The 72,089-nt window shown below is 37.7% G+C and overlaps 1 protein-coding gene, 2 long non-coding RNA genes and 1 pseudogene across 4 annotated transcripts; all 4 read left to right on the top strand.

Annotated features, from left to right (window-relative positions):
• The first annotated feature begins 5,689 nt into the window (after window positions 1-5,689).
• Window positions 5,690-6,563, top strand: LOC131646680 (uncharacterized). The gene is made up of 4 exons (XR_009297580.1): window positions 5,690-5,893; window positions 6,052-6,141; window positions 6,260-6,361; window positions 6,529-6,563. It is a non-coding gene; the product is annotated as an uncharacterized LOC131646680 (long non-coding RNA).
• A 20,168-nt stretch (window positions 6,564-26,731) lies between these two features.
• Window positions 26,732-48,886, top strand: LOC131651891 (uncharacterized). 2 transcript variants are annotated; one of them, XR_009298505.1, is made up of 3 exons: window positions 26,732-29,472; window positions 30,795-31,034; window positions 47,503-48,886. It is a non-coding gene; the product is annotated as an uncharacterized LOC131651891 (long non-coding RNA). The 2 variants fall into 2 exon arrangements; XR_009298506.1 differs by lacking the exon at window positions 47,503-48,886 and adding an exon at window positions 43,914-45,136.
• LOC131651890 (probable LRR receptor-like serine/threonine-protein kinase At3g47570) lies at window positions 35,369-43,465 on the top strand (annotated as a pseudogene).
• A 217-nt stretch (window positions 48,887-49,103) lies between the features above and the next one.
• On the top strand, window positions 49,104-55,514 carry LOC131651892 (bystin-like). Its single transcript, XM_058921616.1, has 11 exons — window positions 49,104-49,628; window positions 50,299-50,425; window positions 50,547-50,598; window positions 50,731-51,058; window positions 52,203-52,282; window positions 52,752-52,799; window positions 53,234-53,380; window positions 54,238-54,310; window positions 54,389-54,464; window positions 54,824-54,911; window positions 55,140-55,514. The coding sequence occupies exons 1-10, from the start codon at window positions 49,281-49,283 to the stop codon at window positions 54,901-54,903; spliced, it is 1,359 nt and encodes a 452-aa protein (XP_058777599.1). The 5' UTR covers window positions 49,104-49,280; the 3' UTR covers window positions 54,904-54,911; window positions 55,140-55,514.
• The last annotated feature ends 16,575 nt before the right edge of the window (window positions 55,515-72,089 follow it).

Consider the following 72,089-nt stretch of genomic DNA (forward strand, 5'->3'; position numbering starts at 1 on the left):
AGCTCAATATTCTCTTGTTCAGAGTGTTCCATTACTCTTCTTCTGCTTGAACGAGTATTGTATCTGTGATCTGATTGCGAGCGCGGTCGAGAAACTTTGAGACGCGACAACTTGACGATCTAATGGAGAAAGATCCAAAAGATGAGACTCTATACAACAGACTCGATATGCAGAATGATGTATGCAAAAAGAAATTTATGATTTTTCCAATTATTTTAAAGATTATTTCCTTGCAAACATTGGAACACAAACAATTCTTTTATTCATTCATTTCATTTTTTTTTTGCAATAATGGGAAATGTTACAACATTGGAGCGTAGCTCCTTACAAAAGCAAATGATAAATGAAAATCTAAACAAATCCTAAACATCTTCATCAGATGAAGAACCAAATGCATTGTGCAGCTTGAGCTTCATGATTTCTTTCCCATAGTAAGCTTTCAACTCGGCCTTTTCAGCTCTCAGTTTGTCGACAACATTCTTCCAATCATCAGGAGTCGGAGCGTTGCTTGTCGAGGCTTCAAGATTCTTCTTGCTTTCTTTGATGTATCTTCTGATTGCGGCATCTTTCCGACGAATCTTCTCATCTTTGCTCATGAGCCATCCATCTTGATAATAGAGAGTTTCTTCGTGATCTTTCACTCTTTTCTTCAACTTTCTATTTTCCTCATCAGTTTTACGAAACTTTTCTTCCCAAGCGTCTTTTTCTAACCTCATCTTGGCTAAAATCTCTTGGTATTCTTCCGTAGTGTCAATGGGAATGTTGGGTAGTTGAGACACCACAGGGAACATGGGTTTTTCATAATCATAAGGCATTTGAAACTCCTTTGCTCTTTTCTTTACCCAGCAGGTATAGGCGTTTGTAGCAATGCAGTTTCTTTCCCCACCTTTTTCTTTTCTTCGGACGTCGTACCAAGCTCTTACCATTCTTGTCTTCAACCTTTGAGGATCCTCCCCTTCTCGGTAAAAGTAGCATTCCACTGCGAGACCAATGGGTTTAGCTGAATTTGCATACCCGAGTTGTCGTCGGGCTAGGACCGGATTATAGTTAATTCCTCCTTGTGTGCCAATGAGAGGTACGTTGGCGAACTCTCCACAACTATCAATGGTTTCTGTACCACAGCGAGCCAAGGTATACCAATGAATATCATTATTAGCAAGAGACATAAGTCTTCGAGGCCAACGTAAGCCTTCTCGGTTTTCCGTGAAAATAGGGGACTTAGGTAAGTGTGAAACAATCCATTTGTACAAAAGAGGTGCACAACATATAATGATTCCACCACCTTGGCGATTCCTATGATGGATAGAGAAATACGTGTCACCAAGCAAAGTCGGAACAGGATTTCCAATCAGAAAGATCTTTATGGCATTGATATCAACAAAGTCGTTGACGTTGGGAAACAGAACCAACCCATAAATGAGCAAGGCTAATACAGCTTCAAAAGCTATCATGCTACCAGTGTCAATGAAATCAAAGGCTTTCTTTATTAGAAACTGCGAAGTCAAACCCGGAAAATTTCCTTTGGTAGTCCAATTACTTTCTATTTCAGATTTCTTCGAGTGGATACTTGCTGCAATGACTGGTGACTTAGGAATGGCTTCCAAACCATTGAAAGGTATTTTGTCAGACACAGGAATACCCAAAAGATCGGCGTATTCTTCCAAGGTTGGTACCAACTGATAGTCTGGAAAGGTAAAACACCGGTAGACGGGATCATAAAACTGAACCAGAGTTTTGAGAAGTCCTTCATCAACATGAGTGTTCAAGATAGGCAAAAGCTTTCCATGGCTTTTCCTAAAATCAGAAGGATTTTGTACAGAAGATGCTAACTCTTTCAGCCTTTCCACATTAGGCATTTTGAAATCATACTTTTTGGTATGCCTTTTTACCCACTCCATAACTTAATCCTATAATGTTTGCAAAGAAAATTCTCTAAATTTTTTTTTGGAAAAATCATGTTTTTATGGAAAAAGATGGGTTTTTTAATGAATGTATGAATGCATGGATGCATGGATGCCACATATTCAAACATGGTAAAGCAAACATGGTAGTTCAAACATGGTAACGCAAACATGGTACTACAAACATGGTAATTCAAACATAGTACACATAGGTTCAAAGGTCCAGCGTCACGAGCATGAGGTCAGAGAACCAAACATGGGATAGTACTAGGGTTTATCACCTGCAAAACATGTTCTACTGATACGTCAGAGTCTACATTTTTCTTTCGGATATTACCGGCTTGCACAACTGAACTTGTGAGCTAGAAATATTCTCAAGAAAAACTCGTCTGAGTGTGGTTCTCCGCATGACAACTATCCAAGTCTTCACCTGGATCGTTTCTGCACCACGTCCTAATAAGGCCAGGATGGGTTGGAGTTCTACAGCCAACTCAGCTTCTACAGTTCAATGAAAGCAATAATGTCTTTGCAACTGAACTTGCTAAACATATACTACCAACAAGGAACCTCCACTGAGCGGAAGGATTCTCATGTTGACTTTTTAAGGACTGAACTCCTTGTATGCCATACATGACTATACCCTCCACCTAATTCTTATGTGTACTTAATCCGGGTTAGGATTTGTCCATAATGTATCACTTGTAACAGAATCACACAAGTAACAGGACCAAGGAACCACACATGTAAATAAAAACAAAACAAATAGAAATAACCCTTTCTTTGGAAACAACAAAAAGTTTACTCCCCAGTGAAGTCGCCATTTTTCTGTCGCGGGCGAAAAATCGTTTTGTTCCTCTTTTTTGTGGATGAGACACCTGATGCCTTCTTTGGGCTCGAGTGCTCAAAAAAATGATTTTTCTTTGTTTCGAACAAACTTTTTATTATTTCCAAAGTAGGAAAAGGAAAAAAGCTGCAATAACCTAAAAGTGGGGGAGAGATCTTTGGGTAAGAGGGTTGGTTATACGAAGGGAAGGTATTAGCACCCAACGTATCTATAGTACTCTATAGGTTTCTTTGTTTTGTTTATTCCATTCTTGTTATGGTGGAGGTTCTTGTGAGAAAGAGGTGGGACCTAAGGTGTTTGTTTGATTATGCTCGCAAAGATCATCGCGATCCTCTGCATACATATCCCCTAGAGGGAATCAGAGCATCTGTAGCTCGGGGTCTACGGGTGCTAAGGTTTGAGTGGTTTGAGAGAGAAGTTTTGCTCGCCAAGGATACGACCTTGTGCCTACGTATTCTCAAAGGGATGTTGAGAAAGTCAGAGCAATCGTAGTTCCCACTTATGCTAGTGGAAGCAAAGGATAAGAGACAAATGTCATCTAAATGTTCGATGTATTTAATCTATATCATCACATACATCTGTTTGTTTTTGTTTGAAAATCTTTTCATTATAAGCCCTGGGCCATGCCACTTATGGCGCTTAGAATGATAAAGATGTTTTTTTGTTTGTTTAACCAGCCTTGTGGCAAAAACTTTCAATGAAGTCAGCCTTGTGACAAAAAGTTTTGATTAATCAGCCAGCCTTGTGGCAAAAGTTTCAATGAAGTCAGCCTTGTGACAAAAACTTTGATTAATCAGCCAGTATGGTGGCAAAACGGTTTGATTAATTAGCCAGCCTTGTGGCAAAAAGAAGTTTGATTAATTAGCCAGCCTTGTGGCAAAAAAGTTTGATTGATTTATTGTTTGTGATGATATAGAAGAGATACTCCTATCATAGAGATGAAAAATGTCTAATCTCCTAGGGTATTTTGATTTGGATATTGGGGATGCTTATAAGAAGCCCGTGGGTCCTTGTACGAAGCCCAAGAGGAGGCTATCCGAGGGTCCTTGCATTGTAAGCCCAAGAGGAGGCTATGGGAGGGACAATCCAGGGTCCTTGCATTGTAAGCCCAAGAGGAGGCTATGGGAGGGTCACTCGTTTGTACAAAGCCCAAGGGGAGGCATGGTATAGTTGGTTTGAGCTCTTAGAGCGATTTCACCGGGAAACCATACTCTATGTCCTAACCTAAACTAGTGGAGATTCTTTGCACGAAGCCCAATAGGAGGCTATGGGGAACCTAGTGTTGTACTAAGTTGAACAAGCACACATATCACACATATGAACAAACATGAACAAGTATGAACAAACATGAACAGGTATGAACAATTATATATATGACAAAGTGTGTGTATATAATGGAGTTTATGAAGGAAATATACCTGTAAGCATGATCCATTTGTATACACGGGGGCTCGGGACTTATACTCGAGGAGAGGTCCTTTTGAGTTTATTCAAAGCTATGTAAACAGGTATTTACAAGGGCTCGGGACTTATACCTACATGGAGGCCCATGGTATATTTTTGGGAAGATTTAAAGAAACCTTCGTTTTTGGTTTGTTATTCAAAGTTTAAAAACGCATTGATTGAGATATGTACAAAAGGCGCACAATGAAATACCTAATTTCATGTACTGGAATGGGTATGTACAAAAGGGGCTTGGGACTTATACCTACATGGAGGCCCATGGTATATTTTGAAAAGTTTTGAATAATTTGAAGTTTTGTTGTTTTGAAAATGATTTGAAAATTATTTGAAAAGGTTTTGTTTTGAAGAAATTTTATTGTTTTGAAAACTGTACAAAAAGAAAAGAAATGGGACTTACACTCTCTAATATTCGAGAGGCCCCACTGTTTTGAAAAACAATGAGTTGCATGATTTGAAAGTGAATTGATTACTGTTGTGAAAACAGTTGATTGAGTTTTAGGCTTACCTCGAAGAATGAGAAAATTGGATTTCTGAGTTTGAGGTGTTACCTTGATCTTTAGATGTTAGGCATCCACACCAGCAGAAAAGAACGTTGAATAAGCTCACAACTTTCAGCATTCCATGATCATCCAGTAATTGTTTATGGATTTCTACAGCAAATGGAAGACCAAACAAAACAGACAAATCCAAAAGACAACAGAGAAATAATCTCGAAGTCTTGGATGAAGTGAGAAAATTCAAGTAAAATGTGCAACAGTAATCAAATATAAATTCAAATGATTAACTACACAAAATTATATGAAAATATCAAATTCAAACAAAATTAATCTAAGAAAAAGATATTTTTTTGTGGTTTTTTCATGAAAAGAGAAAATAATTAGAAACATAAATATAAACATGTATCTAATATATATTTTTTTGTTGTTTTAATAAGAATAAATAAAAAAAAATACTTATAAACATATGAAAATATAAAAAACATATTTTTGTCATTTTTAATAAGGATTAGAAAATCAAAACTAAATCCTATATTTAAATTAAAATACTAATTCTTTTATAAAATCCTTTTAAAGAAAATCAAAGAGATAAAAAAAAAACTAGTAATGGGCCAAGGAGATGCTGAAATCAAATTGGGGGGTGCAGGTCCAACTAACTTGAGCTGGATAGTAAAAAAAAAAACAACTGGACCGGACCGGGTCGGGTCAGAAATGACCCGGATCCGCCCATGTTTTAGTTAAACAAACGGGTTGGAAAACCCTAAACAGCAAAAGAAAGAGGCAGCGCCTCTCTTCCACACTCTCACTTGTTTTACGAGTTTTTTTCTTTCTGGGAAAAGACAGAGACAACAAACTCATCTTCCCCCTCAGCTCTCTCACTCGATTTCACTTGCTCTCTCCATTGAAACAAAAAAACAACAGCGGCAAACCCTCTCTGCTCAGGTCGTGAACAAATGAAGCTTTCGGTCTCACTCTCACTCGCGAATCTCTCTCGGTTTCGCTCTCACTGAGTTACTCTTTCAAACTCGTTCTCTGCTTGCGATTGAACAGCAACAATTCGGTTTCTCTCCCTGCGAAACAAAACCAGTGGCAACCTGTGTGGCTCTCAATTCTCTTTCTCGGAGTAACAACAACAGTAACAATTTCTCATCAAAAATTTCACGGTGGCTTATGGAGGAACAAACCAGGTTTGTTATGTTCTCCTCTTATCTCTCACGGAACCAAGATTTTACCAGTTAAAATTTCAAACTTATTGTTATCACAGTTCAAGTTCAGGTTAAAACACACAAGAAATCTAGAGCTTAGCAAATATAATGATTCTGGGCGTTTTTTTTTGTTTTTACAGGAAGAATAAGGTTCACAGCAATATCATTGAGAGAGTAAGCGCGGAATCAATTTACCTGCGGCAATGAGGTGTTTGCCGGATTTTGTTGAGGTGAGTATCAATTCTGTTTTCTGGAAATAGCTATGATTGCTGCGTTTTGAACTTTAAAACACGTCGCTGCTACTGCTTTGGATTTCCATTGAAAATTGTTATAATTGTTCCAAAATAGTGTTGCGGTTATGCTTTGATTTTGCTGAATTTTTCTGCTGTTGCTTCGGAGTTGTTGAAGATGATGCGTGAATGATGTGTAAGCACAGGGCTGCAACCAGAGGTATGGTTTTGAATCTCTTTTCTTTTTTTCTGGAAATTTGGGTGGTGTTATTGAAGAACACCCTCGAATTGTTATTGAACCGGTTATGAACTTTTGAACTTGTTGCAAATTGTTTGAAACAACTTTGAATTGTTGTTACTAACAATTTTTTGGAATTGTTGTTGTAGGCTCTTTGATGAAGGTGATGCCACAACACCTCTTTTTGGATTGTGGGAGACTTGAAGATGATCTTCAAGTGGTAACCTTCCACCAAGGTATGAACAACTTCTTCACTCCTTTTCAAACTATGGAACTAAGAAACTTGAAAATTATGAGAGAAGTGAGAAAGCAAGTAGTTAAGGTTGCTTTGGTGTGATTTGCAATGAAGTGAACACTTCTATTTATAGGAAAAACTTAGGATGTGTTTGGCAATTAATAATCTTGATTGGCAAGTTTCAATCATTGCAAGATAAGAAAAAGAATATATTCTTCATCATTGCAAGAATAAAAAATAAGAATAAGAATATTCTTATGCAAAGATATTTTTCATGATATAAGCCATGTGTGTAAATTTTTATGTCATTTTATGATATCTCTAAGTTGCATAATTTTATGACATAAAAATCTCTCTTTGGCTTTCTTTGACTTTTGCTAATTTCACCCCTCTTTTTGTTTCTTTTTTTTCATGTTGCATGAGGACCTTGAAGAAAAGCATGAAGAAATTTGATCTTGAAGAATGAAGACTTGAAGAATTCAAGAATTGCATTTGAAGTTTTATCTTTTTCTTTTCCTTGTAATTCCAACTTTGTATGAATGAAACTTTGTATTCTTGAAAATGAATGGAATTTTGTAATTCTTGAATTTTGGATAAAGCCTCTATTGTAATTCATTTGAAATTTGGAACTTTGTAAGGAATGAACTTCAATTTTGAATGCTTGAATTTCCTTTAAAATCTTTGAATGAAGTTGTATGAACCATGAATGTGGGATATTCTTGAATGAAAAGTCCTTGAAGTAATGTGAAAAGTGTTCTTGCACCAATGAACTTTTAATTCTTGAATTTATGGTTTTAAACCATACTTGAAATAATCTTTCAACAAATGGACTAAAAGATATTTCTTGCAATTTCAGTGAAATTTCCATGAATTGTTTCAAACTTGTACCAACTTTCAAATAATCCATATGAATCAATTCTTCACCATGATGAATCCATAAGCCAAGAGTCGCGAAATAAATTCCAAACAAATCTCTTGAATCACACAAATGGCAATGGCGCATAAAAAGTGGAAAACCGCCATGAACACAAAATTATCTTGCAAAGAATGAGTGAATGAATGAACAATCCTAATTTGGTCGATTCAAAGCTTTTGAGCTTGTCGAAGTGAATCTTTGAGGACCAAATGTTGATTATTGATGAAGATGATTCATTTGAGATGAAGGGAGAACAAAACCCGAATTGAGTGTTATTTGCACTGATGAGTGATTTCCTGATTAAATCCTGCTGAGTCACAAGTAGCAAACACAAGCTATGCAATTTGTTAGAGATGCAAATGATGCATATGCAAATGATATGAGGTGGTATCTTAGGTCAAAAATTGGGGTATGACAGAAGGAGAAGAAGAAAAGCGCAAACAGAATAGAAGAAATAGAAGAAGAAGTTTCAAAAAAACAATAAGCGCAGGGGAGACGAAATCGGAGAAAGAGAGAACTCACCAAAATCTCCATCGATCTCTCCATCATTCGGCAAGAATCATCACGAATACCTTCAATCGTCATAAGCCTTAAGAGGTCACCATCCACGCTTCAACATCGTCAAAAATCTACAAGGAATTCACAACATCTTCGCATTAGCTTCAACGGAGCGAACACAATGAGGACGAATCTACGATTGCCTTGAATTGGTGTTCTTCGATTGGGATCGAGGGAGATCGGAGAGAACAAATCAGAGACGAGAGAGATGAGAAAACCGAGCGGGAGAGACGAGAGTGTCAGGTCCGACGATGGAATGCGTTGGTTTACGGCATCGAGTGAAGCTTCACCGGAGAAGAGACGCCATGGCCGCCGTTCATGCGTCTGAGTCGAGAGAGAACTCCATCAGCCACCAACAAGTAACCCTAGATTCCCAATTTCTTTTATTGATTTCTCTTTTACTTTAATCTTTTTTCATTTTTATTGATTATTGTGGATTGATTGAAAATGATAATAAAACTATATGGATCAAACAAAAAACTCTCCCGGGCCTGATTTCTTTCACCCCCTGGCCCATTGTCTTCATTTTTTGCATAAAAGAAAACTCTACAAAACACCCTTGGGCTGGGCCATGCGCCTAATTGCTCCTTACACCAATAATTGCAATTTGCACCCCCTGTTCATGTTAGATTCAAGTTTTAATTAGTTTTTTTTTCTTTTCTTTTTAGGTAACAAAAACATTAATCTCCACTATCATTTTTAGACTTCATTACTGATTTTTGCCATATAAAAAATGCACATAAAAATATTAGTTAGGCTAATTCTCTTTGCTTAATTAGAATTCTTTTTCTTCATAAAACCATAAAAATAAATAGTTTTTCTTGATGATTCAAAATTACCCTCCCATGTAAATAAAAATAGAATTGCTCATGAATATCTTTGTGAATAATGTGAATTTTAATTCTTTTCTTTTGTGAATATTTTCTATATTGTGAAATGCTTAATTGTTTTTTCTCTTCCCCATCTTTCTTTTAGAATAATCAATAACATAGATGTAGAAATTAGGATTAGTTCCCTTTTTGCATTCTTTTCAACCCTAAAACATCTAATAAATACTTGAATAAACTCCCATTAAAAAATACCAAGAAAACGCATAAAAAATGACTAATAAATACTTTGACTAATAAAAAGGGAATGATAGCTTGTAACTTCTCTTGCTTAAGGGATGTTCGAGTGCTTGGAGCTCCCTTGCTTAAGGGTTCCATTCAGGCGTGAGTTCCCAACCTTTAAAAAATACAAACCAAAGAGTAACTCGAGTTTCCCTTGCTTAAGGGATTTCCTCGAAACACTCAAACTCTTTCTCTCTCCTCTCGCTTTCTTAAGGGCACCGTTATCTCCGCTCCATTGCATCCTAGGCTGTCCCCTTGTGCAAGAGCGCGAGCGTTAACTCCGCCCAACTAAAAAACACAAAAACAAACAAAACTATGGAGCCGAACTACGGCGCTCTGATTCCTGAAAAGGATACGTAGGCATCAAGTCGCGGGGCTTGAACGAGCACACTTGTAAATATTTCCATCTTTTCCCCGTATTTCTTTTGCATGCATTCACATACAGACATAGACATAATACACACCCTTTAGATAGAACCAAACATAGGTGGATACCATCGAGTACGATGGGCGTGAGGGGTGCTAATACCTTCCCCTCGCGTAACCGACTCCCGTACCTTGATTCTCTGGTCGCAAGACCCTGTTCCTTCCTTTGTTAGGTTTTCTGATATTCCTTTCCCTTATGGGATAAATATATTGGTGGCGACTCTGTTCATTTTTCGCGAGCGTGCGACAGCTGGCGACTCTGCTGGGGACATCCTAAGCAAGTCGATCCTAGCCTTTGTTTGTTTCTTTTATTGGGTGTTTATTTGTTTTTTATGTCTATATCTTGTATATATGTTTGCATGTTTTATTTTCTGCTTGCATATCATGTTTATTTCTGCTTCACATCATGCATATGGATTATATTTTGTGTTCCTTGGGGTCTTCTGTTCTGTTTTGCAGGTGGGGGGTTTGTGTGAGGTAAAAGGCCCACTACCCAGGCCAGTGACACATAGGATTAGCGTGGATGCTCATGTTGACTACCGTAGCGCTTGCTATGGATGAGTTCAATATGGGGTACCACAGCTGGGCGAGGTTCTTTCATGGAACACTGTGTCTGGCACGCTTGTTGCCTCAAACACTTTGTACCCCATGGGAACTGTAGACCCTAGTGACCATTAGGGACCACTTGTCCGTGTCTAGACTTCATACCCGTGAGATTGGGGTGGGACAGGAAACCTTGGCTCCTACATACCATTGCTTCTTCATATTTGAGGTCGGACCTTTATTTGGTCTGTTCTCATGGCTCTTGATATCTTGGTATTTCAAAAAGGCGTCGAACCTTTGATCCTGTGACATTTGGCCTGTACAGAGGTTTCATATCAGTTATTCAGAGGATTGTACAGTGGTTACTAAGATTATATGGACCTTGATCCCATGCCTTTGCATTGCATACCATCATTGTTTCATCCACTTCATTTGTGAGGGATCCTAAAGTCTATTTCCGAAAAAGAAAAGCAAAAAAAAAAAAAAGAAAAGAAAAGATATTCTATACAAAAAAAACAAAAAACAAAAAAGCTTTGATTCCAAAAGAGAACAAAAAAGTGTGAAAAGACTTTAGGATCTCTCATAAACGAAACATGCATTCATACTATCATGCATTTCATGGTTTTCTCAGAGACTTATGGGACCCTTCTCTATTCAGATTGCAAGATCAACAACAAATTTGACTTCTCACCGTCACGAACTCCAAAATCAACTATGGAACAACTCCGTGAGGAAATGGATGAGATGAGGGAACAAATGGGTCATCTTATGTTGGAGATGCAAGACTTGGTCCATAATCAGGATGCACTAAAAGAAGAGAATAGTCAGTTGAAGACTCAGTTAAGCTTGGTTATGGAAGTTCTAAAAACAGTACTAAGAAAGGAAGGGGATGTTGTTCCTACTGCTGCAACAGAAGTTGTTGATCCCTTCTCTTCAGTAGGATCCCTTCCCACTCATGGAATACCTCAGGAAGTTCCTTCTCAACTCCATGTGCCATTACCTCCATGCCAATCTGTTCTTCAAGGAGGCCAAATGTGTGGGAAAAAGCCTAAGATACCTCAGAGAGTTATCAATCTTATCCCGATGCCTTATGCTCAGTTACTTCCTCGCTTGCTGGAACTTCAGTTGATTGAGCTACGAGATTTGGCTACGCCTGAAAAGCTTCCTCCGAACTTTGATGTCAATGCTCGATGCGAGTTCCATTCTGGGGCACCTGGCCATGACATTGAGAATTGTAAGGCGATGAAACATCAAGTTCAAGACCTCATTGATTCAAAGGTGATTTTGTTCACCCCCGAGGGTATGATTGTTCAAGGAAACAGGGTTCCACATGTGGTGGAAAGAAAGGTTGATTCACGCTTCTATGTCGGATCCACTTCAAATGCACCATCTTGGGTTCCAGGTTTCCCACTTCATCAGTCTCCGACTGTTTCACAACCAAACCAAAGGGAGAAGACACCTGAACAGAATCATCAACAAGGTCATCTGAATGAATACCCACCTAGAAGTAATTTGGGACGAAGAAATGCTCCTCTGGACCAGATTCCTATGACATACACTAAACTTCTGCCATATCTAGTGCAAAGCTCATTGGTGGTCCCCAAATCTGTGAAACCTCCACCACGCCCGTTTCCACCTGGGCATGACCCTAATGTGCAATGTGGGTACCACGCTGGATCAGCAGGGCACTCAACCGAGGACTGCAACGCTTTCAAAGCCAAGGTGCAACAATTGATCGACGAGAGACATATAACCCTTCAAGGAGGAAACATGTGGGTGAACGGAACTCCCGTGCCCAAGTGAATGTCCGTATTCCATAAAGTATCACCAAAAAGCAATAAGCCCAGAGGGAGTCAAGGCTCCTCAACATTGGCAATCATCATTGCATTTCCGTATTCTCATTTCAGTACTCCTTGTTTTGTTGAAGGCTGCTTCCTTGTCTGAATTCGTCGGTATGATAATAATGAAAGCACCACAAATTCTCGAGCAACTCTGTCAGAATCTTTTTCAAAAAAGTAAGCAAGAATGTTTTGAAGAAGCATCTCTCATTCTCAAGGTTCTTATGCTCAGTTGTATCCGTGGAGGTTGGTGTTTCAGTTGGTGTTTGAGCTCTCCTTGCAACAAGTAACTTCTCTAAGTTTGGTGATCACGCAAAGTTCCTCCATGTTTGACGGCAAATAATTCTTCAATGAATATGCTTGGGGCTCCCGCACGAGGGATAAGCAAGACGTACTCTTATCTTGAGCATTGCATCATTCGCATTGCTCGAATCCCTAAAGCATTACAAATTCTTGGGTGACTTCGTCAGAATCTTCTTCCATGTGGTAATCAAGAGTATTCTACACAATGCTCCTCATTCTCAAGGTCTTCTTCACCACAAGTTCTCAGTTTGATGACCATATAAGATTCTTTCCATTTATGATGGCAATTACTACTCTAGCAACAATGCTTGGGGCTCCCGCATGAGGGATAAGCAAGACGTACTCTTATCTTGAGCATTGCATCACTCGCATTGCTCGAATCCCTAAAGCAAGGCAAAAGTTTACGACTCATGAGTGACTTTGTTGGAGTTCTCTTTTAGAGTAATCTGAAGTGTTTGGAAAGAACTGCAAAAGTATTCAAGATCAATAAGTCCAGACGGAGTCAAGTCTCCTCAACAATGGCATTCATTTAGTTTCTTTATTGCATTCTCATTTGTAACATTTCATTGTTTGTTCAAGCATTGCTAGCATGTAAAAACTTGTTAATTTTTGAATGAAAATCATAAAATACATTGTTTATGTTTGTCTTGAAGTAATCCATTCGTTTTCACTCATAAAATGTTTTTGGCATTACGATACCAACTTTACTAATCGCTTGCTTAGGCAAAGAGCGGAGGGAGAATGATGAAAAGTAAAAATGCAAAAATCTCCAATTGTGTGCTTTTGAATAAAACCCTACTGAGGATGTACAGGCATTATTTCAAATCCCCAAACACCGGAGAAGGGAGATAGACCCTCGTCAACCCCTTTGAGCCTTGGAGAAGGAGTTTCTATTCTAATCACAAAAACCCTTATTTTAACCTCGGGGCAGGGTAGTGTTCATTTAACTTGATCGAGCTTTTAAAACTCACCAAAAGGGTATGCATCTAAGGATACAACAATGGTTATCCTTCAAAAGGTTGAGGAATGTCAAAACCGCAATGATTATCCTTATTCCGTCAAGAGATCAAGAGATGACGATACCATAATGGTAATCCTTCATCAAATCAAAGGAGTGAGGCGGTCGCAATCACCTCCAACGAATCAAAGACTATGCGAGGTCACACGACTTGTTCAAAAAAAAAAGAGCAAAAAAAAAGGATGGCAAAAGAAAAAATAAATAAGAAAAAAAGATGAAAAGAAAATGGTAAAAGAATCATGAGAAAAAAAGGATGATGAAATTGCCAAGCAAGAACAAAGTCGTGTGATCTTGAATCAGAAGAATAAAAGGTGAGTGACCGCCATGTCCAAAGAACCTCATGGATTCCTCAACCATTTCAAATTCTTTGTGAGGGATGAACACTCGTGTCGAGTTAACTGAACATAGGACTGGAGAACATCACGAAGGGGGTGGGAACCAAGTAATTTTGAGCCTAAAGATCCTTTGTTTCCAAAACCGTGAACCTGGCCAAGTTACAACCCTTAAAAGTCCTAATTGAAGTAGGGTTTATTTTGAAAGCGCACTCCGATGAGATATTGTTTAACTGACTCCCAATGAAGCGTAACACATGTCCATGTTGGTATCGTACTTTTGCTTTATCTTCCATACACAAAAATTGAGGTTGTGTCAACTAGTGATTCAGTCACAAGAGGTCGCAACCTCATTTCATAAAAAAGGTTTTAAAACTTCAAGACTAACATAGGCTTTGCATTAGAATTAACATTCTTTTGCATGTAAAATATGTGCTTAACATCAAGGAAATTTCCAGGATGACAATCAGTGAGTAACTTGATCATGTTAAAGTAAAGAGACTCGAGAACTCCGAGGAGTAAAAGCTAATCATCTCAAACGTTGACCATCGAGGGGCAGATTCTCTAAAAAACTCCGTTGGGCATGAACAGTTAATGCCTTCTTTGATTACCTTGAGGGGAAGAGTTTGAAGACTCCGTTGAGCGTGGTAAAGTTGTTTCCATGTTTGTTTGACTTCAAAACAAAGAAAGCTTAAGGATTCTAGTAAGATATACCTAATCAGAGGCAATTGAATCGAGGTTTGACCTCTCAAATTCAACATATCTGGGGCAACCATGTCGATAAATCTCTTCAAGCTTTGATCAATCTGGGGCAATCACATCGAGGAATCTCTCTTGAATTTGACCGATCTGGGGCAGTTACGTCGAGATTTGACAAATCTCTCCAAGGATCCACTGGGGCAATTTCCTTCATGGGTCATGAAACTTGGGGCACGATCTTCTGAGTTTTATTGTCCTCTCCCTAATCATAGGAGTTTATTTCTCCTGGAAATTTGGTCTCTCCCCAAGCACGGAGTTTATTTCTCCCGAGAGTTTGTTCCATTCCTCAAGCATAGAAGTTTATTTCTCCTAGGAGTTGTTCTACTTCCCCCATCTGGGTTTCTTATCTGGATTCCTCATCCCCAACATGGTGAATCAAAGGAATCTCCTCAAGCTGAAAAGCCTCCAAGCAGCGGCACGTGGCGAGAAGTCAGAATTTATTCTACATTCAAGTCAAAGAAAAGCGCATCTTACAAATCAAAGTCCAATGTCTATTGGCACCTCCACATGATTCTTAACACTAAGGGGATTATCCCTGGTGTTTATCACTCTAATGCCTTTATTTGGCACTCTGCATATAGTTCCCATTGCATATAGCATTGCATCCTCAAAAGCGTAGCATATCCGTCAAAGCGGAACATTACGCCATAGAAAAATTCAAACATGCATAACAAAGCATAAGCCAGATAATACAAATCCGCACCCAGTCAAGACAATAATACATCCCCACACAAAAAGTTGTCCTTACAAATTCCGATTGATATCTGCTACTACATTTCAAATCTCTTCCAACCACGGTGCCGATGCGAGGTATCTTCAATCTCTGATGAGTGTCTGACACAATGTCTTCTTTTGTCCCTCGAGGTCGAGTCGATGTTGAGTCATAGATCGCCACGAGATCTTATTCCTTTCCAAAGTGTGGAAAATCGCACGAGATTTTCTTTCGATGTTGAGTCATAAGGTCGCCACGAGATCTTATTCCTTTCCAAAGTGTGGAAAATCGCACGAGATTTTCTTTCGATGTTGAGTCATAGATCGCCACGAGATCTTATTCCTTTCCAAAGTGTGGAAAATCGCACGAGATTTTCTTTCGATGTTGAGTCATAGATCGCCACGAGATCTTATTCCCTTGTCTTCTGTTGACGAGTTGATCGCCACGAGATCTTCTTTCGATGTTGTGTCATAAGATCGCCACGAGATCTTATCCCCTTGTCTTCTGTTGACGAGTTGATCGCCACGAGATCTTCTTTCGATGTTGAGTCATAAGATCGCCACGAGATCTTATTCTCTTGTCTTCTGTTGACGAGTTGATCGCCACGAGACTTTCTTTCGATGTTGAGTCATAAGATCGCCACGAGATCTTATTCCCTTTTCTTCTGTTGATGAGTTGATCGCCACGAGATCTTCTTTCGATGTTGAGTCATAGATCGCCACGAGATCTTATTCCTTTCAGTCCTGACATTGAGTCGTAAATCGCACGAGGTCTTTTTTCTTTCGATCATTGTTTCATACAACCATTCTCTTTGAAAACCCCGTGTCGGCACCGCTACCACGTTATAAGCTATCTCCATTCAAACCCATTACCCATTGTAAATTCTCCATCAGAGAAAAGAAAAAATAAATTTCTCTTTCCCCAGCAGATATCAAAACGAAAAAATAAGAATAATACTTACACCATCTTCTCTTTAGGACAAATTTCTGGTACTTTGATATTTAATCTTCTTCAACCTTCAATGTTCGAAAGGCTAGCGCCAATCTCACCTTCAGGTTTAAGACAATTAAATAGGGGCAGCTGTCATACCCCAAATTTGTCCTACCCTTTAATTTCTAACTAGCTTAGACTTTGCATTCATGTAAATACCTCCCATTAGGTCATATAACTCATCATGCATTCATTAACTAATAAAATTGACATTGGGATCAAGGATCTTGAATCATTAAGGGTTCATAGTGATTTTGAGGGGTGCATATCAAATATCACTGATTCATCGAGTGCTCCTCAGAGCATTAGACTGTGAGAGTAAGGTCTGGATTCATGGTTATTGTGTACTTCAGGACAAGGCTTTCCTTTATGCTTCAAATACTATCTTCAATGAGGAACTTTGCCAAGGCAAAAGAAGACTTATAGATTAATTTACAAAGTTTAATTCAAGGGTTTATGGTTTGAATTGCCAAAAGTGTGAGCATGTTTAGAAGATTCCTTTTGTTCGAGGTTACAAGGCATTTGGTTTGACTACTTGAATCATAAAGAGGCTACACAAGGGGGTCAACATACATGGCAAAGTCAAACGGCCATTCAATTCATACATTACTAGAAGCTATTACAAAAAGTGGAAAGGAAGGGAATAAGAGTTACATTCATGTGAAAGAAAAGAACTTCATTACAATATTCACTCATTACCCCATGTCCGTGTTTGATACATATTCGATACATCCATACCGTTACATAGAAAACTATACAACAAATTAAATTATTAAAGAAAAACGGGGACCATTTGATATCCACTTATCACATTACATCACTGTATCATTACACATTACAAAAAAGGACAAATTATAGAGTATTACACTATTCAAATAACAAAGCCCCTGTACAAATTCAAAACCATCTCACATCCAATCAAGCCCATACAGCATCAGTTCAATGCCATTCAGCAGCCATAACGCCCATCCATAGACTTGAAAACCTGCATCAAGCACAATAAACAAAACCAGAATCATACATACGTCAAACATCCATTCACAACACATACCATACATATTAAAACAGACCCATTTCACATCATTTTCAAACCAATTCAAGCTACAAACAGTCCAGCATCTCTATTGACTAATCCCTAACAAATCCTTTTTCTAAACCACATTTCAATAAATACAAAGCTCACCATTAAACCCTTCAAGCCATGTTCAAAACCAACACATCCTCACATATGTATCATACAGGCTAAGCTACCCATAACAGCAACCTCACTGACATCTAATCCTAACCAGCTAAATCCAAGCCAATCTAACAGTTGTTACTAGCTATATCATTCAATCCATGACAGTTCCAAATACAAGCAGCCACACATTCAGAACTTAATGACATTAGTCCAAAACCTTGACCAAATAAACTAACCTAACATCCATCAATCACTAATACAAAACAGATTCAGAACTATGCCTAAACATTCTACACATTCAACCAAAACAAAGCTGCAAATTAAACTCACCATCCAATCCAAGACGCGGCGCAATTTCAAATGATTGTCCAAAGTCTACACCGAGTTCCACTACCATATAACCGGCCCGGCAACACACGCAAAACGTAGTCAGCACCATTCAATCACAGTACAAACCATCCAGACAACCAAGACATTGTCATCTTACCAAGACCAAAATCAGTCCCTGCTTCTCCACAAAATCAATTTCGATCCTGCACAAAACCAAATAAACGAAATCGGCTCAGCCCTCAAAACAAGAAGCTGACGGAAAATACACAAAAGTGGTTCAGTTCGGAATACAAAATAAACTCAAGCAGCAGCATATATTAACTTACTAACTTCAGTTCAAACCCACTCCAATTACACAGCAAAGTAACCAAACAGTTCACTAACCTCTAACTTCCCTAACAATTAAGTAACCTTTCCCAAACCTGTAACTAATTTCCCTTCCTATAACTAACTCCATTCTGTTATAACCAATTCCCCCAGCTTGTAACAAACCTCCTAACCACATATAACTACCAAAACAGAAATCAGATTCACAACTAACCTCTCATAACAGAATCTAACTGCACTAACCAACATAACTAACTCTCAAATCCTCACCACTCATTTCATAACAGAACCGAGTTAATCCTAAGGCTCACACTTCATCCCCTCAGCCTAAATAACCACCCTTCCCTCCATAATTCAAACACTCACGCCATTCATACACCTCTCTCACCATTCATTCCTCTCCACCATAACACACCATTCACCTCCATCTTCATCTTCTTCCCACTCTCCTCTCACTTCACCACTGATAACTCCACCACTCAATCTTCACACTCATCACCTTCGTCCATCAGAAACTTCTCTTCTCTCAATCGCCTCACTCTCTCACTAAAGCTCTCTCGCCATTGTTGTGCGAGACTTCACCTCGAAGTCTCATATCAACTGAGCTTAGCCTCCATTGATTCATCTCGAACTCGCACACACGCGATCAACAACATCACACAGACAAGAAAAAACAGAGAAGGAGAAGAAGAAAAGCGCAAACAGAATAGAAGAAATAGAAGAAGAAGTTTCAAAAAAACAATAAGCGCAGGGGAGACGAAATCGGAGAAAGAGAGAACTCACCAAAATCTCCATCGATCTCTCCATCATTCGGCAAGAATCATCACGAATACCTTCAATCGTCATAAGCCTTAAGAGGTCACCATCCACGCTTCAACATCGTCATCAATCTACAAGGAATTCACAACATCTTCGCATTAGCTTCAACGGAGCGAACACAATGAGGACGAATCTACGATTGCCTTGAATTGGTGTTCTTCGATTGGGATCGAGGGAGATCGGAGAGAACAAATCAGAGACGAGAGAGATGAGAAAACCGAGCGGGAGAGACGAGAGTTTCAGGTCCGACGATGGAATGCGTTGGTTTACGACATCGAGTGAAGCTTCACCGGAGAAGAGACGCCATGGTCGCCGTTCATGCGTCTGAGTCGAGAGAGAACTCCATCAGCCACAAACAAGTAACCCTAGATTCCCAATTTCTTTTATTGATTTCTCTTTTACTTTAATCTTTTTTCATTTTTATTGATTATTGTGGATTGATTGAAAATGATAATAAAACTATATGGATCAAACAAAAAACTCTCCCGGGCCTGATTTCTTTCACCCCCCTGGCCCATTGTCTTCATTTTTTGCATAAAAGAAAACTCTACAAAACGCCCTTGGGCTGGGCCATGCGCCTAATTGCTCCTTACACCAATAATTGCAATTTGCACCCCCTGTTCATGTTAGATTCAAGTTTTAATTAGTTTTTTTTTCTTTTCTTTTTAGGTAACAAAAACATTAATCTCCACTATCATTTTTAGACTTCATTACTGATTTTTGCCATATAAAAAATGCACATAAAAATATTAGTTAGGCTAATTCTCTTTGCTTAATTAGAATTCTTTTTCTTCATAAAACCATAAAAATAAATAGTTTTTCTTGATGATTCAAAATTACCCTCCCATGTAAATAAAAATAGAATTGCTCATGAATATCTTTGTGAATAATGTGAATTTTAATTCTTTTCTTTTGTGAATATTTTCTATATTGTGAAATGCTTAATTGTTTTTTCTCTTCCCCATCTTTCTTTTAGAATAATCAATAACATAGATGTAGAAATTAGGATTAGTTCCCTTTTTGCATTCTTTTCAACCCTAAAACATCTAATAAATACTTGAATAAACTCCCATTAAAAAATACCAAGAAAACGCATAAAAAATGACTAATAAATACTTTGACTAATAAAAAGGGAATGATAGCTTGTAACTTCTCTTGCTTAAGGGATGTTCGAGTGCTTGGAGCTCCCTTGCTTAAGGGTTCCATTCAGGCGTGAGTTCCCAACCTTTAAAAAATACAAACCAAAGAGTAACTCGAGTTTCCCTTGCTTAAGGGATTTCCTCGAAACACTCAAACTCTTTCTCTCTCCTCTCGCTTTCTTAAGGGCACCGTTATCTCCGCTCCATTGCATCCTAGGCTGTCCCCTTGTGCAAGAGCGCGAGCGTTAACTCCGCCCAACTAAAAAACACAAAAACAAACAAAACTATGGAGCCGAACTACGGCGCTCTGATTCCTGAAAAGGATACGTAGGCATCAAGTCGCGGGGCTTGAACGAGCACACTTGTAAATATTTCCTTCTTTTCCCCGTATTTCTTTTGCATGCATTCACATATAGACATAGACATAATACACACCCTTTAGATAGAAACAAACATAGGTGGATACCATCGAGTACGATGGGCGTGAGGGGTGCTAATACCTTCCCCTCGCGTAACCGACTCCCGTACCTTGATTCTCTGGTCGCAAGACCCTGTTCCTTCCTTTGTTAGGTTTTCTGATATTCCTTTCCCTTATGGGATAAATATATTGGTGGCGACTCTGTTCATTTTTCGCGAGCGTGCGACAGTGTGTTCTTGAAGAAGATTCAAAGTTTGTGAAAGATTTGGTAAAATTCTAGATCCAATCCATAATTCAAGATGTGATCCATTGTTGTTTATGCTTGATGCACCTTTGGTGCTATATTGATGAGATTTGCTTGCTTACTTGATACATTTTCGTGCACAAATTGATCCAAGATCACAAGGTGTTTGGTTTTATGTTTAAACAAGTTTTCTTCTCTTTATTTGCTGTTTTTTTGAAAACTGTGTTGTGCAAATCGATTTACATCTTGTGCAAATCGATTTACACAACTAAAAACTGCGCAGATTTTGAAAACAGAGTTATGCAAATCGATTTACACTCTGTGCAAATCGATTTACACTGGGCAGAATGCTGATTTTTGTGGTTTTTTGACTTGTTTTTGGTTCTAACTCATCTTCTACTCCATTCTTTTGATATTTTCTTTGAATCACAAGTTAGAGGCCTAATTTCTCTCTAATTTCAATGGACTTAGGGCGTCGATAGGATGAGAATCCAAATCCGCAAAATTAAGTGATTGAAATTATGGATGAAAGGAGCTTTTAATGTGGTTCCATCTTTTACTTCTTTTTATTTTGGTCGATGAAAGTCTTAATGCCTTGAAAATTCTTATGGATTCTTGGTGAAGACTAGATCACTCACCATTTTTTCTTTTCGTGCGGTATTGCTTTCGGAAAACGATCTACATATCGTTCTTCTCGCATGCATTAGCACATAAAGTTTTGACCGGCCTCGTTGTAGGGTGATTTCTACATAAATCACTTGGCGATCTGCTTAACATAGCGCAATATTTCGTGTCCCGAATAAAAAAGATCAAATATGGAAGAGAATTGTATGCGGTTGATTTAAGACTTGTGGAGGTTTTATCGTGTAGTCGCTATGATTTTATCAAGCTTCTGATAAACCCCATTGAATTTAAATCCGAGTACATCATTCACTCACCATCGATCTCCTACTAACTTTGATAACATACTTGACAAGTTTCAAGATGGTTATCTTTAACATTTAACAACTAACTTTAATTTCCGCACATTTACTATACCGCTCTTTATATTTCTAGCTTTATCGCTTTATTTTATCATTTCATCATATTTACTTTCCGCCGTTTTTTCTTTGTCCACTTGGACATATGTTTATGCTTCCGTTATTTTTCTTTTGTCCACTTGGACCATACTTTACTATTATGCTAAAATACTAATAAATAACAAAAATCTAAAAAACACCTAAGGCTCTCTTTGGACTATCAGTTACTATCCCTAACATTTTGGAGATTCGGACTTATGGACCTAGTACCTCTGGACTCATTCTATTACTACCCTGTGATTGTTCTGTCTGTCTGGCATTGTTTTGTTGTATGTTTATGTGTGCAGGTATTTCCTTGAAAGCCCTTGATGGTTAATTCCAAGGCATTGAGATAAGGATTTTACCCGAAAACAGCCGTTACTCTGCCCGATTTTCGTCAGAATCTTAATGTGCTTAATAAAAAGTGGTGCTAAGACAATAAGTTCATCTGGATCCCCAAGTGTTAATGTATTGGTATTGATAAACCCAAAGGATGGGAAATCTACCTTGACTCATAATGTCAAGTGTTGGCTTCTTCTTCGGTTAGACCGTTTCTTTCCTTAGCTTTTATTTTACGCAATAGGATAGCCTCTTCATCTCCTCCCATTCTTAAATTTTCAAAATCTTCTCTCTTTTTCCAAAACATTCTTATGTTTGCAAACCTTTTCAAAACCTTTTTCTTAAAAATATCTTTCGCCCTTAGTGGCTTTTCTTCAAAAGTTTAGACACCGTTAATTGTCGAAACGAGTGGTTATACCCCACGATTTTGAAATTGATTGATAATAACGAGATCTTTTCCGCGTGAGAGAGCTAGTGGCATACTCGTTGATTTTATCCGAGTTGGCGCCCTTCTTTCATTAGCGATGCAAAGAACTCGTTTGTTCTCATGCTCAAGATCAATGGCTGAGTATTTCTCTCTAACGACAACAAAGTGTTTATTCGTTTTAAAACGTTTTTCCCAAAAAGCAGAACTACATTAGCTCTGACTTCTCCATTGCACCGAGGAGGTATGTAGGCCCAAAGCTTAACGCTTTGCCGAGCTTATTTTAAAAATAAAACAAACCGTTTTTTTTAGCACACACGACACAGATTTTCAAAAAGGTTCCCGTGGAGTACCACGGATATGAGGGGTGCTTTAAACCTTCCCCTCATATAATCAACACCCGAACCTGAGTTCTCTTTCTTGTTTTAAAAACAAAACTTTGGGTTTTTCGTTCTTTTCCCTTTTCCTTTGAAAAAATAAAGCGCGGTGGCGATTTCAAACGAAATATTGATTCGAGTCAATCCTATGGCTTCGATATCAGATTTTCCCCGCTACAATATGGAAAAACCATAAGGTTGTGTGTTTCTTGGTGATGAACAAAAGATGTGGAAGCTTGTCAAATAATTGTATAGATCAAAACAAGCATCGAAACAATGACATTAAAAGTTTGACATTATCATTGCAAGATTTACAAATTAAAGAGGAGACACGCAACTTAGGGGAAGACTTTTAAATCTTATCAAAACATGAATTCAAAGAGTTTGTCATCATCAAAAGGGGGAGATTGTGAAGAATATATCTTATATATAATTTTGATGAAGACAAATATTATCAAAGAAGAAAATGATCAAAATTGTCATGCACATTAATGACAATGTTGATCAAGAAGGTTGAACATAGAAACTCAAGTTAATATTTAAAAGAAGTGAACATAACCAAGGTAATCATTGAAATTTATACTATACTACTTTAAATTGCTCATAATTTCATCTCTCACTTCATCTAAAAAACTTTCTTGCCTCATCATGCATGATTCTCTAAAAATATTCTTCATCTAATTCTTATTGCAAGTGTTTGTACATAAAGTTGTGTGAGAATATTGTGATATTCCTTTGTCTCTATGTTGATTACATGTTGATCATTAGCAACGAGATGAATGAAATCTTAGGAACAAAGAGGTTTCAAGCTTCCCCGTTCAAGATGGAAAATCTTGAAATAATGGACACTCTTTTTGATAAAAGTAAAGCGAAAAAGTGGGGGTTAAAAACATGTTGAGAAAACTTCCACATTCAAGATGAAAGATCTTGGACTAGTTGACACTCTTTTGGGGATTAAAGTAATGCGAAAATAGTGGGGGATATGAACTTAGTCAAATACACTTTGTCGAGAAAGTTCTTGATAAGTTCAAACTGTCACGTTTCAAGAAAGTGAATATTCAATTTGATCTTAGTGTCAAATGATGATGGAAGAGTTGTGGCTATATTAGAATACGCAAGTGCAATTGGTTTTCTAATGTAATGTACTAGACCTGACATAGCACTTGTACTTAGTAAATGAGTAGATTTACTAGAAATCCAAACAGTGAGCATTGGAAGGCCATCACAAAGATTTTCGATTATCTTTTTTAAAAAAACCAAAATCTTGACCTCCATCATGGTAGGTTTCCTACCATATTAGAAGGATATACCAATATGAGTTGGATATCGAGTGTTGGAGATCATAAATTTATAACTGAGTGGATATTTACACTAGTTGGAGGTGAGATGTCTTGGTAGAGCAAGAAACAAACATGCATCACTCTCTTGACCATGGAGCCATAGTGTGTGGATCTCGCTTCCACTAGTCAAAGAAGTTAAATGGTTGAGGGGCCTTCTGTCGAAAGTTCCATTGGCTAAATACAGTGTTTCAAAGGTGTTAACACAATGTGTTAGTTAAGTCAATTTAGCAAGAGAATTCAGATAAGTGTAAAATGGAAAATATGGGCACTAAGGCCTTAGACATTCGTGATAAAATTGATTAAAGATGTAATCATTTCACTCGCATATATATGATCGATCTATTATTTGACTGATCCGTTTACTAAATTATCCTGGGTATTCCTGCGTTCCAACTTTAAGACATATTGAGAGTGCTTAAAATACTTATAAGGAAATTGATTTCATTCACGATTCTAGCCTCGATCCATTTGACTTGAATTGATTTTTCTAACAGATAATTGTGAAAATGACTGAGTCTGTTTTGAGTTGCAACTCAGCGAGTTTGTCCAAGAATATTTTGACGAGTTGTTACTCATAAAGTTGTTGTGTATTGGCGATGATGGTGAGGCTATATATAGTAGAATCACTTCCGACAAGGTCAAAGATTCAATGGAAAAAGTGTAACGAAACACAATTTGGTGATCTCGTTAGATATACCCTTCCAAATCGACAATAGCTCGGATAATGCTTTCTTTCTCGCGCTAGCACCATAGGAGTTCGTGTTTCTATCGATTTCTCTCTCGACTTAGATTCTTTGAAGGTAGTCGGCTAGTGTAAACGAAGTTTCTCTCCCTTCTGTTTGTGCATATTTGAACTGAGAACGGTATCATCGACGAGTTGTTGTCTAGTTTCGAAGCAAAGATAAGAAAAAGAGAAAGTGATACAAAAACTAGATCTAAAAAAGGAGTAAGAACAAATGATGAGGTTTAAATGTGGGAAAATTCTATCGTGAAGTCACAAAAATGACTTCTTTGGTGAAGTCACTGATCTAGCCAATGAAGAAATAATGTTGACTTGGAAAGTGCCATATAGGATTATATAGTAGATACCACTTACTATGTATCTTCATATCTATTAATATTGCAACCAAGTCCCTAACATATTAAAAATGACCAAATTACCTCAATATTTATATTGTTTTTTAATTTTAATTGTTATTGTGAAAATGAATAAAACAACTTTTGGTGGCTTAAATTCATTGCGCTCATTGTCATTTCATATTTTTTTCCAACACTTCAAACGAATATCAACATCATATTCATCATGCTCATTTCATCAACATTATATTCATCTTGCTCATTTCACCTCAAACCCCCATTGTCTGCCATTATTGAACAAATTGAAGTTATTCATCGTGCTCATTTGTCATTTTATATTCTTTTCCAACAATGCAGATGAACATCAACATCATATTCACCGTGTTCATCTGCCATTCTTGAACAAAGCTATTCTTTTGATGTTCTCCCTCTCAATCGCACATCAAACGTAACACCACCAAAAATATTCTTGTGTTTGTATTGAGAACATTGTTGCTAAGGTAAATAAGAAAGTGTTTGTTATTATTTGAAATTAACTATTAAGATATACTGATTTCGAATAAAGTATAACCGGGGGTGTTTGTTGCACCCCAAAATTTGCCCTCTTTATTTGAGCTATAAGTTAATAATGACGTTTATTTCGTCATTCAAAAATTGAAGAAAAATAATAAAGAGTTTTCATGGGTTTAAGAAGATATGGTGTGAAATGTGGTTTAAAACAGTGGAAATACGAGAAAATTCACAAGTCCTATTTGGAAGGTGATATGAGCTAAGTTCCCGCGTGGCCCCAACCGTTTCGACGATATCTACAACTTTCGTGCTCGGCTCGAAAGCCAATTCTTTGAGGAAGGTTATCAGATTTGCAAATTACTTGAGGTTTCGCAGTGAAAAACGGTGCTGAATGTAGGGTTTTGGATCTCAGAAAATTCATATCTCACAATCCGCTCGTCGTATTTGCTTGAAAATTTAACTGGAGCTCCGTACCATCATTACCAAGATTTCATATGTTCGGACCGAAGGCCAATTATGCACGGAAAACTCCCAGCATTTTAAGGATCGTCGCGTTGTCTCGGTAAAAAGTGTGCTTTCAAGCATGTCGCGCCTAGTTTGAAAATTCATAACTTTTTCGATTTTTATCGTATGAAGTCCATTCTGGCGGCATTTTCTCAGAAATTTCGTTAGCTTTGATTCTTCGTCACATATGCCTGTTCAGATTTTGAGCCGAAGATAGGGTTTTATCGAGTTCTTTGAACGGTACTCGCAAAATTCTGTACAGTCGCACCAGATGAACCGATTTTTCTCGTCATTCAAACGCGCATAATTTCCTCACCATTTGTCGGATTGAGACGATTCTCGCGGCTACGAGTCACAAATTTGGTCATCTTCGCAGTGATGTTCGTTTTATTTCCGAATTTCGCACCGAGTCACGTTTCCCCGAAAATGAGCAAAAAAGAGATACGTCGGGGGCATTTTTGACATTTCACCATTTAAACTATATATATTTTTTTCCCTCTTTTTCTCTCATAACTTCCATTCACCCAAAAATCTCAAAAACTCTATTCTTAATTCTTCTCTCAATTCTCCAAAATCAACCCAAAAATCTCAAAAACTCTATTCTTAATTCTTCTCTCAATTCTCCAAAATCAAAAACTCACAAAAATTATCCAAACTCATCAATTGTCATAATGAATCTCATGAGAACTCAAGAACATTGAAGATCACGAAGGATCAATACTCTATCTCTTTCTCTTGCGATCTCTCTCACTCGTGATAGTCTTCCGTCGCCACTGCAAGACCACCGCTCGCTGCCTCTCTTCGTCACCAATTCGTCGGCAACTTTGCTTCTCCAATCGCAAATTCCAGCCGCGGATAGTCTCCTTCAGTCATCTTTAATTTCACTTCGGTAAACTTTCTTGATCCTCCATTATTGATTGTGTTGGTTGTTGAGAATTGATACATATGCTTAATGAATGATTAATTGTTGAACATGTGAATTAAAGAATTGATGATCTAGTTGTTGTTACTAACTAATTGACGGTGATTATGATTGATGTGGATGATCAAATGTTGATGACTATGGAAATTGAAAGGGATTATGTTCATAATCGTGTTTGGTGTTGTTATGGTAATTTGGATTGATGATCATTAGATATTGATTGTCTATAATAGTTGAATTGTTGTTTCTTATGATTCAAAATTACCCGAGAAAATTATTGTCTGATTGATGCATCCTATGTGTTTGGTCAAATGCATGTGCGAGTTGTAATGATGTGAATCGGTGATTAATTGGGCGTTGACAGGGAATGTTGCTCATAATGGAAAATTGTTGATAAGGATAGGTGGATAATTGGTAATTGTTAATGATGAAGATTGTATGATTAGTTAAGCATGTGCTGTATGAATAAGTGTTGTTGCTGTCAACTAATGTTAGACTTTACTTGATGATAATTAATGCTTGATTGTTCATAAAGAGGAAAGTGAATTGTTGGTAATTGAGTTGATTAATCAATGTTGCTGGAGTCTTGGATATGATAATGATTGTGTTTCTATATGCTTGAACTTGATCTTTCATATGTATACATGTTGTGTTTATGCACTAGATGATGAATTTCCATTTTGATTTCGGTTGAGTATTATGATGCATTCTTGTTGCTTGGAACTACTCTCATGCTATGCTCCATATTCTAAAGTCGTGTATGCTTGTGCCTCATGAATTGCAAAACATAATAACACTTGTTCATTGCTAACACTTGTGCCGAATTGGATTAATTGCTAATGACAATATCGTGGCTGTTTTGATTGAACTTATGATAGTGCAGAATTTTGTTTTAAAGGACAGCATTAATATGTTTGTGCTACAAGATAACTCATGAGAATTTTGGTTGATGGTTGATAATAGTGTGGTTCATAAATAGGTGCTTAATTGTTGTTTTAAACATGATTTTGAGCCTCTAATTGATGAATAAAATTGCTGGAAATTAATGGCTATTTGTAGTGGTTGTTTGCACAAGAAAATGACTAGAAATTTGATAACATGATAGGTTGCTAATGCAGATTTTTTTTTTGATGAGTTGATATTGTAGTATTCCTTTGTTGATTGACTCATGAAAGTGTGAAAAAGTCTTGACTATTGTTGTGTTCTTTGATCGTTGTTTGCTTGTTGATTTAGTTGTTGATTTAGCATAGGGAAATGTGGAATTTAAATGAGTTGATAATGCAGAAAATTATTTTGAGTTTGCTTGTTGTTAAACATTCAAAATGCATAAAAAGTGTTGGTTGATTTTAGTGCAATTGTTTTGATTTCATTCGTGCTTGATTGTTAAATATTTGGATGAGATTTTGTACGGTTTTTTGTGGTTAATATGTGCTGAAAGTTGCTGAGTCGTTATGCTAATTTTTTCGTTTCTTCCGAATTTTGCAAATAGACGCGGTACGTCGGCTTTGATTGAAAATGCCATAACTTTTGAACCGTGATGGGTTTTTGAGCATGTGAATAATGTTTTTTTAGCGTAATAATATTTTCGGAGCTGTTTGTACAATTTATTTTCGGTTCCGGCTGACTTTTTTTACCGTTTTCGCTTCTGCCCCTGTTCCGAAAGTCGTGCTTCCGGGCTGATTTTGTAAATTTTGATTGCATATTTGACTTCTTTAGCACGTTTTAACCTTGCAATAAAATTCTGGATTAGTTCTGACGAGTTTAGTTTTCACTGTTTTTACCCGGTTTTTCCGTTTCGGTGTACCGTTGTGCATGTAAATACTTGTGTTGGCTTCCGTAGTTTTAGTGTACATATTTGATTTGCTTTTGAATACTATCCCATGTTTATTCTTATTTGCTTTTGTTATGTTTTCACTTTCTATTCCGTTATCCATTTCCGGTTCAGCTTATAATTCAATAACGCAATTCCGATTGCGGTGTCTTGTTATCTCTAACGTGTGTGCTAGTATGCAAGGCAACATGGAGGCTCTGGTCGATACCCGCTCTCGTGTTCCGCTTTATTTGCGGGACACGACATTTATCCTCTCTCTGATTCGCGTTTCTACACGCATCCTTTATCATTATGCTTGCTTGTCCGGATTTCTGTTTCCCTTGCAGGTGTATGGTATTCGTTGTGCCCGATGTACACGTTGGCGCATGATTTACTTTCATCGCGCCGACTCTTGATTGCTCATGCGGATTTTAATCGGAGTGCTGACATGTTTGTTGTTGCTTTTGCTAGCTCGCTCGCGGGATTCTAGTTTCTTTGCTTTTCTTCGTTACAGTCTACGGATCATCATCCGTTTGGTATTGATTCCGTTTCATTTTACTTTTTCTCGCACTTTATCGCCTACTCGCATCATCCTTTAACATGAGAAGTAGGACTTAGACATGCATCTGGCCAAACCCTCGAAAGAGGCTCTGTTTTTGTTGGTGTGTTTACATTTGTGCTTTGCGGCAGGGAGTCACGGTGTAATAAGTCCTATATGGCACTTCGTTAAGTCCTCATGGAAGGCATGCGGAAAGGGTTAGCAATTAACCCCCGCCCAGTCTCACCGAGTCTGTTCAGTATGCGCACGCTACGCGTGGCTCGCTTCTGAACCTGCACAAGATCTTGTTATCGAGTATGTCAGGAAAAGGGTTCATGCAGCCGGACCCCCGCATTTCCTATAGCTCGCGTTGCTCGACGTTGATGCTCGGTGTACGCACGCACTGTTTTCCTTTCAGATCCGTGACGGCTTGGTTGCTGAGAGGGATCTGCTCCTCTTGTCTATCGCCCGATCATTTTCGCGAGGTCTAATGCTTGGTTGACTCGAGTGATTCGCTCCCTTTGGCTATGGCGGCACCGCTTTTCTACCACTCGGCCAGTGCCGGTGGTTTTGCTTGCTTTACGAGCGGAGCTCGTTTGTGTGATACTCTTGTTTGCTTTCCCTTTTCTCCCATAGGTTGCTAGCTTAGTTTAGACTTGTACCCTTTGTATGATAACATTAGATAGCAAGCTTCCCCCTTAGCTTAGGTTTTCCTCATGCATTCTTTAAAACACAAACCACACTCTTTGATTTTCTTTTCTTAAGAGCTTGTTATTTCCGCTCCATTCCCAAGCATAAGTCTCCAAAGGTCGAGCAGCGGAGTGTGAATGTAACTTGTTCACCTAAAAAACACAAAACAAACAGAAACTAGTTAGCCGAGTTACGGTAGCTCTGATTCTGCAAAACAGATACGTAGGCAGCGGGGTAGGGCCTGTGCGAGCACAATCCTTTCTTTTCCCTACATTCTGCATTCATTTTAGTCCAAATTAGCGTAGATTTGTTACACACCCATAGATTTAGAAACTATCGTGGATACCATCGAGTACGATGGGCGCGAGGGGTGCTAATACCTTCCCCTCGCGTAACCGACTCCCTTACCCTTTTTCTCTGGTCGTGAGACCGTTGTTTTGTTTTGTGGTTTGCTGACATTCCCTTCCTTTTCAGGATAAATATGTTAGTGGCGACTCTGTTAATTTTCGCGGTAGCGACAGTGTTAAATTTAATTTCAATTTAGGAATTCTAGTTTATGCTTGAGTTTATTTTATTTATATGATTTTCATATTTAATTATTTTGATTTTCAATTTTGTTGATTCTCTCAGGAACCGGGTCCCATCTCTGAACCTATGAACCCCCTCTCTAAGCTCCAAGCTCCCTCCCTGAGCTTGGGATAAGCCATTAGTCCCCTCTCTGAACTAGAGAGCATGCCTCTTGACACAACTCAAATGATGCATGAATCATACCTATCGATATCGATGCGTTAAGACTCAACTCTGATCTTAACATAATGCACTGATAACTCTCGTAATACCCTCTATGGATCACCACACAACAACAATCAGGTATGCACATTACAAACATAATATTAATGTAACTTAGGCAATAAATTGTTCCTCTTAATTGAACTATTAACTCATACATACATAATGCAACATTCATACTCAACATACTCAGTACATCATATCTTATTCATAACTCACAAACATTCTCATCATAGCATCATATCCAATATAACATCAACCATACATGTAATTCTCATCAATTATTCATGTTATCATAACACATTCAACCCCTGAAAATGTTTTCATTTGATGGAAATTAGCATTAGCTTTTCAACGCTTCAAACCGTGTCTCAAACGGAGTCACGAATCTCCAGTTATGATCAAAACCGTATTTGACTAAAAATATCAAAGGTGCAATCGATTGAATGGAACAGTCAATTGATTGTTTTCCCTCTAAATAATTTTTTCCGCATTTTTACATGCTACAATTGATTGACACGTGGTGTTAATCAGTTGTTCGTAAAACCATGCACTCTTTGTTTCTCTCAAAAGTGGCTTATGGATTGAGAATAGTTGATTCAATTCCTTTAATTAATCGATTGCATGATGGACAAAAAGGAAAGACAATTGATTGACTCAAGGCTGTAATTGATTGAAACATTGCAATTTTCCAAAAATACAATTTTTACACGCACAATAATAATCACTTGTTCTTAAACTCCATCCAAACACTCCCTAAACGTGAAACAACTTATTTCTAGAATCCAACATTACAATACAGTTTTCTATTGTTATTACATGTTATTTTCATCAAATTACCCGATTAATTAACTATTTCTCATGATTTCACAATACCCTTAAAATCTTTAAGGTTTAACAATGGTGAAAATCATTTAACAACTCAAAACAGAATATTGCACACATAGGGGTACACGAATTTTAACATCAATGACGGTATCTAATATCAAAACATCATCAGATTTCATAATTACAACAAATCTCAAATATATTATTGTAGGTTAAAGACTCCTCGTTCTACCCCTCATGCATATACCTATTATTGAATAGATTCCCCCGTCTTGCCTTATAAATTCAGCAAAAGCAATAAGCAACCTCTATGTGATCTCTTCTCTCAAGCCCTAGCTCTCTCTCCAAAAGCTTTTGTTCTCTTTTCACATACTAATTAAAAAAAACCCCTAATTCTCCCAACTCCTATTTTTATAATAAATAAAATCTCTAATTTGATTTTTCCTATTTTTGCCTTTTTTTTTAAAATTTCTATTTTATTATAACATTCAATTTAATAATCAAATATGCTACTAACTACCTCTATTTTTTCATTAAATCAAATAACTCAAAATAAACACTATTATCTTAATTATTAAAATAAACTCTAATAATTTAATTAATCTCTACTAGTCTCTAATTAATCTTCACACTCCTACCTCTAGGTCACCCTCCAATTACCCATATTTATTTAATTAATATTATCTAATAATCAAATAAAAACAAAAAAATTCATAATAATTCAAATAATATAATAACTCAAAAAATGATGGTGTTACACTTCTTGCAAATGAAGCATCCTTTCTGATCGTCTTTGTTGATTCTGGAGCTCGTTCCTCTGAAGCTCGTTCCTCTGAAGCCATTACCTCTGCTTGAGAGCCTTATGTTTTTCTTATTGACCAAATATTGAAATATTTTTATTCAAAATGTCATTTCTTCATCTTATGATTCTTCTTCAGAACCTTCTTCATGAGTAGATTCTTCAGATCTCATCAACAATGAAAATTTAGCATTATGATCAATAGACTTCAAAGCAAGAGACTTTGACTTCTGGAAAGGTTCATTACTCTGAATGTTGCTAATCAAGGTTTCTAGATTTATCATGTTTAAGTCTCTAACTTCTTAAATAGAATTCACCTTAGGTCTATACTTGGCAGGAAGACTCCTAAGAATCTTCTTGATATGATCAGCAGTAATGTAACTTTTTCTCCACACTCGAAGACCGGATACAAGAAATTGAAATATAGCGAACATGGTTTTAATGTCTTCATCCTGCTTCATTTTTAATAGCTCATATTGTTGAACCAAAAGATTTGCTTTAGCTTCTTTAACTAGTTGATTGTCTTCATAGAAAGCACATAGAGATTTGAAGATAAATTTGACAGTAGATTTGTCCAGAATCTTGAGATACTCGGAGTGAGGTAAAGCATTTATCAAGATTCCTCTGAATTTGTGATGCTTTCTATATATCTTTTCCTGAGCATGTGTGAGACTCTTTCTATCAGCCACCATACCTACTCCATTGACAGCAAAATCAATACCATCTTCAAGAATATCCCATAACTCATCATCAAGACCTACGATGTGAGTATACATCTTGTTTTTCCGTCACTCAAGCTCAGTAGAATTTCCACTAAAAGTTGGAGCTTTGGAAATATGATTGCTCTTCTCATATGTATTGGCTTAAGCATTGTTAATAACTTCATATTCAAGTATGATGTTTTTCTCTTGGGATCTTTTCTGTACCACTGTTAAGTGTTGATGCACAAATCGTGCTCTAGTGCCAACTGAAGGTGAGAAAAACATAAGAAAGGGGTTGAATTATGTTAAATTTTTCTGCTTTTTCTTCTAAAGATCTAATATCATATTTTCATTGTTCATAATCTGACTTAGAGTATGATGAATAGCAGTTGAATAATATAAAGTAGAAGTAAATAATAGAACAATAAAACATACAAACAATTTATCCTGGTTCCTCCTGCAAATCATGAGTAGTTCAGTACCCTTTGCACTTCTAACAGATTTTCACTATAATCAAATTTGATTACAAGTTGCTCAAACACACAAGCAAGAGACTTCTAATGCTTAAACACAAAAGTAAAGAACTTCCAATGCTCAAGCACACAAGCAACATACTTTTGATTGCTCAAGCACACAAGAAATAGACTTTACAAATGCTCAAGTACACAAACAAGAGAGTTCACAAATGCTCAAGCACACAAGCAAGAGACGTCACTACTTAAGCACGCAGACAATAATAGACTTCTAAAAATCTATCTAACAGATAAATGATAGTGATAGAGTAATAGTTACACTTGATTTACAATCAGAGTTGTAAACAAATTACAACACATAAAACATGTTTAAATTGAAAGTGAAACTGAGGTGCATCTGACACGAATTTAAAATGAGGGAGAATCCAAATAGATATATTTACATACTTAGGTGCATCTGACACGAATTTAAATTGAAACTGCAATGCAAGATTTTGTCGCATGTAGTGCAAGATTTTCGACTGTAATGCAAACAAAGGAGCTTATATATAATGAAACATGTCTAGTCTACAGGCATGAAAACATATGGAACTGCTTAAATATATCTGTAGTTGTGGCAGCAAATTTAATAAAATAAGATCAAATTAAATTACATACACGGTAAGTTGTCCAGTTACCCTCTATGACAACTTGAATTTCAGCTCCATGCAAATGTTGTTGTTTGTTCGCCCACTTTTCATGTAAATGTATATGACGAATATTCCTGATAATTGAAGCTTTGTTTATTTGGAGTAGGAGTTTGAATATCAATTCAATTATAATATTTTTTTTAAAAAAAAGCTTATCAACAAAAAACAGTATAAGAACATACTTGTGATGTGAATGTCTATATCGAGCCTGCAAAATGAAGTATAATTTTCCTTTTTCATCGATGAAGAGATCTCAATAGGAAGTCTGGTACTAATTTTTCTTTTATTTGTTAACCAACTTACACATAACATTAACCATCGTCTTCCATATTATTAACTAAATTTTTAATAAAAAATGTTATAAACTTTCTCATGTCTAGTCATTTATGAATCAACTTATACACAACATTAACCAACTTTATTATAAATTTATATTATACATCTAATGGAGAAAAATCGAAATTGTAATAACATACAGTGTAAGTAAAGCATTTGGTGTCAAAATAACATCTTTTCTGTTATATATCTAACTGAAGATGTTCAATTTTCATTATTTCTATTCTAATATTTTCAGATGACCCAAAAGTCCAAAACCAATTACCTTTTGACAATTCCGAGGTCTTAAAAAGAGTGCCAATATATTAGTAATACAAGCATGGCAGAAGCATGGTAAATAAACTATTTTTAGTTTAACAAAAACATAATTAAATGAAGACGTACGATATTGACTTAAGACTCCAATTCTTCATTATATGAATAAAAAACAAACTCTCTAGCCACAAAGCTCTCACATAATCCCATACCAGCAATTTAATATAAGAAGTTATTAGAAACATGTGATGAACTTAAATAATCTAAACTTAAAAGACAGAATAATATATGCTACCTACCTCATGTATTTAAAATGCAACAGAAAACACTCTAAACGAAACATTATATAATAACTAGACAGCATAATCAAATTTCACACTCTAAAACAATCCCTTTGCCTGTCATGTTTCCAACATTTTCATTTTGGTTATCTCTTCTCTTTGCTTTCAACTTAGTCCAAAGCACAATTACCTCTACATTAGGAAACATAACAGATAACTTGGCATTGCTCAAGTTCAAAGAATCAATATCTAATGACCCATTTGAAATCTTGAACTCTTGGAACACTTCAACTCACTACTGTAATTGGGACGGAGTTACATGTAGTCCCAAGCATCAAAGAGTTATAGAGTTAAACTTAGAAGGGTATAAGTTGCATGGTTCCATATCTCCCCATGTTGGCAATCTCTCTTTCTTGATAACTCTCAACCTTGCAAACAATAGTTTCTTCGGAAAAATCCCACGTGAACTTGGTCGGTTGTTCCGGTTGCAGGAACTCCTAATTACCAACAACTCCATGACTGGGGAGATTCCGAATAACTTGACAAGTTGCACTGATCTTGAAGTTTTATTCTTATCTGGAAATCATTTGACTGGTAATATAGCAAATGGAATCGGTTCTCTTCATAAGCTTGAGCTTTTGGACATTTCAAATAACAATTTAAGCGGAAGAATTCCGCCTTTCATAGGGAATCTTTCATCCCTAGAAGCTCTTGCAATGGATACGAATAACTTAGAGGGTGATATTCCGCGGGAAATTTGCAGACTCAGAAACTTGCAAATATTGGGAATGTTTCATAACAGACTATATGGTACATTTCCTTCTTGTCTTTTTAATATGTCATCTCTTACTCAGATCACGGCTGGGGTCAATGAATTTCATGGATCTCTTCCACCCAATATGTTCAACACCCTCTCCAATCTTCAATGTTTAGCAATTGGAGGAAATAAACTATCAGGTAAAATCCCTATTTCCCTTGCAAATGCTTCTGCCCTACAAATACTTGACTTATCTCGACAAAACAAATTGGTCGGACAAGTTCCAAGTCTAGGAAAGTTATATGATCTTCAAGTGCTAAGTCTAGAAGTAAACAATTTAGGTGACAATTCAACTGAAGATTTGGAGTTTCTAAAAACTTTGACAAACTCTAGTAAACTAAGAGTGCTTTCTATATCTACTAATAAATTTGGAGGTAACTTGCCAAATTTAGTAGGAAATTTATCCACTCGACTTAGTCAACTATATCTTGGGGGTAACCAGATATCAGGAAAAATTCCAGCAGAAATAGGAAATCTAAATGGCTTAATTCTCTTGAGTATGGACCTTAACCATTTTGAAGGAGTTATTCCTACTACATTTGGGAAGCTTGAGAGAATGCAAAAATTAATATTGGACGGAAATAAGCTGTCAGGAGAGGTACCACCCATCATAGGAAACCTGAGTCAATTATATTTTTTGAGCTTAAGAGATAATATGTTAGAAGGAAACATTCCTTCAAGCATAAGTAACTGTCAAAAGCTACAATACCTAGACCTTTCACAAAACATTCTTAGAGGAACCATACCCTTAGAGGTCTTTAGTCTTTCTTCTTTAACAAACTTGCTCAACTTGTCAAAAAACTTGTTGAATGGTAGCTTACCGAGCGAAGTGGGTAGGCTAAAAAGTATCAACAAGTGGGATGTCTCAGAGAATCATCTATCTGGTGACATTCCTATAGCCATTGGTGAATGCATAAGCTTAGAATACCTCTTTTTTCAAGGGAACTCCTTCAGTGGAACCGTACCATCCTCTTTGGCTTCGCTAAAAGGTCTTAAACATTTAGACTTGTCAAGAAATTGATTGTCTGGACCGATTCCTAATGTTCTACGGAATATATCAGGTTTAGTATACTTGAATGTTTCGTTTAACATGCTGGAAGGCGAGGTACCAACAGAAGGAGTCTTTGGAAATGTAAGTGAGTTAGATACGATTGGAAACAATAAGCTTTGTGGAGGTATATCAGAGCTTCATCTACAACCATGCCATGTCAAAGGTAAGAAATCTGCAAAACATCATAAAACCAGGCTGATAGCAGTGATAGTTAGTGTGGTATCTATTCTTCTCGCGATGACAGCAACTATCATAACTATCTATTTGATGAGGAATCGGAACAGGAAACAATACTCTGACTCACCAACAATTGACGGGCTAGCCAAGGTTTCATACAAAGAGCTTCACCAAGGAACTGATGGGTTTTCTGCTAGAAACTTGGTTGGATCAGGAAATTTTGGATCTGTGTACAAAGGAAATATTTTATCACAAGATAAATATGTTGCCATAAAGGTCCTAAATCTTCAAAAGAAGGGAGCTCAAAAAAGTTTCATTACTGAATGTAATGCACTTAAAAATCTGAGACATCGAAATTTGGTTAAAATTTTGACATGTTGTTCAAGTACAGATTACAAAGGTCAAGAGTTTAAGGCTTTGGTGTTTGAATACATGAGCAATGGAAGCTTAGAACAATGGCTACATCCCGGGATAACAAATACAGAAAATCAAAGAATGTTGAACCTTGATCAAAGATTGAATATCATTGTTGACATTGCTTCTGTATTACATTATCTTCATTATGAATGTGAGAAATCAGTCATCCATTGTGATGTAAAGCCAAGCAATGTCCTTCTTGACGATGACATGGTTGCTCGCGTGAGTGACTTTGGCATAGCAAGACTTGTCTTAGCCATTGACGGTACCTCTCACAAAGAAACTAGTACAATTGGAATTAAAGGGACGGTCGGTTATGCTCCTCCAGGTACTTTCTAGACTTTTAGATCATACAGTGTTTAAGTGAATTTCCTATCCTATGGTTTATGTTTGATATTTTACTAGTAACATAGTATTAAATGTTTTTGCTTTATCTTTTAGAGTATGGAATGGGTTCCGAAATATCCACTTGTGGTGACATGTATAGCTTCGGGGTGCTTGTGTTGGAAATGCTTACCAGAAGAAGACCAACAGACGAGACGTTTGAAGATGGTCAAAATCTTCATATGTTTGTTAAAAACTCACTTCCTAGTAATCTAATACAAATTTTGGACTCACATCTTGCGCCGAGAAATGTAGAAGCAAATATAGAAGAAGATGGAAACAGTGGGAATTTGACTCCAACTGTAGAGAAGTGCTTGGTTTCACTTTTTCAGATTGGACTTGCTTGTTCACTGGAATCACCAAAAGAAAGGATGAATATAGTGGATGTCACCAGAGAGTTAAGCATTATCAAAAAGGACTTCTTTAGGAAAGAGAAGGGTCTGTACTATGATACAGTGCCACTAGAGTTGAATGTGGAACCATAATTGTTTGAAATATTTTCTTTTCAATTCTAGATGTACTTGCTATTCCCAGAGCTGAATGTGAGTTGAATTCCACAACCCATCCTTCATGTAATACCAATCATATAGTTGATGGATGTAATACTATATATGACAAGTGAATTTCATTGTATTTTCAAACTTTTTCACCATATCACTCTTGTGATTTTCCAAATTTCACTGCAAAATCATCAAATGTTCTAACACTGTTATATCAGTAAATGTTCTATCTCCAATTAACGTGGGACTTGGAATCTTTCCAATACTCACACCCAACACTCTTTTAAGGTTTGGTGCATGGATTTTAAACGGTGGGCCCTCACACCCAACATTCTTTTTGAGCTTGGTGCGTAGATTTTAAACAGTGGGCGGCCTTTCAACACTTTTTTTGGGCTTGGTGGGTGGATTTTAAATGGTGGGCGGTCCTCACACCCAACACTCTTCTTGGGCTTGGTGCATGGATTTTAAACGGTGGTCGGCCCAAGGTCCGATAGATAGGCTCTGATACCATATTATAGTTTGACCTAACTTATTCTTACAAAACCGGTTTGTAAGGTGAGGAGTGTCACTCTATATATACTCTTTCAATGCTCTATCTCCAACTAAATGTGAGACTTCGAATCTTTCCCAAATATAATATATAATGTTTGATCCATAGAAGTTGAGTAGGGAGGTAATTTTTATTTGCTATATCCTTAAAATCTAGTGGCATATGTTTTCTGATATGGTTACATATGAAGTGACTCGTGTTAAAGTAGGAGATACATGTTCTTAGACAGTTTGCATAACTTATTTTGATCTATTTGGATATGTGGGCTCTTCATCCATTTTTTAGACAGTTTGCATAACATATTCATGAATAATTTCATGCCCTTATTCACGAAACGAGGTGGGTTTAAAGGGGTGGATTTAATCCCTGGCTAAAGTATGACATCGATAATTTTTATAAAGTGTGGGTAGCCCTCTCAACTTATAAATTGGATTTGTAAGGTTGAATTAGGTTCAACCCAAATTATAACATAGTATCTAGAGCCTATATTGATCCTTTTTTGTCGTATCCATTATGTGTGGAATCTCCCCATCTACACAATCCCAAAATTTTCAACTTCAAAAACATGGGCAGACCTCAACGAAGACAAAACTCCCAACACCTTCATTGTGTTGAAGTAAAGGGATGGTTTTGGCCCATATTGCCTAAAGCTATGTCAAGTGTAGTGTTTATAAAATTTGGGTAGTCCTCAGTTTATAAGTCACTTCTGTAAGGTTGAGTTAAGTACAACCCAAATTCTAATTAAAACCAAATAGAACCCCGCAAAAAAAAATCGAACTGTGACCGACAGTTCACAAATTGAACTAAGCTAGAAACACACAAATATTGTTAGAGCAACAACCTCAATTCAAAAGAATAAAGATACATAAAAGCAAACCCTGAAACACACGATGTTTGACAATAAATGTCGGTTCAAAAGAATAAAGATATAGAAAAGCAAACACAGAAACACACGATGTTTCACAATAAATGTCGGTTCAAAAGAATAAAGATATAGAAAAGCAAACACAGAAACACACGATGTTTCACAATAAAACTCGGTCAATTGTGTCTACGTCTTCGACTACATTGCGACTGCCTCATATAAAGTATCTACATGAAGAAGACTAACATATGATATATTTGAAGAGGGTTAAAATCTTCATATCTTTGTTGAACTTTCCTATTCTTATGCAAACTTTGGACCCAAAATTTTGCCAAGGGATGAAAAGGCAGAATTGATTTATCATTTATGAGTTTTCTGTATACAAGCAGATATATAACAAAATATATATTTTTCACTCTCACATTGCTCTGCTTCCGCCAAATTTTATAGGCATTCCATGATTACTACTATTTTGTCCTTTAAAAAAAAATATATGATTTCACGAGTGCATAAAAATTAGGGTTTCTAAAAACCTAATAGCATAAAAATTAGGGTTTCTTAAAGTTTCTAATTAAAGACAGTTAAATGCAATTGAATTGATAAGTATGTAATACCTGTAGATTCTGCTGAAGCACTTCATATGCAGAATCCATTTTGAATACTCTTTTCTTACTCTACATAAACTTTCTTGAAGTTGAATTCCCCAAATTTGCGTAACACAGATGCAATACAATTATCAGAAAGTAAAGTCCCGCAGTATTAAGGTCCAAGTTTTCAATAAACCGTTTAACATGATTTCTGTAATTAGGTTTGGTCTTTGTGAAATTGTCTTCAAGTTCTTGTATCGGGCAAAAGTGTCATGGCGAGCAATATAGTCGAAATTAAACATTAACATCATTGGATCTCTCCCTCTCTTACGGGCTGGGATTGAGTGACTTTTTGGAGAGGCTGTTGTAGCAACCATTTGAATAGCTTCTAATTTATACCCTATATCCAAGTTAAAGAAGCTGTGAGTAGTTCCACTATAAATAGAATCTATAATGCAAATCCCAAATACCCAATGGTAATTGGGTCTTGCTAAACAGTACCCTCAGGGCAATGATTAACCATTCTTAAAAAAAGAAAATATTTTATAGAAATTTTAATATTTCAATTTCCAAAGTATTAAATACGTAGATTACCGATATAAAGTTACTATTTTAAAGTTTTAATCATTGTCCTAAGGGCATTGGTTAGCATTTCCCTTGGTAATTAGAAACTTTGGTTATCCCAAATAAACATACCAAATAGTGACTAGCGTCAAACACGTCCTTAAGAGAATATATGTTGGCATTTTGAATGCTTGACTTGCGGGTCTTGACCTATGTACCTACATCTATCTGAGAGAATGTTGAGGTAGTTTGGGCATCAATTTAAGAGAATGTTGAGGTAGTTTGGGCATCAGTAAGGTATATCTAGGGACCTCACATTGATTTTGTAGAGTAGCATGAGCATCTGGTGCCAAAGGATTTACCTAGTGTGCAAACTACCGCAAATTCAGCTCATCAAGAGATATTAGAATAGAGACACACAAGAGCAGATCATGTCGTAGATATTTTGCTGAGATGTGAGATTACCATTATACTCGAAGGTGCCACCACTAAATGAAAAGTATAAGAAGACACCCATATCTGGGATTCGGTACATGCAACATTAAGTAAGGCACAAGATCTTCTTTAATATATGAGGCAGAGGTGGAACATGGGCGTGTGACATACTCAATAGTTGTATTTTGAGTTGTAACTTAAAACATATTATGTTATAATTTGATGAGTATTTTATGCGACTTATGTATGACTAAATAATTTAATAAATGAAATTTCATATTGTTATAAAAATGTGTCGTGGTAATATATTAGTGTGAATAGAATATAGTGAAACCTAACATGAAAAATGTTATGTATGAAAATTTTGATCCATGAAAAGTGTTTGCCTTAAAGATGATTCTAGAGATTGTAATTCAGACACACTCTTATTTACACTCTGGTGCAAAAAATTATTTGTGTCTAAGGGGCGATTCAGAAGGTCGTAATTCAGAGACACCTTTATTTGAAACATGAATGATTTCATAGATTGTAATTATTTGTAATGTGAGTGATTCCTATATTGTAATCCAAGCACGTCTTTATTGCAACCTGATACGAAAAACATGGAATGTATTATCCCAAGTGTGTTCGAATATTGTAATTTAGACAAACACCTTTATTTGCAACATGCGTGATTCCGTAGATTGTAATTCGAACACATCCTTATTTACATCACGAGGTTTTCCAAAGATTGTAATACAGACATGCCCTGTTTGCAAAATGTATTGTCACAAGGTTCTTTCTAGAGATTGTAATCTGGACATATCTTGTCTTTTATTTATAAAATTTGTCACTTGTTAAACCAATCATCAATAATTTAAAGCAAATTTTATACAAATATTATAAGATACAACCTAAAAAGCATAAAAAATTGTGTCAACGTTACATCCATGAATATACCAATGTCCAATACATTCATGAAAATATCAAAGTTTATATACATAATGTAAGATATGAACTAAAACACATAAAAAAACGTGTCACCACCTAAATCTATGGAGGCTTCCGCCTTAGACTTTTTTATTTGACCTTCTTTCAATATCATCCAACTTGACAAACTCTTTCATCCTAACCAAAAAAGTGTGCGACCAAGTTTTTGCTTCTTTTTTGGTATGAGACATCCACTTCGAGGATGTTTGTGGCAAAGGACATCATGGTTTCAAATAAACTTTTACAAAATGAAAAGTTTTTGAAAGTCACCCGATAAAGATAATTCGTCCGAGAAACTATACCTTGTTAGATCGATACATACTATGTTATACGCATTTGCTATAAGATGACTCATTTTAGGGAAACACGTTCAATTTTTCTTTGGTGTTGAGATATTAATGTAAGGAATCAGAGCATCATGAATTGCACTGCGTTGTTACTTTTCCTGTATAAGCTTGTGTAATCTTTATCATGGGCCTTTAACTCTTTGATAAAATGTTGAAGGACAAATGTATGATTCTTCACTCTCTTACCTAACAAAGTTGAAATATCACGTAATCAAATGATAGCTACAATGTAAAACATAACATGTAGGAAATACCTTTGCAACGAATTTCATTAGCAAGGTATCGCGATCAGTGAAAATCACTTGTGACATGTTTTCTTAGTATTTTAGCATATTGTAATACATTTCAAAATCATGTGTAACATTATTATTTTTTTTCACATTCCAAAAATGTGAAGCCAACTAAATAAGTCATCTTGATAAAAATAACACAAATAATTTCTAGAAGAGGAAGTTTGTACTTGTTGAACTTGTAGGCTAAATTAATTATTAATATCGTGGGAAATGTGTGTAACAACTTGATGGAATCATGATGCGTCCAAAAATATATCTTGAATATTTTTTCTATCCTCATAATCTTTGTACCTATATACATAATGATGGTCATCAAATAGTTTCAACTAGTGTTACATTTTAGTTTTTAGAACTCTTATTGTCTTGTTGTCTATATGACGAACATTGAAGGATTTAAGATGCCACCCCCAATTTTTCTCAATACTAAAAATATCCCTTCTCAAAAAAAGAATATTATTTCCTATCGAAATTTTTGGTACCATGATGAAAAATTCCGGTAGTTCATTTAAAATTTCTAGTACGTTGTAACTTTTTTCGAAAATTTCAAAATTTACCATTCTGTACCAAAAATTTAGTTGAAAGGTGAAATTTTCGGTAGTGTATTGAGTCAAATTTTTTTAATGATCTGGATTTTGCCGACAGTTTTGTAGGGTTGTGATTTCACCGACAATTTTGTGTGGTCCAGAATGAATCCAATGTTGTATAAATAGGGGCATATGTTATAGAGAAAGACATCTCAAAAAATGTCTCTTCCTCAATTTCTGATTAAGGCAGAAGTGTATTTCAACTAGAACAATCCTCCTCTTGAATCCAAGCTTCTAGATGGCGCCTCATCTCTCGCCAGCTTGACAGATAAGTTGGATGAATTACTGTTGGATACCGAGAATAAAAGGGTGAGAAAGATTGAATTTCGTGAAGATTGTGTTGATAATAATGGAAGGGTGAAATACAACCAGATTGAGTTGAAAATCAATGAAGACGTGACCCATGTGGAAATTATTTCGTCGTAGGATAACTAAGGGGCCGATCGAGTTTGATGCGCAAATTTCAAGATCTGTTGACGACATAATCAAGATGTTGAGACATTCAGAATCATCTGGTAGTACATAGGTTTTCATGTCTAGTTATTAATTTATGATTGTTGTATTATGTTATGGTATGTTCATCTTCGATTTGAAACATGTAATTGCCAAAAGATTATGCAATAAAAGTATTGTGAGAAGTAGTCTGAGTCAAAAAATATACAACTATCAAATCAAAATTTTAAATAGGCCTCCCACGGGCTATGTGTGCTACACGCGATAATCCTGTAAAAACCTCATCATTCGGATTACTAAACCTATGAGATTATACCCAATAACAACGATCATCTGAAGATGCTCCTGGTCATTTGAGGCTAGTGGAGGTGGTGGTGAAGGCACATCGTCCATCGGAACCTCAGCATCAAAAACCCTAGCAACATAAGGTCCCCCCATCATCCAAAGACTCTACAGCAGGTGGTATGAGGCGAGGATGTGATATAGTGAGATACCAGTCCAAATAACCATCCTCACACTACGAAGAATGTTGAACCCTCACTTTCCGAAATCTACTGTCAGAGCATTCAACCTCCTCTTATACTCCGCATCACCACTCGAAACCGCTTGTCTAGCCTTCCATCTCCTCGCCCGTGAAGCGTCTGGTGCAGCACGCTGCACTCTCCTATGACAGACGCTGGGGAAATGCTCGTATATACATCAATGGTGAAAACTAATTAATGTCACAAGCAACAATTAAATAAAAATAATTAACAAATGCTCGTATAAGCAAATTTATCAACATCATTTCCATAGAAGATTCTATAATAATATTCAAGCAAATTTATTTTATACCTAGGATCCAAAAAATCTACAACCTCCATTATTTCATGAATCACACTCCAATGTTTTTCAAACATTGCCAACATGTTCTTGAAAGTGAGAAAAACACAAGAAGGAGGTTAAATTTTGTTCCCTTTTTCTCTTAGTAAAATCTCTTGACAGGTTCTAAATGCAAGATAAGAATCTGATTCAAAGTCTAAAGAGTAGTCGCGAGTAAAATTAATTAAGAGTCAGAGAAGAAAAAAAGAGAAACACAAAAAATTATCCTGGTTCCTCCCATAAATCAGGAGTAGTCCATTCCCCTTGCACTTCCAAGGTATTTCCACTACAACCAAATTTGATTACAAATTGCTCAAGCATACAAGCACAAGACTTACAATACTCAGGCACACAAGTGTTATAACATAGTTTGGTTCTAATCATATTTTAGTGTTTTGATGATAACAAGCAAATACATTTTGTATAAACAAACATGGTACTCTAATTATATATTTCTGATTTCAGAAGATGTACCAGTACCAGCACAATTAGAACTTGGCAAATATGCAAAGCTGGATAAATGCAAGAGATACTCAAGTCTTAAGTCAACTTCTGATACTGCAACAAACCGTAGCGAACACATCTATAATATATGGTGAAATGCAAGGCTGAATAGAAGATCGGGAAGATTGATTCAAAATAATGCCGTTAAAGACATAATCATTAGTAAAACGGCTATAACACTCCAAAAGTGCAATTTCCAAAGTTGATTGAAGAAGCTATCCACATGCAAATCCTTGGAGAAAACAAAAGCTAAGATAACACGCAAACCATTTAATGTTGCGTACAAGAGTTGAAGTTAACAGGCAAAAATCTTGAAGCTATATATTCATGATCTCTTGAATCAAAGAACAACAATCACGCACGAGAACATTATTACTCTAAAATATTATCAAGTGTGAAGAAAAACTCTCTGAAGCAAAAACTCTCAAATTCATACTTTGATTTCATAACTTTGTACTTAAACTTAGTGAAATATCACAGTGGTGATTACAACTTTTTAGAAGCAACACTATACACTGTCATAAGAAGTTACGTAGTAACTGAGTCCTTGAGAGACCAGTTGGGTCAGAAGTCTCAAGAAGTCTAGGACTAGTCGAGTCTTAGAAGTCAGTTAGTCACAAACAGTTGATTTGTGCAGGATTGTTAGTCACCAGCAGTTTGGCTCGTGCACTGTATTGTGAGTCACGACAGTTGGTCGTGCAAGTGTAATCAGGTTCTGATTATAGTGGATTAAGTCCTCGTTGAGAGAGGCAAATCACCTTGTTGAGGGTGGACTAGAGGTAACCTTATTAAGAAGGTGAACCAGGATAAAAATAATTGTGTTCTGTCTATCTTTTCTTCAAGTTAAAAAGAATCACTTAATTAACCTCCGCTTCTAAGTGTTTTCTCAACCTTCAATTGGTATCAGAGCACTTGGTTTTGGGTGCAAACACTTAACCGTGTCAGAGAAAGATCCATAAGGAAAACACTATAGCGAATGATTTAAACAACAATGGTTACACAAACCCCCCTGTGTTTGATGGAGAAAATTTTGAATATTGAAAAGATAGGATAAAAAATTTCGTGTTTTCTTAATAATAATAAGAAAGAAAATTTTAAAAATAACCAATAAAAAAAATTTTAAAATTTATTTTAATTAAAATATCTGGATGGTTGTGATAACGAAGGAAAAAAATATTTTATTTTTATTTTTTAATTAATAAAAAAATTATGATTAATTATTGGGTTTAATATACTTCACCCCCTGCCAATATAGCGAGTTTTGGTTTACACCCCCTGAAATTTTTTTTTATTAAATGCCCCTTATAAAATCCAAAACCTGGATTTACCAAACCCTTTTACCATATTTGCTATGTGGCAAAAGGGTTGTATAAGTAATTAGTTGAATTATATTTAACCACTATTACCTCCAATTTCCACCACCACCACCTCCACCGCGAGAATAACCACCTCCACCGCCACTTCCTCCATATCCACGATCCCTGCTTCCACCATAACCAACACCACCATATCCTCCTCCTTTCCCACAATACATGCAATGTATACTGACATTTTGTAAAGAAAAAAGGCCTTAAAGCATTGATGCAGACTTTTTTTCAAAACCATTAATATTAACCTGATGCCACAAATGACTTTTTTCAAAACCATTAATATTAACCTGATGCATACAGTCCATGCACGAAGTTTTTAATATTGTTAAGCGCAATGGAGAGTCCATGCACGAAGTTTTTATTTATTTATTTAAAAGCAAACAATGGAAATTAATCTTAAAGTTTAAGTTTGATATGATTACCTTGTGTGAATCTGCTGAAGTATTTTGATTATTTCAGGTTCAAGGGCCATGATATGCTTGCCCCTTTCACAGCTGGGTGGCAGGCTACTGATTTGGATCCTTTGGTTATTGAAAAATCTGAGGTGTATTACTTCCATGCTATGTTTCTTTGATTTTAATAGGATTAGTAAATAAAGTTTTACTTTGTTTTTATTAAAAAAAATAACTAGTTTTTGTGTGTAATTTACCTGATTTATTATTCCAGGGATGCTATGTGTATGACATTAATGGGAAGAAATATCTTGAGGCACTTCTGGTCTATGGTCCACTGCCTTAGGTATATGTGATTTTTTATTTCTGCTTATTTACTTATTTATTTATTTATCCATTTTTTCCTGAGCTTTGATATCTCAAATTTCCTTTATTTTAATCATTTCTTAATGACATTCCTTTGGTTCATGTTCTCAATCAATCTTTAGCAGCATGTGTTTGCGATCAAATCTACTAATATATATGTAGATATTTTAGCTTGCTCAATCTTCAACCAAATACTGAATTACGCCAAGCTGCTCAGGGATCCATCTCCCTTCCCTCCATTTATTCTGGAACGTTGTTATTTGTTTCTCAGCAACAAGAATAAAAAGCAGAGTTGTGCGATTATTTTTGCAGAATGCCCTGGTTATTGAACTTAGGGGATTGAAAGAGATATTTCATCAGAAAGAATGACCTGTAATGTCATAGAATGTGTTTCACATGTTGTGTGGATGTGCTGTAGGTTTGTGGTTGAATTGTGTATTTTACACTTCTAGCAGCTTGCGCATAACAATATTAAAATTACATTGGAAAATGAATCGGATTTGATCCTTAGATATTAGTATTCAGTATTAAAAAGAAGGCCCATTATAGGATAGGGAACAGTGGAAGAGAGATGATGTTTGAATGCATATCTCCAAATCTTCCATATGACTTTGAAAAGTTTCAGTAGATGAAGGCCCATGGATGATGAGGAACTGCAAGTCAGAATCCACCTTCTTAAATTCATTTGTCTCTGATTCTAGAGAATCCCGGACTGCTCTTTTAGAATGCATCAGCTTTGCGGGCCATTAAGTTTGTTGCATATTGAAGACGATGACACTGTAGAGGTACTTTCAACACTCTTTAGTCTGTGCAAATTATCCACAAATTGTGATACAAGAGGATGCGTGTGGAGGGTAAGCTGTTGCTTCGAAGATGTAGAGAGCTCTTTATGTTTGCTTCAAAGACTGCCATATTTACTTTGCAGAGAAGCTTAGAAGGTTATAAGGTTATAGGGTGAGTTTGTTTCAAAATTTGAGTTTTCGTTGGCTTTTATGCAGTTATATCATGTGGTGACATCAACAAGTCAAAGCCCAGTCAGCAAATGTGGTAAAAAGGTTTGGTAAATCCAGGTTTTAGGTTTTATAAGGGACATTTAATAAAAAAAAACTTCAGGGGGCGTAAACCAAAATTCGCTATAATGGTAGGGGGGCTTAATATAGTTAACCCTTAATTATTTCTAAAATCAAATGGTTTGAGTATTAAGAAAAAAGGAAAGTGTTTTATTGGTTGTACGTATAAAATTGTTTTACAAACTCTTGTGGATTTTTCCATATTATATATCATATTTTATTTTGAACAACAATTTAAATTAAACCCTAAAAAACACACAAAAGCCCTAAAACAAAAATAATAGCGGCTCTGCTCTTGTGAACTTGCAGTGAACTCCAGGCAGCGGCAGAAACAAATACACAAAAGCTCCAAAATCGAGACCTAAACTACGGTTGATTTTTGCAGTTCAGTAGAACAAGAGATTCATCAATGGCGAAGAAGAGAAAGGAGAGAATTCTAAACCCCGAACCCTTCGTTCCAGAAGGTACCGAATATGCCAAATCGAAGAAATCCTCCAAAGCTGCTAGAAAGCACCAACAGGAAGGGGACCTCATTGATTCTCATATCAGTTCTAAGATTATGAAACAGGCTTTGATTCAGCTCAAGGAAGTCGAAGATGAAGACGAAACTAACGAGCAAAATGTTACCAGAAGTTCGTTCCAGGGACTCGAAGAAGAGCCTCGCAAGGTGGAGGAAGATATTAATGGGGATGGTATTGAGGATATTGATGAGTTTGCTGGGTTCGATGAAAATCAAAGCCAATTTGGGGGATTTGATGTGAGTCATATCTATCTCTCTCGTTGATTCTTATTTTTTTTTATTTTGTTTGGATGAGTTTGTGTTGTGTTTATATGCAAATTTGGCTCTTTTAGCGCTTATGAGGAATTAGGTTTAGAACTTGAGATGAATAGCATATTATGGGTAATCAACTTAATTAATAATTAAGCTTGTGTTTCGTTATGCGGTGAAATTAATTGATTTTAAATGAATTGATTATGTAAAATTGATTATAGCTAACAGTAAGTTGAAGGAAAATTGATTTATGTTTGGATAAATTTATGTAGAAGTGAATTGAACAGAAAATTTCAATGTTAACATCGCGTTTAAACTCAAAAGCTACATATAAGCTGTTTTCATGAGCTATGATAGAGAGTTTAGAGAATAAGCTGAAAACAGTTTATGTACATGTCCTATGACGATGTTTTCAAGAGCTTTCATAAACTGTCTTACAAGTGTTTAAGCAAGTCAATATGCTCAAATAAATCAAATCCAAATAGGCTGGAGCTGCATTGTGCATTTTCTTCTTAGATGTTGAAACTAAAAAGTTGTTAGTAATGGTTATTTTTATTTGCTAATGATTTTGTACTGTATTGGGTTTATTTGCTTTTCACCCTTTTTGTTTATGATAGTGACTTTGATTATTCTGTCTTGATTATTGGAAATTCAGGAAATCAACGAGGATGACGAGAAACTGATGGATGCATTCCTATCCAAGGACCCGGGTTCCCAGACAACAACACTTGCAGACGTTTTGGTTAAAAGATTAAAAGCAAATGATTTTACTGTTGCTTCAGGTAATAATATTAATCTGCATTACTTTCCTTATCTTTGTTTTATTGTATTTGATTGTTTTCAGCTTGATTTGGGCTCTGATTTTTATTCTTTCTTGGCGTTTATGAATTGTTATGTTTGCAGAGAATCGACCAATGCCTAAAGTGGACACATCTGTAATCGAGGTCTACAAGGGGTATTTACAGTTTCCATTTCAAATTCTACATGTCGATCAGATAGACAAATTTTTTTCCATTACGATACTTAGCTGGTTTCTATGAGGTTTTTATATCTTGCATCACTCCTGGTGCCATCTTTCATATTGCAGGGTTGCAACTCTTCTCAGCAGATATACAGTAGGCAAAATCCCCAAGGCATTTAAATTCATCCCCTCAATGAAAAATTGGGAGGAGGTCTTATATATTACTGAACCTGAAAAATGGTCAGCAAATGCTTGTTATCAAGCCACTAGGATTTTTGCTTCGAATTTAGGTGCAAAAAAGGCTGAGCGATTCTACAGGCTTGTGTTGCTTCCAAGAGTGAGAGAAGATATAAAAAAGAACAAACGACTGCATTTTGCTTTATATCAAACATTGAAAAAGGCATTGTACAAGCCTGCTGCTGTCTTTAAGGGAATACTGTTTCCACTGTGCGAGGTACATAATTATTGCTAGGTTTTTAATTTTTATGTTTCTAACTAATAATTGGTCAGTATTTTATTCAGTTCTTTTTGTGATATATTCTGTTAATCCTTCAATTGATTGTAAAGTTCTGTTATTCCATCGTAATACATCTTTAAGCTTCTGAACATCTTAAGGAATAGCTTTCTGATGCTACAGTTTGTGCAATCTAAAATGGGATATTAATAAACTCATGTATTTGGATGTTGAGGAATTGATGTGTTTCATATCATCTAAAGACTATACCCGTGTTCGTTTTTCTGTTATAATTATAGGAAATAACATGGGTGTAATTGAAAATATTAATTGAAAATGGGTGTAATTGAAAATATTAATTAAATGTATGAATTCTGTTTGGAAAAGATGAAATAACATTGGTGTAGAATGGCGGGTTAACTAGAAATAGGTGATTTTAGTCATTTCATTGATATGCCGCGAATGATTTGGCAGTAATGGTCATAGGTACTTGGCAGTTGACAGGTAAAATGTGCCACTATGATTATGGGGAAAACATAATCTTTTAGTTTTAGGTTTGTCATATTGTTTATAAATCTCCCCTGTTTTTGCTTTTGTTGCCTTCTCTGTTTATTTTTGTTTTTGTTGCCTTCTCTGTTAATTTTTGTTTTTGTTTTTGTCGTTGTGTAGTTGCTTTTACAACTATATGCATATTTGCTATGGTACTATTTTTGAAAGCATATTCACCTTCACTTATGTATTGTAGAATGACAAATACATTTCATTTTATTTAAGGAATTAATAATTTATATGGGACACACCCCTTGCTGATAATCATGGTTTTTAATCTACCCATTGAAGGAGAACAGACTATTTTATTTTTATTAAATTTTACATAAGGGTATTGCCAACGGGTGTCTTAACTCTTAAGGGCTTTGTTTAAGGATTTCAAATAAGGTAATTATTCATTGAAAAATAAGTATATATATCTCCTTAGTGTATTAACTTCTCATAAAAAAAAAATTCTTTTTAGGTTTGCTAAACTCTCAGAACACTCTTAGCGTTTACCTTTACCCCCTAAAACCAGAAGTGGTCTAAACCAAACCTAGAAATCTGCATAATCATTTCTTTTCCGTTCTGGTTTGACATTATTTTTTATGTACAGTCACGCACATGTACTCTAAGGGAGGCAGTCATTCTTGGAAGCATTATAGAAAAGTGTTCTATTCCCCCACTCCATTCAAGGTATGTTAACTTGATCAATCATAACTTGAATTTTTATAAATTTGATCCAAGAAAGCAAGTGTGTGGTTACCTTTTGTAATATTGCCTTATTATCATTACCCAGTAATATAACTTACATCTTTTTTCATTGTCCATGATGATTGTGCAATCTTTGATTTCCAGATTTTTTTCCCCATAGCAACTCTAATAAACTGAAAATGGATATTTTTGAATAATTTTAAATAGGAAATACTCTCTTTTCCAAAACCATTTTGTTTCTTTATGTTATATTTTCCTCTATTTACCAATACTGAAGCAAGTCAAAAAATTATGGAAAGTCTATTTTGCTTACATTGCAACTTTGCGCCTAAAAGTTCCTGCCAGAAGTTGTTACTTAGTGTATACCTTTCATATAGTGATTAGAATTATAAGCTTACTTAATTCTATTGAGTATGTCGACACTCACCCTAACTTCTGGATGTTTATACAGTGTTGCGCTAATGAAGCTTGCAGGGATGGAATATTGTGGCACTACAAGGTATTCATCATCGTAGACATTTGTTAGATGATAGTCATGATACAATTTGGGTAATAGAATCATTAGTGGGGCCCTATTTGAATTTAAACTCTTGCAAAGAAACATTTTAAGTTTTCAACAGAGAAATATTACATGCTTTTAGGGACTAATAAAAGCAAACACAATTCAAATATGTTCACAATACACTAATTTGAAAAATGACATTTTTTAAGGCTAGATGTTCAATAAATTAAGTTTTAATAATATTTTGACACTTAAATTACCACAATCTTGATTATTAGAAAAGGGGCTGATCACATTACAACACATTTTGATGAATTGATTAATATGTTGATTTGTCACTTTTGAAATTGAGCACTAGATGATTTCTCACAAACTCATTCCCCCCCCCCCCTCCAATATCTGATAGATGCTAATTGTGATAATAATTGCAGCTATTTCATAAAGCTTTTTCTGGAGAAGAAATATGCTTTGCCGTATCGTGTGGTTGATGCAGTTGTTGCTCATTTCATGAGATTTGAAAATGAAACTAGGAAAATGCCTGTTATATGGCACCAATCACTTCTTGCATTTGTGCAGAGGTCAGTTTCACCATTTTATGTTAATTTTTGTGCACGTATCTGTTTTTTTACAGGATATTCAATTCGATCATGATTGATATAACATTAACTAGGAAAATGAAACTCCAGTAATGGAGTTGAATATTTTATTGAATTGTGGGAAAAAAGAAAAATTTGGATATGGAGAAACCATGTTAGTAGATAGTGCATTATGGCGGTAGTGTAGCACAGGGTCCCTTAACCACTACAGGATATACAGTAGTGGAGCAGTTGTTATAGCTGCTGCTATAGTGGCCATAATAGCGGGTATCACAGCCGTATAGTGTTGCATCTCAATGATATCAAAATATTCAAAAAATTCTCTTGAAATTTAAAGGACAGGGCATTTTGCTTGGGATATTTTAGGAATTTTTTCTATTATAAAACACTGGAATGATATTTGGGCTTCTCCCCTCTCATCCTGTCCCACTTTTGATATCACTTTTCACCCTTTCACTGGTCAATCACAGCTATAGAATGAGATGGAGAGGAGAAAGGAATGATTGATTTGGACTAGAGGTATTGAAAAGAGCCTGTCTTCATGTTTCATTCAGCTAAGTCAGTTCTTAACGGAGAGTTGATTATCCCAACATATTTTTCCCACTTTTTATCATTTCTGTAATCACATTGATTTGGAGTAGTTGGAGGGACAATATTCCACGAAAATATTATTCTCTTACACGTTCATCATATTATCTAATTCAATATTCTATTAATATTGCTTATAAAAAAATATCTATTGATTTCAAGTGATTAAGCTCTCAAATGTTCTAGCAATGATTGATGTCCTTTTGACTTTTGAATATTAAGCCTTTTCTGACCAAGGCTTTTTGTTTCAGGTACAAAAATGAACTGCAGAAGGAAGATAAGGATAATCTAAAGATTCTTCTGGAAAAGCAAAATCATGCATTAGTGAGAGCACTAGATCTGACAGCCTATTTATCTCGTTTTCTTTTATGGTTGTGACTGATTTTAATTTTCCTACTACAGGTTACACCTGAAATAAGTAGAGAGCTAAACAACAGCCGTAACCGTGGTGAAAAGGAGGATGATCTCATGTCAATATATATCCTTTTCCTAATTTCTTTTCCTTCCCTTTTGCTACTCTACTTTCATAAGTTTAGGTATGAATGACATTGCATGTTCAGTGTGCCTTGAGTTAGGATCAGGGCATGCTTAAAGTAGGAAAATGCATGTGAAAATTTCTATTGTTACTGCAAGTGGCATTTTTTATTGTTACTTCAAGTGGCGTGTAGGGTTTACCTCAGCGGTTGCCCATTTTGGTTGAAGGGGTTTTCTTGATCCAAACCGAACATCTTTTTAAAATATAGCACGTGTCTAATTCGAATAACTTATTTCGAACCAACCATATTAATTTTGTGAGAAAATGTGTTGTTGCCCACTCTTTCCTTGACAAATCAATACCCGCTCCAGTATTTGTTATTAACAAGACTATTGAAGAAGATAGATTTGACATTCCAGAAGTACCAATGGAGTTGGACTGATCATTGAGGTATGATGTTATGATGATTCTCATCTTGTTTCAAGATTTTTCTATTTTAGTAATATGGTTCTTTCCAAGGTTTGACCTATGCATCTTTTATAGTAGAACAAGAATTCTATGGTATCAAAATACCCTTTCTAGTAGTGTAAATTTGATGTTTTATCATTTTATTTGGCAGCTTCTTTCTAGTATTTGCATGCTATTCTAAAGTATTGAAACACCGGTTTTCTGTGGCAGGTTTTCCCCTTGGAGAATATATGCACACCCCCATCTTCATACAGGAGTGTATCTCTCTGCAATTTTGTACTCGGATGCATTTGACGGATTGGATTTTAATGCTTTATGCATTCTTTTGGGCGAATGTTCGACAACTTCATTTTGTTGTTTGTTTCTTTTCCTAAAATACTTACCATCGGGGCAGTTTAATATTATTGAAATTATAATACATCATATAATATAACATTGTTCTACTGTTTTTTGGTGTGGATTAAATTGTAGGGATATATTTATTTTTATATTGACAAACAATCACAATCAAAGACGTGTATTCCGATATGTCACATTTTTAATTTTAAAATCCTTATATGACATGGCTAAATGTTATAATCTTATCGGATGATGAAGTTAAACTATTTTGCAATGACAATGCACTACATTTAATCTTTTAAAATTATTTAGACGAGTTTTTGTTTTAAGATAACTCAAGGTATTATGGGATGCTATTAGGCATGAGGAGATGATTTTTATCTCTTCCATACTCAAACATGAATCTAAGTACAATCTTTGTTCCTCACTCCAAATTCTGAATAACTCACTCCAAATCTTGAAGCCGAGATGATTTTTATCTCATACATACCCAAACATGACTCTTGATACAGAATTAAAATTTAAATCCTACGCCAACATATATGTAGTGGAGTTAATTATTTTTAATAGGAATTTTCATTTTCCTAATATTAAATTACATATTTAAATCAAAAAAAAATTTGTAATAAAAAAAAATTTAAATTTAAAATTAGTTAAAGCAAATATTATCCATCAAATTCAAGACGAATTCGAGTAGATCTTCATAGAAACGGGTTATGTTGTTATGTCTAATTGCTAGTCATCTGTTAGTTTTTTTTTTTTTTTTGCACATACCTAATTCCGAACAATCTATATAAATCAGGCAAAAACTCAAATATAAATCGGGCTAAAACTTAATTATACTGAGACTTATTGTTTCTTCAACATTCTTGTTAGAGTATTTAATCTGCCACCCAAAAAATTAAACATTCTTGTTAGAGTTTAATCTGCCACCCAAAAAATTAAACTTGACGCTCTCCAATGATGGATGCTATTATTCTTATGTTTTTACTAAAAAATTTTGAAATTTATTTTCATGTTTACTGGAATTTTCAATAATTTTTTTTTACACCATAAATTTTTTTGAAATTTTCAATAAATTACAACACTTTTTAAAATTTACCAAAAAATTTTCAATAGTGTAATTTTTTTTTTTAAAATTCATACAGAAAATTTAGTATGTTTTCGAAAATTCCATTCTTATCACCTCTAAATATATTCATGGGCAATTTGAGAATTAAGTAAAAAGATAAGGTATCATATTCAATTTGGGATATCAAGTTAAATTTCTTCTTGTTAATATCAATCAAACTAATCCGAATTTTTGAGAGATCTAAATGGGTGATATTGGGATTGAACTCGAATACGACATTAGTCGGTGGTTATGTTTTTTCTATTTCAGTTGTGTTTTTTATTTGTTTGGGTTGCTTTCTTTTTGTGTTGAGCTTGCACTATATATCTTGATTATAATATTTTAATGTGCCCCCTTCATGTTACACGAAGCACGTATTATTAGATACTCCCTCTGTCCCAAAATAAGTGTCACATTTACTTTTTAGATTCATTGAATATTTTATGTATCTGGTCTCTATACAGACTAGATACATTAAATATTCAATGAACCTAAAAAGCAAATGTGACACTTATTTTGGGACGGAGGGAGTAGTATATTTTAACATTTTTGTGTAATATAAAAAGGCAGATTGAAAATTTATCAGTTTATTTCGTTATTTTTTCCGGACTTTGATTTTTTAAAAGTGATTTTATCGGTAAGCTTTAGGTCATTGGACTTTGATAATAACAATTTTATAAAAAGCAAATAATTTTCATAATTCAAGTTTAAAATACTACTATTATTATACGGCATATTATGATAATAGTTCTTGGCTTCTTGCGTGAAATTTATAAATCTACAAAACATAAACCTTTTTTCAAAAGCTAGTTTTTGTTAGGCTGCAGCTATCAGGGGCGGAGTCAGGATTGAATAAATGGAGGGACAAAAATTAACAATTAAACTTCATTAACAAAATAGAGGCAGCGGCGAAACATTTGAAATAAGTTGCAAGCAAAATTACAAAAAGGACTATTAGTGTAAAATCACGTGTTACGTGACAGTTGACTATTCGTTCACTTTTTGATTCTTTTTATATAGTATCATGAATAATTAACACATTAATAATTTTGCCCATGATTATTAATGTAAAATCTTATTTTGCCCTTGATCATTAATGTGTTAATTATCATGATAATTTATATTAATGTGTTAACTACTCAAGCAAAATTTTGTCCTTGATTTTGTTCAAAATTTTACACCCTATTTATATTAATTTTGCCTTTAATTTTATTTAAAAATTATTAATTTCGTTTTTGGTGTTATCTAAAAATTAATTATTAGAGGAGGAATATACAACAAAATAAAGGGTTGAGCCCGGATGCGTGCCCGAAATCGCTGAACTGTAATCAAGATGATGTGGAGCATAAATAGGCTAAAAGACGTGTGGTATTAGATTTGTGGCAACTTATTGTCTAGTTTAGAACAATTATACTCAAACCTTTAACCGGCACATTCCAATCCTATCTTGAGTTCAATGTTTCTACCTTTATTTGTAGTTGAAGATGTTTTCTTGGAATCTCACTTGAATACATAAGATTTCCTTTAGCGAGGCCATAGGATTTCTTTTGGAATCTCAGTTGAATACATATGATTTTTCTTTAATTTCGTAGGAATAATTCCCGCTGAAAATTCTAAAATATTTTTGCTTCAAAGATATATCTTGTGAAGTATTTTTCTTTTAGATTTTTTGAGAAATCGGAGATGCATCTCCGAAAACACTCATTTTTGGGTGTTTTCAAATATGCATTTCCGGAAGCACTTATTTTCTAATTTAAACGTTGGATTTAAAGTGTCAGGTATTTTTTCGGAGATGCATTTCTGAAAAAATACTTTCCAAAATTTGGAATTTTGGTTAATTCGGATATGCATATAAAAAATATTCCAATATTCTAAATTTGACGTATCCAATTTTATTAGCACACAAATTAAAACCCAAACTAAATAAAATAAAAATGATAAACCGTATTAACACATAAATTGAAACACAAACTAAATAAAATAAAGGTGATAAACCGTATATTCAACCAAAAATACATCGTAAAATAAAAGAATATTAATATTCCAAATTTATCATTGGTAAATTAATCGATCAATTAAATGCTACTTTATATATTAACACATAAATTAAAACATAAACTAAATAAAATAAAAGTGATAAACCGTACATTCAACCAAAAATACATCGTCAAATACAAGAATATTAATATTCCAAATATGCCATTGGTAAATTAATCGATCAATTTAATGTTACTATATGTTCTGGACCGACCCAATCATTCTAATTGGGCCTATCCAACCTTCGGCCCAAGGCGCCTTAGGCCACGCGTGGCAGCCTATCCCGGACCGTTCCGGGCAAACGCCCAGGACAACCGACCACGAGAGAGCCTCGTGCCCGGTAAGCAGCCAGCTCGCGCGTCACCTAAATCTCCGCCATAGAAGGAAGAGTCAATTCCGCATAAGGACACCCTATAAATAGCCCTCTCGCCACAGAGGGCAAGGTAATCTTTTCTTACCCCAAATTTCTCTCACTTTGTTGTACCTTGTGGAACACATACTTACTTTGGCATTGAAGTGCCTTGCAGGTACAACCCCTTTTTTCCCTCTCAACTGTTCCGAATTTCAAACCTTCATTGTTGGTGTCCATCTGATCTGCTCGGTAAGATCAGTGGCGCCGTCTGTGAGAAAATCCAGCTCCCCCATTCCTCTTCTTGCACCTTCTTGATCCATTCTTGCCTCCTACAAGAACCTAGGAACCAAAACTCTAATCAACTATTATTCATGGCTGGCAATAACGAAGACTCCTCTTCATTAGACGCTAGGGTACTCAACAAAAACGACATCTCCGTCGTCATACCTCCATCCAGGAACACCGTCCCTCGCGACGGTGCCACAACATCTCCTTCCTCAAGAGATCTCCAAGACGATACACTCCAGAGCCTCGAGAATACAGGAGGGAAGGACAACCACGAAGAGATTCTGGGCAACCCTTTCCTCTCCAAAGGTCAGACCCCCCAGGACCAGACCATGACCGCCGTTCTGACCGCTCTTGCCCATGATCGGGGCACTCTAGCAAAAACGCCGTTCAAAGACAGGATCGGGGCACTCGAGCAAAAACGCCGTTCAAAGACTCCCCCCGGTCACAAACCTCGCTCTCAGCCCGACATGGTTCCCAAGAAATGCCCTCGTTCGCCCTCCTCCAGGGAGAACGCAGGTCCCGCCTCCAAGAAAGGGTCAAGCAACCACCGCTTCCGACACCGATCACATTCCCCTCGACCAAAAAGAAGATCCCGGTCACCTCCGGAAAAGCACGACGATAACCATAGGCGACACAGGGGGAGTCGCAGCCGATCCTCCACTCCTTCCGCCAGCGACGATGACGAGGAGCACAGAGGCCCTCTGTCCCACTCAATCTTGGAAACACCCCTTCCGGCCGGTTTTGAAAAACCCCCGCCGCTAGGCACATACGACGGGACCACCAATCCAGACGAGCACATAGAGAACATCAACGCCCTTCTAGATTACAGAGGGGTGCCCGATGCCATCAAATGCCGTTTGTTCCCTACTACCCTGCGCAAAGGAGCCATGACTTGGTATAAAAGTTTGCCTGATGAATCCATCACTTCGTGGAAGGTGCTCGGGAAACTTTTTTCCAAACACTTCACGGCCTCCCGAAGACACCCCAAGTCCGAAGCCTCCTTGGAAGCCATCATCCAAGGAAAAGACGAGTCCCTACGGGCTTATATAGAAAGATTCAACAAGGAAGCCGTGCAGGTATCCACTACCGCCCATATGAAGAAATTCTTGCTCGAGCGAGGCCTCCGGCCACGCTCAGACTTCGCCACAGCCGTCGGAATCGAAACACCGACCACTCTGGACGAATTCTTCCTCAAAGCCCATGCATATATACAATATGAGGAAAAGGAAGCCGCTCATGCAGTCCGTAACTCCAGGCAGGAAGAAAGTAGTAAAAATATCCGGCAAGACGATTCCCGTCGGGGAACGGACAAAAAGAAAGACGACAAGGGCCGAGATCCCAAGGACTACAAAGCCCCAGCCGGGAAGTTCCGAGAGTACACCCCGCTCAATGCTTCGAGGGAACGCATCCTAAACAAATGCGCGAACGCCGAATTTTAGACGGGCAAGGTCCGCTTCCCTAAGACCATGCCGGCGCGACCAAACGTGGATAAATCGAAGTTCTACCGATTCCACAAGGGCCACGGGCATAACACTGAGGACTGCATCCACCTGAAGGACGCCATAGAAATATTGATCCGGGAGGGGCACCTGAAGCAATACGCGAAGAAGCAAGAGGCTGCCAAAGAAGCCAAACAGATCACCGAGGAAAAGCCGACGGAGGATACGCCCGCCATGCAAGTAGCCATGAGCGTCACTAGGCCAGAAGACTTTTACCTCCCTGATTGGGCCAGAGCGTCAACCGCCCCTCTCCTCACAGCTCATGGGAAATGTTCCCCTCCGCCATGGTCATATCCGGCGGGGGATTCATCAAACTCACCGCCGGATCCGTAAAACGAAAATTCGACAAGCTACTCTCCGCCAGCTCGACCAAAGCCGCTGCTCTCGACCACGCCAGAGGCAGCCCATCCTCTATAAATTTCTACAAAGAGGAACTGCCCGGCGGAGCGCCCAACGCGACCATCCCCCTCCTCATCCGGGCTCGGATGGCCAACTTTGACGTGCGACGCATACTAGTCGATCAAGGGAGCTCGATGGACATCATGTACTCCCAACTGTTCAAAATACTACAGCTCGACGACAGCCATCTTACCCCCTATGTAGGATCAGACCTATAAGGTTTCAACGACACTGTGACAAAACCATGGGGGTTCGTCGAGCTCACCGTTTCCATTGGATCGGCAGAAACCTCGAGGGTCGTCAAAGTCCAATTCCTGGTCATCGACTGCCCCTCAATCTATCAGTGCATCCTGGGACGCCCGACCCTGGCCGAGTTAATCGCAGTCCCCTCAACCGTGCACCTCAAACTCAAGTATTACACGGCCAAAGGACATGTCGCGACACTCAACGGTGACATCGAAGCAACCAGAAGATGCTTCGAAGCCTCCGCCAAAGGCCTAAGTTCGATAAAGATAGCCCCTCAGGACAAAGCAGCGACCATCATCTTCGAGCTCAACAAACCAATCCCGCTCATCGACACTGTCGACCTAGACAGCCGCTTCCTTAAGGAACCCGAGCAGGGCACACACTCGGGGACATCAGAGGAGGGCTTCCGGCCGATTCCAGACGGAGATTTCGAGCTCGTAGCCCTCGGGGAGGATCCGACCAGAGGAGTCAAAATCGGAGCAGACTTACCGGAGCTTGCCAAAAGACAACTCAAAGCTTGCCTCCGCGAGAATGCAGACCTGTTCGCCTGGAGCGCAACCGAGATGCCCGGACTCGACCCAGAAGTGGCTTTCCATCACCTGACTATCGACCCCGCCTGCAAGGCTGTCGCCGAGAGGAGGAGAAAGCAATCACCAGAGAAAACGGCCGCGACCGAACTAGCTGTAAAAGACCTCCTAGAGGTGAAATTTATATCAGAGGCCAAGTACACCACTTGGCTCTCCAATGTTGTACTTGTTAAAAAATCAAATGGAAAATGGCGCATGTGCATTGACTACACCGACCTTAATAGGGCTTGCCCGGAAGACGCGTATCCCCTACCCAATATAGACAAACTAGTTGATAATTCCGCCGGTTTTAAATTACTATCGTTTATGGATGCATATTCCGGGTATAACCAAATACCCATGTCTAAAACTGACAAAAAATACACGGCCTTCATGACCGAATCGGGCAACTATTACTACAATGTAATGCCCTTCAGTCTGAAGAACACCGACGCAACGTACCAACGCATGATGAACAAAGTGTTCCAAGCCGAAATTGGCGATATGCTCAAAGTCTACATGGACGACATGATCGTCAAATCCCAAAAAGAAAACGATCATGCCGCCCACCTCAAAAAAGTCTTCGAGCAAGCCCGAAAGTGCAAAATGAGATTCAACCCCGAGAAGTGCACTTTCAGCGTTCGAGCAGGAAAATTCCTCGGTTTCTATCTAACCGAAAGAGGAATCGAAGCGAATCCGGACAAATGCAGGGCCTTCTCGGGCTTACCCACTCCGAACTCGAAGAAATCAATCCAAACAATAAACGGCATGCTCACGTCACTATCCAGATTTGTGGCCAAATTCGCTCAACATGCCCTGCCCCTGTTCAAACTCCTGCATAAAGAAACCGCCTTCGAATGGACAGAGGAATGCGAGCGCGCTCTCTCCCATCTCAAGCAAGCCCTCTTAAGCCCACTAGTCTTATCCTGACCCGAAGCTGGAGAGACCTTGTATCTCTACCTCGCCGTGGCCACCGAGGCCGTCAGTGCAGCCTTAATACGAGAAACCCCAGAGGGTCAGAGACCCATTTATTTCACGAGCAAAGCGCTCCAAGGACCCGAAGTTAGATACCAACAGATCGAAAAAGTCGGGCTCGCACTAGTGACTGCAGCAAGAAGACTCAGGCACTACTTCCTGGCCCACACTATAATCGTGCGAACCGAGCAACCCATAAAACAATTGCTTGCGCGTCCAGACATGGCCGTGAGGATGCTCCGCTGGTCGCTAGAACTCGCAGAGTTCGACATAAAGTACGAGGGAAAAAAGGCCCTCAAAGCACAGGTCCTAGCAGATTTTGTGGCCGAAATGGCTTTTCCCGAAACAACAAACAACAATGCCCGAAGATGGACCCTATACTTGGACGGAGCATCGAGCTCATCCGGGAGCGGGGCAGGAATTATCCTGGAAAACGGGGAAGGGACCCTCATAGAAGTGTCCCTCTCCCTCTCATTCCCAACATCCAACAATCAGGCCGAATACGAGGCTTTGCTCGCCGAATTGCGCCTTGCAAACGACCTAGAAGCTGAGGAAATTGAGGTGTTCACTGACTCCCAACTGGTCGCTTCCCACATCTCGGGCGAATATCAAGTCAAAAGCGAGACCCTCGCCGAGTACTTAACCCTCGTGCGCGGAAGACTGGCCCGATTCAGGAGCGCCAAAATAAAACATATCCCAAGAGAACACAATTCTCGAGCGGATGTCCTGTCAAAGCTAGCCAGCACAAGGAAGAAAGGGGGCAACAAATCCGTGATCCAAGAAATACTACCAAAACCCAGCACTGATCCTTCGCCCGGGCTAGCACTCGTAAACGTAATCGGAGACGCATCCTGCTGGATGACCCCCGTATACAACTATTTAACAAGCGACCTTCTGCCCGCCGATCTCAAGGAGGCCTCTGTAATCCAAAGGAGAGCCTGCTCGTACGTCTTGATCAAAAATCGGCTCTACAGACGAGGATTCTCTATACCTCTCCTTAAATGCATCGACGAGGGCACGGGCCCCCACATACTCCGAGAAATACACGAAGGAATCAACTCCCAGCACCTATGAGGAAGATCCCTCGCTCGGAAAGTACTCCGGGCCGGATACTATTGGCCCACCATGCAACAGGACGCCAAAGAATACGTAAAAAGATGCGACAAATGCCAGTGCTTTGGGGACATGCACCTCGCACCCCCCAACGAACTCAAGTATTTGTCGTCTCCTTGGCCATTCGCCTGGTGGGGCATGGATCTCCTTGGTCCGTTCGTGACCGGGAGCAATCAGAACAAATACCTCATAGTCGCGGTCGACTACTTCACCAAATGGATCAAAGCCAAACCGTTGGCCAAAATCACATCTCTGAACGTACTCTGTTTCTACAAAAGGAACATCCTCGCCCGATTCGGCATACCTCTGGCCATCATCACCGACAACGGTGCCCAATTCACCGATGGGTGCTTTCAAGAGTTCGTCACCGATGGGCAAGCCGAGGCCGCCAACAGAGTAATCCTGAGGGGCATTAGAAGAAGGCTAAACGAGAGCAAAAAGGGATGGTTAGAGGAACTACACAGCGTCCTCTGGGCCTATCATACCACCCCATACTCTACCACCGGGGAAACCCCTTTCTGACTTACATATGGGACAGAGGCCGTGATCCCCGTCGAAGTGCACGTGTCCACCAGGCGCACCGAGGAACCCCTCGAAACAGAAGGCAACCTCGAGGCAATTAGAGAAGAGCTCGACCTGGTCGAAGAAATCCGAACGGGAGCCGCACTGCGCGAAGCCTCGCTCAAGCAAAAAATTGCCCTACGACACGATGCAAAGGTCATTAAACGGGAATTCGAGGTAGACAGCCTAGTACTCAAAAGAAACCACAAAGACTCCCGAGAGGGCAAACTGGCCGCCAACTGGGAGGGCCCCTATCGCGTCCGAGCAAAGACCGAAAACAGGGCGTATTATCTGGAAAACCTGCAAGGAGAAGAACTCGCTCGACCTTGGAACGCTGAAAAGCTCAAACAATATTACAGCTAAAACACAGGTGCAGCCCGGGTACACGCTGAGCACCTAAAGAAATAAAACAAAAAGACAAAAGTCCGCTCTCTTAATCAAGCGGACTCCTTGTCCTTCGGGGGGGGGCACGAATACCGAGCACTCCCGTCGTAAACAAGTACCATGTCGGAAGAACACCCCGCTCGCGAGGGGATCGTTCACGCCTTGAGGCTTGGAACTCAGCACAACGAAATCCGAGACTCACCCCCTCGCCAGGCACATGTCCCCAGCAATTGACCATAATTCCATACACTTGGCGATCAATACGTTACAGTCGAGAAAATCTTCCAAATAAGCAAAATAAAAAACTGATAAACACACGGAAAACACAACAACAACACTTTATTCATCATTCATGGGAGTTACAAAACAAACAACAAATAAAAAGAAAACGCTTTACTCCGCCCGACAGAAAAATTCCTCCGAATGAAGATACTGATACCAATCTTCATCCCACTCAGTCTCAGAACCATCAGCATCAACCACGACCCTCACGCCAGACGGCTGAGCTTGAGCATCCGCGCCCCAGACCCCCTGGGAACGAGAAGCAGAGCCGTTCGAAACCTTCTTCTTCTCATTCATCTTCTTCACTCCACGAGAGCACGAGGTTGAAGAAACCTTTCCTCCTTTAGTGCCACCCATCCCTGCGTAAAAATGAAGAAAGAAAGGCCCATGAAACCTCCTTTTATAGAAGAAGAAGAGGGATAGAAACGCTTGGGAAATGGAAAAAGTAATTAAAGGATAAAGACATTGGAAACCAACGTCACACCACCCAAGAAATCAAAACACATGCACACAGACTCCAAGAAATGGGCACAGCGAACGATAAACGTTAAAAACTAAGTACTTCTTAAGAAAAACGAGCAAAAAGCCCGGGATTGTGCCCAACTACAGCCGCGAAGACCGAGCCAGTAATATACTTACAAAACCAAAACGGGGGGCATACCTCCCGGAATAGCATTACAAAAAAACAAGAGGCTCGCAGGCCCAACACTTAAACATTTAAAACAGAAAACCTTCAAGCACCTTCCTCCATCTGAACTTCCTCGGCTTCCTGAGTCGCTGGCTCTTCCCCGAAGACCGGAGAAACAATCTGGTCACCCTCCACACGATGATACGGCCCGGTGCCCTCAGTCACCAACTCCACCCCAGGATTCTTCAATTTAAGTTGGGCCACTGTGGAATTGTAGGTGTCTTCGGCAGCAGCGACATAATCACCTCCCAAGACTCTGATGTACTGGATCAAATCCGCCCGGGTCAAGAAATCCCTCTCCTCCTCCGTCTCATCCTCAGCAGGAGCCAGAGAACGGCGAAGAGAAGCCTCCTTCACCGAGGAAGATAACATCGCTCCATACAGAGTACGAGAGAGCAAAGTGTACTGGCCCTGCACGTCCGCCAGGGCATCTTCCTTCGTATTCAGTCGAGCCTTCACGGTCGCCAGCTCCTCACCATGCTCCCTTAACAACTGGTCTCATTCCACCAGAGTAGACGTCTTCACCTTAACATCCTCCTCGAGCAGCCTCACCGCTTCCGCAGATAAGGGCGCCGAACGAGCATAAAGGGTAGCCAGCTCAAGCACCCGAACCACAGCTGAAGCATCCTGCCCCAAGAATCTTTGCTGAACGGAAGGCTCCAAACCTTCAATATGAAGAGATTCGCCGGCATCTTCCTGAGTCAGATCCACGGCCTCGACCCTCTGCCGTTTGTGACGGACCAGTGTATCCGGATCCGTCCGCTGACCGACCTCAGGGATTCACCCTGGTCAGAAGCCCGCAACGGGGAACCAACAGCAGCTGGGGAGGAAGAGGAAGTGCCCGAACCCGTCGCCGGAGACCTCTGCACCGCAGCCAACCTAAGGCCAGCACTCTTCTTGACAATCCCCTTGGCCTTGCTCGCCTGTCTGAGCATCTGTTCATGACGCGCCCGATCCATCGACTCTGCAAAGAAAAATAAAAACATGAGGATCAGTCCGTCATAAGATCACTACCAAAAGCTACAACAACAAAATGACAAGTTAAAATAACAAAACAAATGGGAGAGGGGAAGATACCCAGATAGGCAAATGCGCCCTCATCAGTCCCACTAGCCAGGATTTCCTTTATACTGATCACTCCCGGTTCCCTAACGATCTCCCAATCTTCGTCCACAACAGGTTTCCCCGAACGGTCCACTTTTGCGACCGCAGAAAGGCCATGCACGAAGTGTTAGAACAAGATTTATTCTGATCAATATTCTTAGTTTTGATGATAACAAGGATATGAATTTTGTGTGAGATAATGTGGTACTCTAATACATTGCAATTTCCCTTTCAGGAAATATATAAAGAGTATGCACAAATCAGCGCTCAGAAGCTTTGTCTCAGAAGGTTCAGCATGCAACATCAGAACATGGTCTGGCAAGACATCAGAAGATGGTCAAAGCAGAATCAGAACATGGGTCTATGGAAGCATCAGAAGAACTTGAGATCAGAAGCAGAAGCACTGAAGTTCTCATGGTATCACGCTCAGAAGCACTTCAAGGTCAGAAGACAAGAAGATGCTCTGCACCAAGCTGTTTGACTCTGATGATATTCAAACGTTGTATACACAAACATTAGATCAGAAGCAAGTACAAGATGGCAGGCTACGCTGACTGACAAAAGGAACGTTAGAAGCTATTAAAGGCAACGTCAGTAGACACAGCGTGAACAAAGCTCGAGGTAGTTGACAAAAGAGTGAAACATTAAATGCAATGCTGTACAGAATACGCAAAGCATTAAATGCTCCCAACGATCATCTTCTCAAGTGCCTATAAATATGAAGTTCTGATGAGAAGCAAGGTTACCAATTCTGAACGAACTTATTCTGAAAAACTTGCTGAAACGCTGTTCAACTCAAAGCTCAGAAACTTCATCTTCATCAAAGCTCACTACATTGCTGTTGTAATATATTAGTGAGATTAAGCTTAAACTTTAAGAGAAATATCACTGTTGTGATTATATCTTTTCAGAAGCATTGTAAAACTCTTATTTGATTACATTAATTTGTAAGTAACTAGAGTGATCAAGTGTTGATCAGGATACTCTAGGAAGTCTTAGCTTGTGTCTAAGCAGTTGTAATTAGAGTGATCACGTGGTGGTCAGGATACTCTAAGAAAGTCTTAGCTTGTGTCTAAGCATTTGTTCCTGGAGTGATCAGGTCGTGATCAGGATACTCTAGAAGACTTAGTCGCGGACTAAGTGGAAAACCATTGTAATCTGTTGCGATTAGTGGATTAAATCCTCAGGTGAGGTAAATCACTCCGTGGGGGTGGACTAGAGTAGTTTAGTTAACAACGAACCAGGATAAAAAAAAACTGTGCAAATTGTTTTTATCGTTCAAGTTTTTAGACTACACTTATTCAACCCCCCCCCCCTTTCTAAGTGTTTTTCTATCCTTCAATTGGCATCAGAGCGCCGGTTCTAAGGTGCAAGCACTTAACCGTGTTTAGAAAAGATTCAGGAAGAGAAAAATGCTTCAGTAAAAGATGGCTGGTGAAATTCCAACAGATCCACCTGCATCTACATCTGGCTCTGCAGAGCAAAACAATGGTTATACTAGACCACCAGTATTTGGTGGTGAAAACTTTGAATACTAGAAAGATAAACTGGAAAGTTACTTTCTTGGTCTAGATGGTGAACTATGGGATCTTCTGATGGATGGTTACAAACATCCAGTGAAAGCTAGTGGCGTAAGGCTTACAAGGCAAGAAATGAATGATGATCAGAAGAAGCTTTTCAAAAATAATCATAAATGTAGAACTGTTTTGCTGAATGCTATCTCTCATGCTGAGTATGAGAAGATATCTAACAGGGAAACGGCCTATGATATATATGAGTCATTGAAAATGACCCATGAGGGAAATGCTCAAGTCAAGGAGACTAAAGCTCTTGCTCTAATCCAGAAATATGAAGCCTTCAAGATGGAGGATGATGAAAACATTGAGAAGATGTTCTCAAGATTTCAAACGCTAACTGCTGGATTAAGAGTTCTGGATAAAGGCTACACCAAGGCTGATCATGTAAAGAAGATTATCAGAAGCTTACCAAGAAGATGGGGTCCAATGGTGACTGCATTCAAGATTGCCAAGAATCTGAATGAAGTTTCGTTGGAAGAGCTTATCAGTGCCTTGAGAAGCCATGAAATAGAGCTGGATGCAAACGAGCCTCAGAAAAAAGGTAAGTCTATTGCGTTAAAATCAAATGTTAAAAAATGTACTAACGCTTTTCAGGCTAGAGAAGAAGATCCTGAAGAATCAGAATCTGAAGAAGAAGATGAACTGTCCATGATCTCCAGAAGGGTAAACCAACTCTGGAAGAGCAAGCAAAGGAAGTTCAGAGGCTTTAGAAGTTCAAAGAGATTTGAACGAGGAGAATATTCTGGTGACAGAAGATCTGACAAGAAGAAGGCTGTCTGCTATGAGTGCAATGAGCCTGGACATTACAAGAACGAGTGTCCAAAACTTCAGAAGGAGAATCCCAAGAAGAAGTTTCATAAGAAGAAAGGTCTTATGGCAATATGGGATGATTCTGAATCAGAATCAGAATCAACCTCTGAAGGAGAGCAAGCCAGCTTCGCGCTGATGGCTACAGAAGATGATGGATCAGAATCTACATCAGAATCAGATTCTGAAGAGGTATTTTATGAACTATCTAGAGAAGAGTTAGTTTCCAGTTTAATAGAACTTCTGGAACTCAAGGCTCATCTTAGTATCAAATACAAAAAGCTGAAGAAGCGGTTTGAATTTGAAACTAAGAAGCTGGAATTGGAAAATTCTGAACTGAAGGAAAAAGTTTTAAATCTATCCAAAGATAGTGGATCTCCTTCTGAAACAGAAAAATCCATTCCTAGCATGAATCATATTCTGAAAGAATATGACTCGAGCTTCAGAAAGTTCTTATCTAGAAGTATTGGCAGAAGTCATCTTGCTTCTATGATATATGGTGTTTCTGGAAACAGAAGGTTTGGCTTTGGCTATGAGGGTGATACCTCACATAAATTTGAACCTATTGATGATCTGAAGATCACATACAAGCCATTGTATGATCAGTTCAAATATGGCCATGCACATGATATTAGGTTCACTTCACATGCACAGAGTTTTAACACTGTTCACACCAAGAAGCATGTGACACATCCTAAGAAATATCATGCTGACAAACCTAAAGAATATCATGCTGTTCCTCCTGTGAAATATTTTGCTAAACCCAAGTTCAATCATAACTTGAGGAGAACTAACAAGAAAGGACCCAAGAAATTGTGGGTACCTAAGGAGAAGATAATTTCTGTTGCAGATATCCTTGGCGGCAAAGAGGACAAAAAGCAAAATGTCATGGTACCTGGACTCTGGGTGCTCGCGACACATGACGGGAAGAAGGTCTACATTCCAAGACCTGGTGCTTAAACCAGGTGGAGAAGTCAAGTTTGGAGGAGATCAGAAGGGCAAAATCATTAGCTCTGGAACCATAAGTCTTGGTAACTCTCCTTCCATAACTAATGTACTTCTTGTAGAAGGATTAACGCATAACTTATTGTCCATAAGTCAATTAAGTGACAATGGTTATGATATAATCTTCAATCAAAAGTCTTGCAAGGCTGTAAGTCAGAAGGATGGCTCAATCCTATTTACAGGCAAGAGAAAGAATAACATTTATAAGATTGATCTTTTTGATCTTGAGAAGCAGAAGGTGACTTGTCTTATGTCTGTTTCTGAGGAGCAATGGGTCTGGCACAGAAGATTAGGACATGCTAGTTTGAGAAAGATTTCTCAGATTAACAAACTAAATCTGGTCAGAGGACTCCTAAATCTGAAATACAAATCAGATGCTCTTTGTGAAGCATGTCAGAAGGGCAAGTTCTCCAAACCTGCATTCAAGTCTAAGAATGTTGTGTCTACCTCAAGGCCGTTAGAACTCTTGCACATTGATCTGTTTGGCCCAGTCAAAACAGCATGTGTCAGAGGGAAGAAATATGGATTAGTCATCGTAGATGATTATAGCCGCTGGACATGGGTAAAGTTCTTAAAACACAAGGATGAGTCTCATTCAGTGTTCTTTGAATTCTGCACTCAGATCCAATCTGAGAAAGAGTGCAAAATCATAAAGGTTAGAAGTGATCATGGTGGTGAATTTGAGAACAAATTCTTTGAGGAGTTCTTCAAAGAAAATGGTATTGCCCATGATTTCTCTTGTCCTAGAACTCCACAGCAAAATGGAGTTGTAGAGCGAAAGAATAGGACTCTACAAGAAATGGCCAGAACCATGATCAATGAAACCAATATGGCTAAGCATTTCTGGGCAGAAGCAATAAACACTGCGTGTTATATTCAGAATAGAATCTCTATCAGACCTATTCTAAATAAGACTCCTTATGAATTATGGAAGAACAGAAAGCCCAACATTTCATATTTCCATCCTTTTGGATGTGTATGTTTTATTCTGAATACTAAAGATCATCTTGGTAAGTTTGATTCTAAAGCACAAAAGTGTTTCCTTCTTGGATATTCTGAACGCTCTAAAGGCTACAGAGTATACAATACTGAAACATTGATTGTAGAAGAATCAATCAATATCAGGTTTGATGATAAGCTTGGTCTTGATAAACCAAAGCAGTTTGAGAATTTTGCAGATTTTGATATTGATATATCAGAAGCAGTAGAACCAAGAAGCAAAGCTGCATAAGCTGATAGTCTCAGAAGCAATGGATCAGAAGATCAAATTGCTGCATCTTTAGAGAATCTTAGGATTTCTGAAGAGCCAACAGTCAGAAGATCACCCAGACTTGCATCAGCTCATTCAGAAGATGTGATCCTTGGGAAGAAAGACGATCCCATCAGAACAAGGGCATTCCTTAAGAACAATGCAGACTGTCAATTAGGTCTTGTTTCTTTGATCGAGCCAACTTCTGTTGATCAAGCTCTAGAAGATCCAGACTGGATAATTGCCATGCAAGAAGAACTCAATCAGTTTACAAGGAATGATGTATGGGACTTGGTTCCTAGACCAAAAGGATTTAACATCATCGGCACTAAGTGGGTATTCAGAAACAAGCTAAGCGAGAAGGGAGAAGTGGTAAGAAACAAAGCCAGACTGGTTGCTCAAGGTTATAGTCAGCAAGAAGGGATTGACTACACAGAAACCTTTGCACCAGTGGCCAGGTTAGAATCTATTCGTCTATTAATTTCTTTTGCCACTCAACATAACATCACTCTTTATCAGATGGATGTCAAGAGTGCCTTCTTAAATGGTTATATAGATGAAGAAGTTTATGTCCATCA

Source organism: Vicia villosa, linkage group LG2, assembly GCF_029867415.1.
Source record: "Vicia villosa cultivar HV-30 ecotype Madison, WI linkage group LG2, Vvil1.0, whole genome shotgun sequence".
NCBI classification, from domain to species: Eukaryota; Viridiplantae; Streptophyta; class Magnoliopsida; order Fabales; family Fabaceae; genus Vicia; species Vicia villosa.

What these genes read in the sequence shown, in the direction of transcription:
- LOC131651892 (XM_058921616.1), top strand. Translation starts at nt 49,281, where the DNA reads ATGGCGAAGAAGAGAAAGGAGAGAATTCTAAACCCCGAACCCTTCGTT. An exon ending in TACTGTTTCCACTGTGCGAG is followed by an intron (nt 51,059 to 52,202) that starts GTACATAATTAT and finishes TTTTATGTACAG; the next exon opens with TCACGCACATGTACTCTAAG. An exon ending in ATTCCCCCACTCCATTCAAG is followed by an intron (nt 52,283 to 52,751) that starts GTATGTTAACTT and finishes ATGTTTATACAG; the next exon opens with TGTTGCGCTAATGAAGCTTG.